We start from the raw sequence: 72,089 nt of genomic DNA, 5'->3' as shown, positions 1-72,089 counted from the left end.
AGTTTAAACCCCTATGAATTTAGGTTTTACTGACCGTTTCAAGGGGGTACCATTCCTTGATAAATACCACTAGTTTTAGCTCACCGGAGCACGAAGTTGTGATCAGTCTTTGTCCGTCGTCCATCCGTCAACAATTGCATAAAAAACATCTCTGAAGCTAGCTGGTTAAATTCAATGAAAGCTTCCTTGGATGTCCCTCTACAAAAAATACAACAAGGGGTCACGATTGATTTACAACATCAACAAAATGGCTGACTTCCTGTTTTGTTTAAAAAACCCATATCCTCTGAAACTACCACTCCAAATTCAATGAAACTTTATAGGAAGCTTCCTTGGGTAACTTCTTCAAAAAAGGAGGGGTCGTGATTCATCAACAACAACAATCAGGCCAACTTTCCGTTTTGCTTTAAAAAACATTTCCTCTGAAACTACCAGGCCAAATTCACTGAAACTTTACAGGAAGCTTCATTGCATGACCCTCTACTAAAATACAACAAGGCATTGAGATTGATCAACAACAACGAAATGGCCTACTTACTGTTTTGCTTTAAAAATAATCTCTGAAATTACCAGGCCAAATTCAATGAAACTTAGGTAGCTTCATTGCATGACCCTTTACAAATATAAAACAAGGCATCGTCGTCAGTAAAGATATGTTTGAATTGCAACATTTTTATTAATGCTTTATCACAGAGTTGTGGCCCTTTCCTTAGGTGAGCGTCAGTAAAGATATGTTTAAATTGCAACATTTGTATTAATGCTTTATCACAGAATTGTGGCCCTTTCATTAGGTGTGCGTTTTAGGGCCATTATGACACTCTTGTTTATTTAGCATTTTGTAATTTGTTGTTTGTCGGGTTTTGTGCTGTAATTTCATGTGTCTGGTTTGTGATTGTGTGTTTTTTTTTGTCTTTGGCGTTGACCCTGTGCCATTAAAGGGTTTTTTTTGTTAAACTTTCGAATCCTGTACTTGTGTCTGTAGTTTTTCATATTAACAACAAATCAAGGAAATGGCTTATTACATTGAAATGGATTCAACGCTGCTCTTCTACAAAATGTTTTTTTTAGAATTAAAAAGAAAAGTGAATCATGATATGCAGTATTTTCATGATAATGCATTGTGTTCTGTATATGACCAATAACATAGTATTATGAATTCCAGAACGAACACTTGTTTATAAATATTCAGTTGGTTAATGCAAGCATAATTTAAGAATGTGATGATTCATTATTTTAAATATTCTGTCTTCTACAAAAAATACATCGTTAAACTTCTATCTTGTGCAGAAAAAAATATTCCTGTATAAAACAACTAAACGAAGACATTTCACTTATTTATTGCTAAATAAGGGAATAAAACATATGGGAGGTTTTTCCTTTCTTCGGAATCCTAATTGTTCACTGATTATATCCCTTCGACACTTTGTCTTTACAATAATCTGTCAAATCCTTATTCATCGATGGACCCGATATGTTACATTGTCTCTACTATAATTTGTCATATCCTTGTTAATCGATGGACCCGATATGTTACATTGTCGCTACAATAATCAGTCATATCCTTATTCATCGCTCGACCCGATATGTTACATTGTCTCTACAATAATCTGTCATATTCTTATTTATCGCTCGACCCGATATGTTACATTGTCTCTACAATAATCTGTCATATCCTTATTCATCGCTCGACCCGATATGTTACATTGTCTCTACAATAATTTGTCATATCCTTATTCATCGCTCGACCCGATATGTTACATTGTCTCTACAATAATCTGTCATATCCTTATTCATCGCTCGACCCGATATGTTACATTGTCTCTACAATAATCTGTCATATCCTTATTCATCGCTCGACCCGATATGTTACATTGTCTCTACAATAATCTGTCATATCCTTATTCATCGCTCGACCCGATATGTTACATTGTCTCTACAATAATCTGTCATATCCGTATTCATCGATCGACCCGATATGTCAGTCTCGTTAAAGTAATTAAATACCTCTTCGCGAGACCCTGTTCTTCCAGCGCGACCAATCTTTAAAATGTATGCAGAAATCATAAGTACATTTAACATGCATACATTTGAAGTACTATGTATTTAATGAAACCAGATTTATGTTCTTCCATGTGGTAAAGGTGCTTCTTTTATCACAAGTAGCCTACCATCATTTTATAGCTTTTTGTATTTTAACGTGAATTGCTTAAAATATACAGTGTAGAATAGGCCAATTTCAACTATAACTCCACCCCAACTGTCCTGTTTGTTATTGTCACTTGTTTGTCCATGTGATTCTCATGTTTATGTAAATGAGTGTATGAGGTTATGTATGAAAGTGGTCAAACGGGTATATTTATATTTAACTAACAGTTTCATTGGCTCTCCTATTTTTATCTCACCGCCCTTACTAATTTCATTCATTTTGGCTATCACTTGTTTTCTAGAAGTCGGACTGCGAGGTCCGCTTCTCCTTCAAAGTCATTTCTATATTGTTACACAACTTTATAGTTTATATATTCATATTTAATAGTGTACTGTTTCACAGTCTGGTGAGTGTATTTCTTTATTACATTCATATTAGTATTTATTTGTATTTAATCCGAAAAGCTGTAATTAGAGATAACCTGCTTAAATGTATTTACTGAATTTCATGAAGGGCGTGGCACTTGCTTTTATCTTGTATGTTTTGTATTGTGTCTTACAAATGTTTATTGTTTCTGTCATAATGTTATTATATTTATAGGTTTTTCTATACGACCATTGAGAAATAAATATATCGAATCCTGAGAAGTGTTGGGTCGAAGTACTGTATCCCCACGTCTACAAGTATTTTGATAAAGATTACGACTTAAAATATGTCTGTGGGTGTACTTGCAATAAAATAAATGTTTTGTATTTTTTTTGGTAATAGTACTGTTTCCACATGCAGTCGGACTTAAATATCTTATTATTATTATTATTAAAGTTTTTCATGTGGAGTGGAGACTTGAACAAATACACTTTTACCAGCATCGATAACTGAAAGAGACAAGGCCAGGACTGTGCACTTTAATAATAATCTTCATTGAAGCGAATTTTGGAATTCAGGATGAAACTCCTCTGCCTACCAACACTCAAGTATGCAAAATGCCATATCTACAAGATAAACGTTCCATACACTTTTAAAGCACTATGAGTAAAATACCTCTTATCTAGGTCATGTTTAGGTTTGCCAAACAGTTATCTACATTTGACTATCAATTCTAATGTCAACTTTCTCTGGGCAAAAAGACGCAGCTAAATCACAAAGTTTTTCTAACTGCTAGGTAAGAATTATATTCAAGGGAACTAATGAAACAACTGGACCACCTGCGTCCAGGACAGGCAGCAACTCATATAATTGATTTGCAATAACCGGTAGGAAGAAAGCAGATGCAGTTCTCGCTCAAAACTTGACAGTTCGCAGTTTTTCTTTCAGAGTGGAGATTTGGCTCCAACACTTTCATTGTTATTTGTAATTGCATCTAATTCTTCTGACGTGAAATAATGAAACCTCAAAAGATGTTGAGGTTTTCTCTTTCCTTTGACGTGGCATTCCGCTCCGTGAGTTACCAATTTGCAGCTCATTTTTTTTTGTTCTGACCAGTGCGCCATTCTAGCTGTTCTGTTTGTACCTTTCCATATAGAGATGTTTTGCATGGATAAAATGTAATAGAAAATAACATACGTTACAAATTCAGCATTTATTTAACTGATAAATGCTTTAACAATTAACATGTACAGCCAATTAAGAAAAAAAATATCCTGGTTTGGTTAAAACTACTCCGATGCTTATTCATTGGTTAATATTTTCCCAAAAACAGTGTTTTTCGAATTAAAGCTCTTAATTGTGTAAACTAGTCAAAACTAACCTGTGTATAAGTGTTTAGTTATTACAGTTTGAGACATTTGATTGCCTACAGGTTGGCATGATGGAAAATTCTACTGGAATGTAAATATTTTAATTGTAACACATGTTAACTAACGAACAGAAAGACAAATGACAACATTCTGCATGGCACATACAATCGAGTGTCAGGAACAACCTATTTAATGGATTTTAAACCTTCGCTCTCACAGATTTACCATTTATTTTCAATTTTTTGTTTTGGAAATGGCATTATTTTTGCGTAAATATCTCCAAACCAATGATGTAAGATTGCTGACAAAAAATCAGATCGAAGATTTCGAAAATTAATGTTTTACGGGTTAAACCACGGTTTAAGAAAAATGCATAAAACATCAGTTTTTAAACTCAAATGTAAAAATCTGCGATCTAATTTTTTGTCAGCAGTCTTATTTAACTGGTTTTCATGGATTTTTGCAAAAAATGGCTCGTTCCAAGACAATAAATAAAAAAAGTTGTCAAAACGTTCAATCTGTGAGAGTGCAGCTTTAAGCTGGTTTACTGTTGAATATTTTGAACACATGTAAGACATCGACAACCAGCCTTGTTATCTTAAAGTCTAAATAATACTTGATCAGAGATGATATAAATAAAACAACTTTTTTAAGCGTTTTTATTTCCATGTTATGTTTTGGTATGTTATGTATGTTTGTTATTCAAATTGCTTACTTGTGGATAGCGAGAGGATGCCTTTTTGTCTTGCAAGTCTGTGCTGGATGTGGACCGAAATTCTCTCCGTTAACGAAAAACAAAAGTATCCATCTATATTGAACATTGCAAATGTTCAAGTAATCCGGTCTAGAACTCTTAATACCACATGTAAGGTATTTTCAATGAAGAGGTATGTTGTAGAACAGTTCTAGTAGATCAGCCTTTTCTACTGAGTTGTAAGCTAAGCTTCCTCGACTGTTTTACATGTGGATATCCTTTACATGAAGTCATTTTAACACAGCTTTAGTGCATAAATGCCTGTATCAAACACTTAGTTATAGGGACAAATGAAAACCACATGAGCACGTCACTTGTTTTAATTTTACCTGTGCAGATCATGCCTCCAGCTCAATATCCCTTTTATATTGGCTTGATGTAGCACATTGCTTTTCCGAAAGGACCGTCATCTGCAAGGGTTTTTGCAGTATGTCCACCTGGTCAAATAGGTAGTGTCTGAAGACTGATATTTAATTTTGACATATTCGTAGCAGCTGAAAACCTCCACAATTTTTCAGCATAGTAAGAGCCTTTTCCAATAAATCTTTCAACAAATTGTACTCTTGATGTTTTAACAATTGTCAGCATATTTATGCCTAGAACACCTTTTTTTCTTCCCGGGTAGGAACAGTATCATTTCAAAAGTTTTGTTTTGTAAATTATGCTGCAGTTATTTAAAGTGACTTAATTAATGATAAAAATTGCCTTTTGACCCTAGACAGTTGAACTTTCGTTACGCAGCCATCAAAAAAAACAACAACAGCCACGCTGGATACATTGTACCTCTGGCAGGGGACCATTCCATGTAGGTGTAGGCTTTAGAGTTATGATTTTCAGATGTTCTTCTATTACATGTAAATTTTACTGAATAAATGCTGTAGACGACTGAAGGCAATATAACATTTTAAATGAAGTGAATATTATTGGTTGTAATAAATTTTTCAATATTTGGTTATAATTATGGTCCATGTAAAGAGCTTGCTATGATTGTCTTTCTAGAAATGGAACCATCAGTGAATTGGAACATGTATACTTGTAGATTTCGAAAGCTTTCTTGGCTTCACAGCCAATGCTATTTAAACACAAAAAAGACATGAACACTTGAATACCAAGTCGATTCACAACTGCAAAAACTAGGTGATTTGAAAAGTAAACTGTATGAAAGAAACCGAGGCCTCGAATGTTAAGATGATCATTGATGTATATTCAATTATTTTCGCTGAAACAGCATTTACCAAACTAAGTGACACCGTAACAACGTAGATTAGCATATGATTTTTATTTCATAGTCCAGACAGTTTTTTTTCCATATGTATGTCATGTGGCCGAAATCAGGGTGGAAAGCAAGCGAGGGTGTGAAAAAGGTTGGCCGCGCGGACAACAGGTTAACACTTGTTATAGGACAGTTAACAGTAGGGCAAACCTAGACAATCTACCGGTGTCACTGACGTTAAATGATCCAAGGTAAATTGGTTCTCGAGTAAGCGTGAAGACAAGTTTTCATTGAAAGTTGATATTGACCTAATAATCAGTAATCTACTGGTCAAGAGCAACATACCACTGAAGTTTATGGTTCTAGGTCAAACAAATTTTGTGCCTACAAGACCTGATCTACCGTTTGCAAAACAACGACACTGATGACATTAACTATGGCAAAGACAGACACTACGTAGAAACACAGACACACCAAAAAAGTGTAACTTGTTGAATAGTATGTTATCAATGGACTGGTGCTCACATGAAAGCAATTATCAGGAACTAAATAAGGTTATACAACACATTTACCAAACAGTTCTTGAATATGTTAATATTCAAGATGATAAATCCTGTTAGTATATTAAAATGCTGCCTGCGTTGTTATCAACAGTAACTTTCATTGGCCGCAAAGATACATAACTTTCCCCCTACCTGCAAAAAAGTTGTGTTGTATACACCGGTTAGTTTCTATACAATAGCTCATGGTTATAGTTTAATGTACTGACGTTAACTTCTCTTACTTATGTCACGGTGGATCACGCTCACGTGAACGGAGTACATTTCACAGGGAGTTCGCCCGGATCCCATACGTTACAGTACATTTGTAGTGGCGGAGGAATACAATCTACGGATTTTCCGCACAGCTGCTGATTGAATGCGGTTAGCATATTTGGATTTTCCGAGCTTCTGATTGGTTTCGGGGCTAATAATAGCCATGACCTCATCACCAAGTATTAAGGCGGGGGAAAGTATAAATTCAAAAGCGCGCAGCAGATTCGAGCTTTCACAACTTCTCGACCATATTTGAATCTTTAAAATCTAAACATTTTCAAATACTTTCATACTTATCTTACAAGAAAGAGAGCCACCCTCCAGCAATATAAATATTGTATTATATCATTCTAGATTATAACTAAAAGAACATTTACAAGTATATATACTCTTTAATCAAAGTAATATTATAGGTATTACAGTACCCTATTATTTTGTTTACAAGGATTGTTTATTTAAATATGAGTAAATTAAAGTTATTACACATGTCACGATCGTTGGTCCTATATCTAGTCAAATTATATGTGAACTGGAGTATCTATTGTCTTTACACATGAAATAAGAAAAAACAAAACGAACGCATAGATTTAGTCGTCTACGTTTGGGTTCACGTTACACAGGTGTCAGAAGTGGGATGTTAATTTTTTTTAACAACCGCGAACGATACCCTACATACACGCATAATAAACGACGTTGGAATTTGTGACGGAAAGACGTTGTTTTTTGCGACACTCACATATTTCGGATCACCGCTTTAAAACATACGTGACTATACTGTCACACAATGCAAGGATTTAGGGATCCTATCACTTGCGGTGTTACGGAGCGGATTTGCGGCCGCTCATTACGCCGTTTAGTGCGGGTTTGGACGATGCGGAACGACATACGGATAATACGGATTCCTTCACTTGCGGTTTTACGGCTGCTCATTACGCCGTTTCGTGCGGATTCGGAGTGTGCGGTACGGTTTATCGGATCATTTCCCTTGCGATTTTACGGTGCGGATTTACGCCCGCACTAGAATGTCGAATATTGCGGATCCAAAGGGCGTGACGAACCGCAAGTTAACTGTACGAATTCGGTTCAATGTACGGCCGCACAATCAGCCGTTTTCCGCATATTCAGCCGTTTTCTACAGATTTTAGTGGCTAAGAAATATTTCCACATCAATGAGGAGAGGGAAGACCAAGGTGAACATGAGAATGTTAGTCGACATAGGGTACAATGTCACACGAATATAAGCCTGATCCATACACGGATAAAGAAGACTGGGATCAGTACATCGCGAATTTCGAGGACTGTGCGGAGTTAGCACAATGGACTGCAAAAGAAACTTCTTTATCTGGCGACATCTTTTACAGCTAGACTGGAACAGAGCTTCGGTAGTAAGAGATAGCAGAATAGTGACGATTGGAGATGAAGTCCGATAATTATCACAGAAGTCTTACGCGAATTTGACCAAGAGGCCCAAGAAATGCTAGCGCTTCAACATTTCTACCAGGGTGTATGAGTTGCAGGCTCATGGATAAGGGTTGCAGGACCATCAGGGATGCTGTAGAGGTGGTTGAACGCTATGAAGATGTGATGGGTAGGACGGAAGTTTACGTCGAAGCGTCACAAGTAAAGGGTGTGTTGTCTGCTGAAGGTACAGTTAATGAACAGTGTAGAGCTATGAAGTTCAACGACGGGAAAGAAGGTGATGAGATAAAGTAGACTGTGCAGAGGATTGAGCAAAGTATTGACAAACTGAAGGCAGGGGATCCAGCAAAAAAGACATTCATAAGAAAATGCTACAAATCCACAGAGTACTTCATTATTAGATGTCCGGCAAAGGCGGCCATTGCTGGAAATCGTAATAGGAAGCAATAAAACTTAAAACCGTCACATCGATAGGTCGTGGTGCGACGGACGAAACAGAAAATCGATCTAATTCCAGGATTACTACACCTCCGGAGCATATGGCCAACGCAAGAGTTGGTAAAGTAAACACACACACAGGATCTTTGGTTAATGGTTTGTGAACCATTGGGAAAATAAGACACGTGAGGGTACAGTTTCTAGTTGACAGTGGGGCATCGTGTACGCTTATCCCCAAAGATACATTTAAGAAGTTCAAGGAAGCAACTGATGTCTAAATGGAGGAAAAGAACATTAATATGCAAGGTGTTGAGGGAAGCAAAATACAAGTGTACGGTGCTGCCTATGTCACGCTGAAATTAGGACCTTTTGAGACAGATATTGGTCATTGTTTGCAAGAGTGCACATGCAAGTATACTTGGACAGGATTTTAAAATAGAACATGTTAAGCTTCTTGACTTGATGTCAACCGCTTTGCTCACAAAACATGATTTAATGATCAAGTGCTTCATAGGGGAAAATTGTAAAACTATTTGCAGAGAAATAGTTTCTAAAAAGGTAACTGTACTTTCCCAAACATACAAGCTGGTAACAGTTCATATCACAATTTCCTCCCTACTGCCGAAAACAGTTTTTGTTAAAAAGACTATTGCCGTCGATAGCCTTGCAGTACTTGAACGCATTGTGCAGTCTAACAAGAAAAAAAGTTTCATGGGCCTGATAAATGGCACTTATGAAGACGACGTGCTACAGATTGTTGAGGAAATTGCACAGTGTAGAAGTACATTCGAAGAAACACAAGGGAAAACCATTACAGCAGAAGTGTGTGAGCACTCTCACCAAGATAAAGGACATGATGATGACGTCGCATTACCGGAACACAAAAAGAGCTGGCTCACTGAATGAACATCACCGAAAAACGTTTACTAACTTGTTTATGAAATGTTAGGACATATTTGCTACATCGTCTGATGACTTAAGATGTACTGTTGGCTTAAGATGTACTGACAGAGTGAAACACAGAATAAACACCGGCAACGCAACAGCCAGTTAGCAGACAGTCTTATGGGAAGAGGGAGTCGGTGAAACGAGAAGTATCAAAGATGCTCGAAAAGATGATAATGGAGCATTCCAACAGCCCATGATCTTCACCCATCGTCTTAGTGACAACGAACGATGAAACGACAAGGTTCTGCGTCGATTATTGAAAGCTTAACGAGGTCACAGTTAAAGATGCATATCCCATCCCTCGCGTCGATGATTGCTTAGATGCCTTCTCAGGATCATAGTGGTCCAACTGCATGGATCTCTGCTCTGGTTTCTGGCAAATTGAAATAGACGACAGAGACAGGTTAAAGACAGCTGTCTCCAAAAGTCAGGGCCGCTACCATTTCCGGGTAATGCTATTTGTACTTGTGAAAGCCCGGTCAACGTTTGAAAGGCTTATTGAAGTCGTGTTGCAAGGTCTGCAATTGGTGGAGTCATTGCTCTACATGGACGATATCATCACACCTGGTACGACTGTTGATGAGTGTCTAGAACGGTAAGAATATTTTTTCCAGCGTTCACGGATTGCTCGTCTAAAACTGAAGACTTCAAAATGCCTGTTCTTCCAAACGTCAGCAACCTTCTTTAGTTAAAGCAGTGCATGAATGGCCGACCACTAGAAATGCCAAACAAGTGCAAGTTTCCTAGGATTTTCATTTTATTACCGTCGATTTGTAAAAGGCTCCTCCGACGCTGCGAGACCACTGCACACTCTGTGAGAAGAACAAGCGATTTCGGTAGACAGAGGACTGTCAGTCAGCGTTTGACACACTCAAGGAAGCACTCACGTCGAGTCCTGTACTTCCCTACCCTACCCAGTTAGGATCAAGATTCATACTCGACACGGAAGCTTATGATGTAGGTGTAGGAGTTGTTCTTTCGCAGGAATGAGATGGACATACACGCGTAATTGCATTTATGAGCAAATCAATGAACACGCATGACCGATCATATAGCATAATAGGAAGGAGTTGCCGGCTGTAGTAATTGCTCTCAAGCATTTCAACTCATATCTGTACGGACAAGAAATACTATTGCGTACGGATTAATCAGCTGCTGGATGCGTACTCTCAATGTTCCTACGGGACAAATACCTAGTTGGCTGCAAGAACTAAAACATACAACATGACAGTAGTTCACATTGGAGGCAAGAGTTACAGCAATGCGGATGATTTTTCACTACAGCCGTATAATGCTTGCAAACATCAACAAGAAATTCAAGCGGAGTTCGAGGCAAACAACGAAGAAAAAGTTGCAACCGACCTTACAGAACAGAAGTGCAGCATCAAAGCAGGCCAAAGACCATCATCTGATAGTGATTCTACTGAGAAAAATATCGATCAAACATTGGTCGAATAAAGCTTGCAATGGAGGCAGGTGAACCTAGACCAACATGGACGGATGTCTCTGCTTCAAATTTTGAAATGAAATGTGGCGACAGTGGGATCGACTGGACATTAAGGGTGGACTATTGCACAAAAAGAAACTAATGAAGGTGACAGAGTGTACCAGCTTGTAACGGCAAAGAATCGCCATTCGGAAGTGATCAAATACCACCTTGACCTGCTGAGCTGTGGACATTTTGATGTGAAGAAACATTAAGTTAATTAAGACAGGCATTCTACTGGCCTGGTATGGTGGATTCTGTGAAGAGATACTGTGCGCGTTGTTACAACTGTGCATTTCAGAAATTGTCAAGAGAATCAAATAAGGCACCCCTAGGCGAATACATTGTCGGTGAACCTATAGAGAGGGTGATGATGGGAATCTTAGGACCAATGCTAATTACTAAAAATGGCAACCGCTTTGTCCTTGATAACGCTGACTGGTTTAACAAATGGACTGAATGCATCGCTTTACCCGACATGGAAACAAAGACCGTGGCTAAAGCGTTTGTTGACCAGTTTTATCAGTAAATATGGAGTACCACTTCAGATTTATACTGACCAAGAAAAATGCCTTGAAGCTTATGGAAAATCTGTGTGATGTCATGGGAATAGACAAGACACACTCGACGTCTATGAAGCCACAGGCGAACGGACTTATAGAACGTTTCAATCGTACACTTGTGTCATTGCTAAAAGCTTTTTGTGAAAACAACCAGAGTGATTGGGAAAACTATCTTCAACAAGCTGCTATGGCCTTCAGATCTTCGCCTCAAAGCAGCACAAAGATCTCCCCAAACAAGATAGTCTTGGGACGGGAGATTGTACTACCAATTCAAGCTTTTACCAGACGCCCAGCGACAAGTGATGGTGATCGTGAATATGGTGACCACGACCTACAGGATAAATTTTAGATGTGCGTGCCACGACATTGCGAGGACGAATACAAAATTCGCCGCATACTATCAGAAGAAACAATATGATATTAGCTCAAAGAAGAGGGTGTATAACTCTTGTCAATTGGTATGGCTGCATAACCCAACAAGGAGAGCCCGGGTTGGTTCAAAATTGACGTTTAAATGGAAGGGTCCATACCTGGTGACAAGGACAGTCGATGACCTTGTTTGTATGGCCAAACGGACACCCGCAGGCAAATCAAATGCGTATCACGTAGATCGCATGCATCCATATCAAGGAAACAAGATAACAAGTTTGATCCAAAGGGAAATTAAGAGAATGGACAGCATGTAATGAATTCAAACAAAGGAAATCATCTATGTTATTTGGTGTTTTATTGTAAGAAAAAAATGAACATGTATATTTGGAATCAATATATATCAATATATTAATGAATAAATAAATAAACAGATAACAACTAAATTAACATAAAGCATGTATGAGACAAACTATGACATATTTATGAATCGAAAGCGCGATAGCAAGGGTATACAATGTCGCAATTAGACATTTTACAACTATGTATGAAAAGCTTACACTAGATAAACCTCGTAAATATAAAGTATTGCACGCGTATAAATATTTGAACATAAACAAGGAAGACAATTAGAATTATTCATGAAAGGCAGCAGGTGCATCCAAGGGTAAGGTTTTGTGCGAATATCAATTTGAACATATTCACGTAATATTAATGCACTCTCACATTTCAATGCTTTAGGAAAACATACTGGCTGTGCGAAACGATGTTCCCAAATCGGACGTACCTGAAAAATCACGTCGCACGTGCGGCTAGTGGGCAGGGGGACCAGGATAGCGAGAGGCAGGCCAGGCCAGATGATACTAGTCAGTGGGCAGAAGGACAAGGAGAGGAAGACGGGGATAGAAGAGATAAGTCGACAGAAGGACAAGGAACGGGTGAATGAGAGAAAAGTCACGTACAGGAAGTTGTAGACACAAAAAAAAGAAATGACCACAGACGAAGAGGAGGAAGTAATTGCAAGAACAACAGCTGAGAAAGACGACGCAGAACCCCCCCCCCCCCCAAAAAAAAAAAAAAAAAAAACACACACACAAAAAAACAACAAAACACCAGGATGGAGAGGAAAAGGGCCGCAGGAAGAAAAGAAGACATGCGAGGATCAATTAGAATACGAGGATGATATCTAACCGAAAGAAGAAGCATCGGAGGAAGCGGGAAGAGGGGCGTGCAACAGAAGATGAGGAGGATGGTATCAGCTTGGCAACAAGCAGCTCTTCAACAGTGGTTGTAGGAACACTGCCCTTGTATAGAGGCGTAACTGGAACACTCAAAATTCAAATTCGCTAATTCAAAATTAGCGTTATTCTAATGAGAAGGACCATACCAAAGTGCTCGCCTGTACAGAGGGACTGGAGCAGAGATGGGGAGTTGGTGTTTGACACAAAGATAGGTGAACTGAAGTTGCCAACAAAAGGCTTGAGAAACATGTCGGCTAAACAAAAATAGATGTCAGATGAATATGCTGTCATGTTTGAAGAGTATGTGCGGACGGGTAGCATACAGGGCGAACTTGGCGGTCGCGCATCGCTGGACAAATATAACTTTCACAGTTTGAAAGGGGCAGCACGTCTAGCAGTCGAGGAAAATGCTATAACGAGAACCGCTTGGACGCTCCGTTACTAGAACTTCGAATTTATAAAAAGGCAGATAGATGGAATGAAACTGATTTCCTGACCTTGTTTGAAAGGATTGTTTATTTATTTATGAGTGAATAAAAGTTATTACATATGTCATGATCGTTGGTCCTGTATCTAGTCAATATAAATGTCAACTCGAGTATCTGCCTTCTTTACGCTTGAAAAAAAGGTAAACAACAAATCAAACGCACAGATTAAGTCGTCTACGTTAGGGTTCACGTCAGGACTTAAACTAGCTTGACCAATGTTTAAAATTTATTCTCAAATGTGTCTTAGATCAGTAAGAGTGTAAATAAATGTTGACTGTTAAGCTGGGCATGAAAATGGGACAGTCATACGACAGAAATCAATTTAACACCATGTTATACACTACCAGAGCACAGGATTTCATGGGAAAGTTTGCTTATGATATAATTCCCATTGCGCTTTACAAATTGACTTAAAGTCAAATTGTACACAGCGATAGATATTGCTTTAACATAACATACGCATTTATTGTCTTGTTGGTGCATACGTACGCAAAACGTTCAACTTGGGATATGATTAAAAACCTATTATTATTGATGGAATCATGTATTACATTTCTCTGTAGTTTTATGTTTTGTTTATTCATTTATTATCCACTTGGTAGATCTTTTAGAGTTAGACTTTTCTTCCACAAGTTTTAAAGGACCAGTATGCACTGTGCTGCTTGTGGGAGTTTTGTGCTGTTCTTCCATGTTTCTTGTTTGTGATTTTGTGTTCTATGTCTTTGGCGTTTACCCAGTGCCATTAAAAAAATGCTACTGAGCTTGTTTCTGTAGCTTTTTGCAGACATATTACAATAAATGTTGTGTGTTGATTCCATACTCATCGGGACATCCGAACTTTGTTGTTTCTAAATTCTAGAGTTAATATCTGTCAGTATATCAATAGTATATTTTTTTTCAAACAAGTTGTATGTACCGACCTAAACATTTTTAGAAACAAAACATTATGAGTTATTTAAAATCATTTTGACCGTATTTACAGTGATCATTTTCTTTCTCATTTATTTCTTGCAAACAACGTTTTAAATGTAAGTACAATTGTTTTCATGAATTTGCACCAAGTCCCGCAAGCAGCTTAAAATGAGCTTCTTTGGGTTTTATGTTTCTATTTATTAGAGCTTTAAAACATGGCTTAAAGTCTAAACATTGTAACAAGGTTTAGTTTCATTAATTTTAATCTTCTGTTCGGGAATCAAGTCATCCAGAATAAACCCGGCTGTCTGGCTTTGAAAGCAACTACAAAACAAGAGTGTCCAGGCCAGAAAATAAATCAAGGATGCAATGCCTAATATAAAAAAAACGAGTTCAAAATCTTAATCAGAATCTTCCATATGCTGGTCAAACACGGAGCTGAATGACTTCATTTCGTTTTGCATGTAGGCGCAGAAGATACTTTTCGCTTTTTAAAGGTCATTGCTTTTATGTTCTAGATCTCCACATTTACGTGTCACAATTTCAATCTGAAAAGCCATTTGCTGTTGCCTCATCTTGTTTTGTGTAAGACCCTCTCAATCGGGACTGTACCTTCCTGGCACTCTTTTTTCGACACATAGTAAGTAGCCACGTTTGGCTGAGTGTTAATTTCTTTAAACTGCTGCTGCATTGACAAATTTAACCTCTTGACAACATCACTGGGGCCATACTGCTGTGGTGGTAAAGAAGCTCGCTTAGCTACTGGCGGACACGATGATGAGGTGGGTTTAACACAGTTTTGGGAAGGTGTAAGGCTCGACTAGGCTTTGTCATTCCCACAATGAGAGTTGTTGGAATTCGGGGTAAAGGTGATGATGTCACTTGTACGCTGTTACTCAGTTATTCCTTGTAACAATTGTCTTTATTACTTCCAGACATGGCTCTTATGTTGTTTTTTATTATTAGATTGGTCAATAAACGTGATGAAAGTTCTAGTTTACTATCGATATTGATATATAATGAGGAGCAGTGCGAGAAAAAAAAAACTTGTTAAACATGAACGGATAAAAAAGGGTTTGGTGACTTTCTTCTTCATGGTTGTCTTTGGCAGTTGATCCACTGTTGACAGTAATAAAAATTGTGTTAGGGTTTTTAACCGTTATGCTGTTGCTGAAAATTAGTGCTGATCTATAAACACAATTCGACTTCAATTGCAAGTTCATGTTTTCATAAATACCACATGATCAAATTTGTAGAAAGCCAAATAGGCAAACAAACAACGTTAATCCAGCTACCACATAAGTATACGCAGTCAACACGCAGGTTTCAACTCATCTCGCTTGTTTAAAATGTGTTGAATATTTAAACTGACTATGTGTAAGCCTTTATGATTCTTTTTTGTCATTTATAGTTGGCAAAGTCGAAATATAATTTTTAAAACCTGTATGTCTTATCAAATCAATTTTGGTATTCACCGTACATGCATAAATTGATATATATTTCAAGGCTGACCCGTAGGTTGTAACAAATAGTCAGTTATATGCATTTGGATTAGCACATTTTAGATTGCGATTTCTGATTGAAATTCCTTCATTATACTTGTCCATAATATTACAGAATTTACTATATATATATACAATGATTGTAATGGTATCAGTATAAACGTATTACGTGGAATAATATGAAACACAGTTTCATTTCTTTGATTGTGTTTGTCGGATTCCTAGTATTTCCGGTTAGAGATAAAACTAAAATGTGTCAACACTCGCTGGTATTGTGGTTCTGCATTCTGCAGTGTGTACACCATTTATAACAATATACAATATAAGTTTGTAGGGGATTAATTGAAAATGTTGTTGTGAAGTTCCTCTCTTAGTTTTTCACCTTTTGCATAGGAAATAAATGGACTATTGTGAAGTCCTTATACTAAAATGTAGCTTGTGAAACATTCATTCTGAATATGGATTTTTAATTAGAAAAAAATAATTTAAAAAAGGAGAAATTTGAAGAAATATTATTTTCCATTGTCTTCACGCCTGATGATTTCAATAAGCCAACAGATGATACCCGGATAACTAGCACAGTAACACACCTGGAGCAAATAAACCTATAGAGAGGGGATTAGGGATTAGGAAGTTACAAATTGTGGACACTACAGGTGATCTTTTCATCACTGGATACATAACTGGATACTGGAAACATAATATAACAATAAAACAAAACAACATGAATGGAAAGGGTCAATGCCAACCACAAAAACCAAAACAGCAGGGGAAAACAAAGCCTACTACAGAACCACCGAATAAAAGGTCGTACTCAGAGGTCAGCAATGACAGTGTTGGAGACATCACTGCCATAAATGTCCACCTTGATGAAATAACAAGGGAAATTTCAAAATTGCGAGAAGATGTGATGAAAAAGGAGGATATCGAGAAATAAGTTTCAGGGATTGTGACCACGATCATGAAGACAATAGAAGAAAAAATGCAGAAAGAAATAGTACAGCAAGTTAAGGAGCAGACTAACACTATAAATGACAAGATCGACTCTCTCAACTTTGACAAAAAAAAAACAACTAGAAGATAAACTTTCAAATCAAACTCAAAATTTCCAGAAGGAAATTGCTGAAATCAAACAAAAAATTTCAGTAAATGATAAGAGGAGTACAGACGCCCTTAAAATGTCAAATTACAACGAACAGTACTCTCGTAAAACAAACATAAAAATAATGGACATAACCGAGGAACGGGACGAGACGGAGGCGAGGCTGACTGAGAAGGTCGATGGTATCCTGAAGGCCCAGGGGACTGAGTTAAAGAAGGAGGAGATTCTGGCTATCCATAGGATTCCAACCAGGGGGTGGGGTGAGGGCTGTGCTTATCAAAACAATAAACAATAGTGTAAAGTCACGGATCATGAGGAAAAGAAAACAGATGAAGTTGGCAGGACACAGAATAACAGACGATGTGACACGATTGAATGCAGGGCTTATCAGCAGACTTTTTGATCATGAACAAATAGAATGTGCTTGGTTTTTTAATGGTTCAGTGTTTGGACAAACCCATAGAGGGGAACGTGTAAAATTCGATATTTATGAGGACAAAGCACAGGTAATCACAGACTACCGCTCAAACCGTGTAAAAATGTGAAATTTTGTTTTAGACTAGTAGATGTTGTTTTTTTTAGAATAGTTTGCATATGATTGTTTCTGAAGTAACTGTAATAATATTAATAATGTAGATATATTGTTCATTAATTATGGTGTAAACATGACTACTATATTATTCATTTTGATTTTATTTTTGACACCAGTCAGGTTTACTGTACACCATCTATTAACATGTTATAATGTGAACATATTGTAGTTGACGCATTACATAAAATATATCTTTTTATGACTAAAAAAGTTTATTTAATTTAAAACCGTTTAAATAGCAAGCCGGTGTACTCATAAGATGAAACAATTTTGTTTAGTCTTAAAGGGGTTTAAGAATTTGCTGAATGTCTGATCTATAGAACTATAAATACTATAACATACTGAATATTTTTCTTCACTAAAGACTATATTGGGAACCAATAAGATATAGGTCATGAGTGTTAAGATTGTAGTAAATATAAGGTGTCCAAATAATCCTTTAAACTATGGACAGTTGGGGTGAACCCAATGTTGAAAGTTTTCACTAAGATTTACATCCTTTACGTCTTTCTTTTTTTTCTTTTTTTATTATCTTTTTTCGGCTTGTATTTTCTTATTCTCTGATATAATTGTTTATTATGTTACATAGTACACATATAAAATCCTGCCTTGTGTGAAGTGATAAGCGTCTCTGTTGGTTTTTCAAAATAGTTACATTGGTATCTTGCTCCAACCCTGCAGGACAAAATATTTTACTATTTATTTAATTTAAATGTTGTTAACATAATTGCTCTGTTTTATGACATAACAGATTCTGTCATCTGAATGACAATCGGATTAGATGTATTTGTAAATACTTGATATGTGATCGTTGAATTTGTTTACATGATGTAACATTTTATCGATTTGATAATTGTGTGTGCATGTTTGTGTATATATACTTAATGTATATAGTTTTGTAAAACATGATGCTTTGAGAATGTTTTATTTTATAGATACATTCTTTTCTTCTTATTAAAAAAACTAGAAATGCTCTAAAACTCTTTATATATTTTTTTGTTTCTGTTTTTTTTTTTTACTTAAAATAGGGCAATTATTATTGACTAAAACTGCTGGTGCATGGTACCATTTTTTGTTGCATACGATTATAGTATCCTATGCAATAGGTGAAAGCTAGTCGGTGTAAATTATCTATTTCCACGCTGGCTGTATTTCTTGTTCTCTGTTTTACTCTTACATGCAATGTATGTTTACTGTATGCAATGGGAAAACTGTAATAGTTGACATTATGTTAAAATGTAGTTACAAATACTATGGATATTTTTATAGTTATTTAGATATCATATTAATACCTATGTCTAATTTGTATGTATGTTCTTACAACTGTAGAGGGTTAAATAATACATAAAAGCGCCATGACATATTTAATTTACTTAAAGAAAAAAAAGTTTGATATCGTCTGTATTCAAGAAACTCATTTCACTTATGAACTTGAGAAATCAATATATTCAGAATGGAATGGTGAATGTTTTTAAAGCCATGGGAAAACAAATGCTAGGGGAGTTGCTATATTATTTCGAAATAATTTAAACATTAAAATTAACAGTGTAGTTAAAGACAATAATGGAAATTTTCTGCTGATAGAAATTTTGTATAATGATATGTCTTTCTTGTTAGCTAATATATACGCACCAAATACAGATTGTCCGGATTTTTTTAATATGATTTTCAATGAAATAGATAAACTGAGTAATATTGATAGGTATATTATTTGTGGGGACTATAATTTAGTGCTTAACCCAGAGTTAGACTATAAAAACTATAGAACGATTCACCATAATGTTAAAGCCAGGAAAAGATTATTAAATATAATTTATGAAAGAAACATACTAGATCCATATAGAGAATTACACGGAGAGAATAAAACTTACACTTGGAGAAGACTAAACCCTTTTCAGCAAGGAGGACTTGACCTATTTTTGATATCAAATAATATGATAAATCTTGTTAGAAAATGTGAAACAGATATGTGTTATAAGTCGGATCATTCAATTATTACTTTATAGAGTTTTGTTTTTCTGCAGCCAAGCATGGTAAAGGCCTTTGGAAATTGAATAACTCACTTTTATTAGATATTGAATATTTAGAATGTATTAAAAAAAAGATTGATGATTTAATTTTACAATATTATATTCCTGTATATATAGTGATGCTGTGATAGAAATGGATAGGTCAGAAATACAGTTTGTAATTAACGATGAACTATTTTTAGAAACTTTGTTAATGGAAATTAGAGGTAAATCTATATCATTTGCTAGCTACAAGTCTAAAAAAAGAAATCAACAAGAACAAATATTGCTAAATGATATTTTAAAATTACAAAGTATTATGACGGAAGATAATAAAGAACAGTTATTAATTCTAGAGTCTGAGTTAAATGAACTAAGAAGCAATAAGCTTAAGGGCTTTGTTATTAGATCTAGAGCAAACTGGATAGACAATGGCGAGAAGGCTACCTCATATTTTTGCAATTTAGAAAAGAAAACTATTGCTGATAAACACATACCATTTGTTGTAAAAGATAATGGTTCTTTTATTTATGAACAAGATGAAATTTTGAAAGAGTCTTACAAATTTTATGAAAATCTTTACAGTGAAAGGGAATCTGTTGATCTTGATCTTCAAGAAGAATTAGATAAATGTGTTTATAATGTATTAAACAAACACCAGATAGACTCCTTAAAGGGCCTTCTGACATATGATGAAGTATCAAATGCTTTAAAAGTTATGAAAAATGATAAAAGTCCGGGAAGCGATGGATTTACAGTAAATTCTTATAAAATGTTTTGGAAAAATATTGGCAATTTTGTTGTTAGACCAATAAACCATGCCTTTAAGTTTAATTCGTTTTCTAGAAATATAAAGTTAGGTACGATTGTGTGTATTCCAAAGGAAAATAAACCTAAACAATTCTTGAAAAATTGGAGACCTATTACTTTGCTTAACGTCGTTTATAAGATAGCTTCAGGTAGCATAGCAAATAGATTGAAAACTGTATTAGATGTTTTAGTTTCCAAAGACCAAACAGGATTTGTTAAAGGTCGTAATATGAGTGAAAACACTAGGTTATTGTATGATGTAATGAAATTGTGTGATGATAAGAACATTCCTGGACTCATTATGCTGATTGACTTTGAAAAGGCATTTGATTCTATATCCTTTAATTTTATTGATAAAACTTTAACATTTTTTAAGTTTGGTGATACTGTTAAAAGCTGGATTAAAATGTTTCTATATAATACTGAAGTTGCTGTTCAATTAAATGGATATTTGTCAGATTTTTTTAAGATAGGTAGAGGTTGTCGACAGGGAGATCCAATGTCTCCATACTTATTTATTTTATGTGCAGAAATCCTTTCTATAAAGATAAGACATTGTGAAGACATAAAAGGTATATATATTGATGGAGAAGAATACAAGATTTCTTTATTTGCGGACGATACAACTTTATTATTAGATGGTACAGAGAAAACGGTGAAAACTGTCATAGAGGAGTTATATAGATTTTCACAATTTTCAGGTCTAAAAGTAAATTTTGATAGGACAAAGTTGGTTTTGATTGGAACACAAAATAATATTCTGCCAGATCTATTAAAACAAAATTTAAGTTGTCATGGGGGATACTAGATTTAAACTACTGGGTGCACATTTTGATGTAGATCTTAACAAAATGTGTAACCTTAATTTTGATGAGAAACTGTTGAAAGTGAAGAATAGCATTGAATATTGGAAAAGAAGAAAATTAACACCTATAGGGAGACTAACTGTCGTAAAGACAATTTTATTACCACTGTTTACACACTTATTTATCAGCTTACCTAATCCACCAAATGCTTTTATGAAACAACTCAATGATTTATTCTCTGAGTTTGTATGGGGTGGAAAACCTAAGATAAAAAGTACCGTATTTGTGAAAGATTTTACAGAAGGTGGTATTAAAATGATAGATGTAGCGAGTTATATGTATAGTTTAAAAGTAAAATGGCTTAAAAATTATACAGTACATAATGAAAGTAAATGTTTTAAAGTGATGGAGAGTTTATTTGATGTTGATAAGATGTTTAAATTTGGTAAAATGTATTGTGGAAATATTTGCCAAAAATTGTCAAATGTATTTTGGAAAGATATATGTTATATATAGATAAAATATGTATAGACACTGTATAACAATTTTTGCATATGCCTTTATTCTATAACCATAACTTTAAAAATGGAAACTATGTATTTATGCATGCATTATTTATTAAGGGGTTACACTACGTAAAAGACTTATTCGATTTAAATGGTAAAATGTATGATCTAAGTGCTTTAGAATTGATTGTTGGCAAAAAATTGAACTTTTTACATTATAATGGACTTACATCTGCAATAGATTCATATATGAAGAAAAAGAACATTATGTTAAGAAACATTGACCTTGCTCTTTGCAAAAATTCATGTATAAATTGTTTTTTATATCCTATATTGGTAAAACAGTACCTCAATAGATTTCTTTACAACACGTTTATTAAAAACCCTGAAAAACCAACTAGCCAACAAAAGTGGGTGTTGTTATATGAAAATATCAATATTAAATGGAAAGTTGCATATAGCTATGTATTTTATTGCACAAGAGATTCATATATTCAATGGTTACAAACAAGAATAGTTCAAAGAATACTTCCAACAAAGTCGTTGCTATATAAAATGAAACTAGTTGACGATAACCTATGTTCTTTTTCTGAAAGCAGTGAAGAAACTCTGCTCCATCTTTTTTGGGATTGTAATAAAATACAGCCTTTGCTACAGCATATTTTACAAAAAAATGAATTCCATTGATCCAAATATTGTCATAAATAGTATGTTCGTTTTGCTAGGGTCTGGAAAAAATAATTTTAGTTTTGATTTATTGTTCCTAGAATTTAAAAAAAATCATATTCCTTTGTAAAAGAAAAAAAATAATTCCAACAGTACATGGATTTAATAATAGCCTTAGACTGGCTTTGGATATTTATAATAACACAAACTTATCAGTTAAGGAAAGAAGTAAAGTTGTAGAACGTTTTCTACTTTAAACTACATTTTCATTGAAATTATTTATACTTGAATTTAAGTTAAATTTGGAAGCATACAAATGAGAATATGTGATGTACTTGCATGTTTGTTTCTTTCTTTTCTTTTTTTCCTAATAGTATATATATATACGGGTATATCTCGTTTTCTGTCAATGCCGACAACATTTTGCCGAGGGGATTTGTTGTTTATATTGTCCGAGTGCCTCCTTGTCCTTTGACCGCGTTGTCCCGCAGAATTTCTTTGACGATCCGTCCTATAAGCTGCTTCGTGTTAATGTGTGTTTCGCACTGCACCGCCGATTTCGGATTGATAACTTCCTGCGTCTAATGACCTTCAAATCATTTTCACCGACGTGTTAATTGCACGAACCAAAGCACTTGTGTTTTTTTTCAAATAAATACCGTCGTGGTTATAATATTCCGGAATTGAGGAACCGTCATCGGATACAAACTTATTAAATGTATTTATAAGTTTGTCTCCCGTTTCTTCGCACAGCGCTGCCAGCATTTTATTAGCCTGGCTAACGTCACAGTCGGCTCGGGGACCAATGGTGCAAACGTACATTTCGCAGTACGGATTTCTACGTTGTACTGATTCTATTCCATCTTTCAGTTGTTTATATGTTTCGTGAAGGTCCTGGCCATGAGATACATCGTTCCCACCGATATACAGAATAACGTTTTTCAAGTCGTCTAATTGCCATTTTTCCAACCTAAAACCAACATGGTTAACTTTGCCCCCTCTTATCAAAGCGTTATCCTCGTATCGAATTTCAACATTTTCTAGTCCTCTAGAATTAACATTCTTGAGAATAGAATCTCAACAATGTTGTCTCTGGAAGCAATTGTACATCTTCACTGCGACTTACCTCGTTATTGGTGTCTATTGTAAATTCGGGATTTTTTATTTCACGCAAAATCTCTGATTTTCCTTGACAAGATTTTAGTATATCTTTTATGCGACAGTTCGGGTGCACGGCATTGTGCGCCTCACACCCGCAACACGACATTGCGTGTGTCTGCCACATAACGTTACTCCGACAAAAAGGAACGTGCAGTGCCATGTTGTTTTCACGTTTTATTCCAGTAACAAATAACAGAGAATTATGAATAGTTTAACTTAAATATAGAAGTCTAATTATTAGCTCGTTCAATTAAATTGAGTCACTTAGAATGTTCACACAGTTTAAGATGCACACAAAGTATTAAGCACAAAGTTTTACACATAGAGACATAGAGTATCATGTCTTTCACAAAGTTACACAAAGTTGTTGCCTTATTGATTACTAAATCATCACTATCTTAATGAAAACATGTATGTGTTTATATACTCCTTAAACGTGATACTGAGTTTGATAAAATATGACAGGTGATGAATGTGATTATCAAAAAATGAAAATATTTGTCTTCAAGCAAAATAATGACATAATAATGTCAATTACTGAAAGATCATTAAATGATTATTTGGACCCTGTCTCAAACTTAGAGATGTAAGAAGTGATAATTATTACTTATGTGTCTTAAATGAAATATCTCAGTATTTGAGGAAATGCCATTAATATCTAATTATGATCTCCTGCAAATTTACAATTATTTTTTTTATGTGTTAAAAATCGAACATTTAGTAGGCTGAAAATGAGCGGCATAATATATCCATAATTGACTGCATTCGCTTCTGTAACTTGTTTATGTCTAGCTGAGTATTGTTTACATTTAGCTGTACAGATTCAATTTTGCTGTCAGTACTACACGCACTTTGAGAATTTTGCTTTTTCAAACTTATTACTTCATCACTCAGTCTTTGAAAATTAGAGTTTGTTTTCTCAATATGACATAGTAATATGTCTTTCAGATCGGCCATGTCTGCCTGTAAATTTTTCAGTAGACGTGTTTCATTGTTAGGTTCCGTACATGTGTCTACAATTTCGTTTAATGTACTCTCGTCACACGAGTTATTCGCGCCAGTTTCTACCAGTATTATAAGTTCCTCTGGATTAAGTTCACTCAGTATTGAGTCGTTCGATTCAGTATTATTCTGGATGATTTGGGATGTGTGTTGCGAAGTATTTTCTGCATAAGAAACGTCTGACAATGCTGTGATGATTTTCTGTCGTATTTTCTCATTAAAATCGTCGAGCGTGATGCCTTCTTCATTAAGTCTGTTTTCAAGTTTTGACAAAATTTCACACATATCTTTTTTCATTAACTGCTGTACACCGTTTCGTTTGATAAGCATTCAACTAAGTTGTATGATAAAAGTTCATTTTATAATGCTTGAAGTCATCAACTACTACTCTATACCGGGTTTCAACAATGTTCTTTTTTTATCAGTGGCAATATAACGGTATTTTTGCACTGATGTAATATAAACTTGTACAACATGCATAAACTGTTCATCATGCAGGCCTAGTCTTTTATATCTAAATGAAATAACAGTCATTGGAGTTCTTTTTACCTTATATAGAAGGGACCGTTTAAAGTTCAATATTTCATCGCCGAAAGCGAAATATCTGCCGTCGTTTTTTTCATGCTGCCAGGAGAGGTAAGTCACACTGAACTTAATCGACTAAACTTATAATTATACGCAGTGGTCTCCCTTGATGATGTGTTTTTACGACGTATTCCGTTCTTTTTCGATTTGAGCGTGCTCGAGAAAAAGTCGCATAACTGGAAGCATTTTAACAATAATGACACAAAAATATTTGCCAAATTGATTCTTTCTTCACTGACTGTAAGTCAGCAGGTACATCTTGTCAATCCACTAGCACACGCATTGTTACCGATATCGATCTTTCTCAACCTGACCATTCTGTTTCGGATGATTTCGAACCTGATTCCCAGCAAGATCCTGAACATTCTTTTGAACATGGTGGCCTTGAAATTTCGGAACCACGGAGCAAAAATGTCCAACTGTCTGGGAGTTCTGATTGTGAAAGCGAGTTTGAGGTAATGTAATCTCCCAACCGAAGAAAAAAAACACTAAATGCAGTGCTGAGGGTTGTTTCTCGCCAACAAACACAAAATCCAAAAGCCACACTCATGATGCGGATCAGTGACTACAGTGGTAGGTTAAGTGAACTCAATGATGAAACTTTAGTAGAGGAGCTTCAGAACAAGAAAAATGAGAGATGGACTTGTAACGATCAAATATAATAAGACGTTTGATAGCATATAAAGAGTTAAACATGCACACCCCCCCCACTTTTTACTAAAACGCCGCGAAATGTTTTCCTTCTCAAAGGCCCCAGGCCCCGTCCCCCTTTTTCAGAAATAAACGCTGCATTGTATTTTTTTGTCAAGAGTACAGCAATTAAACAGCCTTACAGGTAAAGAAAGTAATCTGCACATAATTGATATGTAAAAATCTAAGATAAGTAAGACTCTACGAACGTCTCCGCACACCTATCTGTTATAAATGATGCATTCATATTAGTGGTATAATAAGTATGTCTTTAGTCATCATGAATCCAAGATCACAATAAAATAATGATTTTAGAATCGAAAATCTATCCGCAAAGCAAAGCTACAATGTGAAAAGTGCAGGGTTAGGATCACAATACACACACGGAATGAATATATGCATCAATAGATGCATGATCTTTTTATTCTTTATAGCATGAACTTGCAATCATATTTAAACGAAGAACAATTTAACCATTTTTAAACGAAGCACAATTAAACAAAACTACAATGTGCAAAAAACATAAGCTTAAACAATAAATACTTACAAAATGAAATCCAGAAGATATGTTTATGTTGTCACAACAAAAGTTTCCAAGAAGGTCACTCAATGTAGTAAACATGTGTACCAAGTTATATGGTAATCCATCAATGCTTGAGTAAGTAATGGCTCGACGAGAGCATGTGTACTCTAACTTTCACATCTCTCGTGTGACTTTAACCTTTGAGGTATGGAGCCGGGTCAAGGTCACTGCACATCGTCTCAATGAGGACAAGATTTGTACCAAGGTATATGGTAATCCATAAATGCATAAGTAAGTTAAAGGCCGGACATTAAATGTTGCGGACAGACAGACAGTCTGACAAACGGACGAAGCCTATTATATATTCCCCTCCCCACTCAGTGGCGGGGGATTAACAAACGAAAATAATTCAAGAAGCATGGAAAATGAAATGTAAATAACAATATAACGCTTTATTACAACGAATTTAACAATGCATGAATAGAGTGTAAGAGATTATAAATCAAGCAAACAAATGTTAACAAATTGTCTATTTCATTTTTGAACCAAATACCGCTTCATACTTTTATTCCTTCTGCTCTTGTCATGTAGAATTGGATAGACCATAGTCTGCAAAAAACCTTAAATCACAGAAGTATTTGTTCCTGGGGCTAAAAGTCTAACACGGATTTACCTTTCTACAATAAAATCTATATTCTATAATAAACTCTTGGCATTAAAGATTTAAGTTTGAAAAGTAAATAATGTAAAGGTATTGATTGAAAAATTCTAAATTATTTAAAAATGCAAAACCTTTTTTTAATCGGCTTACAGATTAACATTATGTAACTGAAATATTTTTGGTATGCGTGGCAGAAGCGAATTCAGGGGGCAATAATGTTGAGTACCCTGCCAACTTTTAAACCATGTAAATTTCGGCTATAAGGAAGGGACGCATTTCAACATGTTGCGTCCCTATGTTTCCACCCCTCTTACGTCACTGCCTGGATCAGCCCCTGTGTGCCAAATCATGCATGAACAAGGTAAACGATTAGATTAGCAGATGATTAACTGCAGTCACTCATGCCATAATATGACATACCCTATCTGAGCGAAAGATCTTTATTTGAAGCTCGTGTTTATGAATATTACGGGAAACTTCACTGCTACCTTGTCCAAAAAAGCGTTAGATGACATCTTCTATGTTAATTTGGATTTGAATAAAACTGTGAGCTCATGTATATGCATGATAAACACAATAGTTTTTTAGGCTTGTATATATGTAAATTAAAGTTACGGATAAATGCATAAGCCCTTTTGTTTTTGTGCTAGTCAGCCTACATCGATGGAAGGTACAAGTCTTCAGGAATTGGACGCTGTGTTGGTCGCCCTGCGGCCCTGGGGGCGGTTTCAGGTATTCCAGCTTTTCCTTGTGTTCGTTGACCTCTTCCCTGCTGCTTTTGCCATCCTCAGCGCAGTATTTACAGGTAATTTACAACAATATTATCAATAAAGACCGGTTCCGTATTCAGCGTAAACCATTTGTTTAATCTTAACATAGAGAGAAAAATCTCAAGTCCAATCATATTATGACAACATTTGATAAAAGTGTGCACTCCGGGTTAGAATTATGAAACTTTGCTTGAGGATGCATATGTAAGCTAAGCTTAAAAGAATCTCAGGACCAACCTCAATTTTCGACTTAGTCTGTATATAGAGGTGATGGCATAAATTTCAATTATGGGGTGCAGACCGAAAAACCAAAGATGACATCCAAAATGGCTAGTAAAAATGTTATGTTTGGATAGTAATGGTAATTTTTATGGTAAAAATGGTAATTTTTTATGTAAAAATGGTAACATTTATTGTAAAAATGGCAATTGTTATGATAAAACGGTATTTTTCAATCAGACTTATATGAATATTCTCATGTATACAACCTCTATCAAAATGTATCTTAATTTTTCATAATAAAAAAAAATGACCTTTGTATTATGTGGTGGCAGAATTGAAAATTGTATGTTCCTTTATTAAAATAATATTTGGGGGGAATATTGGACAACGCCAACGTTTTATAGCATTACAGCATGCGAAAGGTGGTTGCAAAATTGCTATTTGTATAAGAGTCTTATGGATAATTGAGCTAGTGTCAATCAAAAGTACATCTAATTACCTGACCTGTTGTTATGTTCAAGTTGCACTGTTATATAAAGAGTGTTAGCACAAAATTTTAGGCTGCTGGATGAAATGTCCTTTAATGCTTAACTACTTGAAATTTTATATTGCCTTGAAAACTGCTTGAAAAGTAAGTGCTTCTTTATTCAGAAGTAGTCCTTTAAATCATGTTCTGCTCCAAATGAAGTGTCTGAAGTAAAAGGTTCATCTTAAAGAAGCAAAAGACATGTTTGGTCTTAGTGACAGTTCGCTTGTAGCTCTTTGGTATTCTCTGATGACCTCGAAAATAAACACAAAACAATGTATTCTCTGATGACCTCGAAAATAAACACAAAACAATGTATGAACATTGCATAATTGCATTTTATTGACATAAGTTTAATGGGTGAGTCTGCCCAGAAATCCGACGCATATTCGGAAAAAAGAGAATATATACTACCAGTTATACCGTGAAAATCGAATAAAGATCCTTGATATCTCCATGTTAACTTCTTAAATTTTTCGCCAGTCTGGCTGTATGAATCTTGATATATATCTACTGAATAAATGGTAACTGCTTTATACTTATTTCCTATTGTCATACAAAAATAAATTATTCAATATAACGGTCAAAATCATTTGAATGTCGAATGAGGACATGATCGATATAGACAGCGATACTACTTATTTCTTCGTTTAATTTGAAAAAAAATATTGCATTAATAAATCATATTAACAATCAAATTAAATCATAGATCATCTCTTTTTTTATTAAAAGTCTTATTAAACATAAAATATCCCTACCTTAGCTCATGCAGTGCTTAACAAGTTACGTAAAAACATTTTTGCCTAGGTTTAATCAGTATTTATAAATCAAAAACATATTTTAATAAGTCCACTGAGCGCTTAAAACCCTTATAAAACTCAATTCCAAGTTCCGTCTTTTAGAGCCAATGGATATCCAGCAGCCCTTCGTATCCCTTTTGTGGACAACTCCTTATCAAACAAACCTCTGACGGGCTGTACAAAAGCCAAGACACAGCTCACTCAAACACATAGTAGCTCTTATTCATTTTCCTTAGTGTCTAACTTGATCACAATTTTGCAGCAATGATGCCCATTCAGGGCTTACCAATGTCATGTCTATATCAAGTGCCAAATAATTTTGGCAACCATTTGGAGCAAATCAAACGCATATTCAGGTCCAGAAAGCACGTATGCTGCTCTAACTAAGCCTACTCAGAGTAATAATGACCACAGTTTTGGCAACTATAAGGCCAATTCAGAGCCAACCAAACCAACGTGCAGGGAATGCAACGGATCTTCAATTTACAATTATGTTATTATACATTGGAAACGAACATATTTCTATTAACATCAAGTAATAGAAAAACTTACAGGATTTTTAAAATTATGTGGGATTTGGGTACTTTGCCCTTTAAATGGGCCTTAAATTGCATTGACATTGACCTTGAGATATTCAATGCAGAATGTTAATGACCTTGTAATAAGCATCAACGTTTTAAATTATCTTGTTATTTCTTCTTAAAATCGGTAAATTATTCATTTATTACGAAAATCATGGTTGCCACGGCAACAAAAACCCTTTTTGTGGAGATATTTGTATAAATTTTGAATAGGTTCACTCCAATATCTCTTAACAGTCAATACCTTTCCCTAAACAATGCACTTTTTGCGTCACAGTATGTTTCGCAACTATATTAACATAATTCTGGTAATGGCGGCCGTATATGATTTTGACGGCGATATTGGATGAATCCAGAGTGGGTTATGACCTTTTTGTATTCAAATTCCCATTTTCTGCACTTACACAAGTTTAAATTTTTTAACCCAATGTGGACATTTTTTCACAATATGATCCAACTAAAATGGTCGAGTAATATTTTATGCACAAAATGATACGTTTAAAAAAATCCAATATACTACGTGGCCAAAAGTTTCCAAGTCAAGAAAGAGCCAAAATATCGCTAATATTATTTTGGCTGTACATAAATCAGACGCTTGTTCTGATCATTGAGTTAAACATAATAATGCACTAAAAAATCATCAATTTATAATGTGCCCCTTTAAGATGTTGAATTGTGATGCTGTATAATGAGGGAAATGAAATTCAGGATGACGTTCAAGAAAACTATATTTCAGTACTTACCAAGGTCGAAATACGTAAAGGCTACACACTCGGATTTCTTGTATATTTTTGTTATATTGATGGTAATGCAGTTTCATTTGTATCCTACAATGGATGACATATTGAATGGCTTACTTTTATTTAATCGTTAACATAGTTTAGTATACAACTAGGGTTAAGTCCCTCTCAGAATCTTTCTAATATTGCCACGAAATCCAATATGTCCTCCACATTGCATTAAGTAGTCTTTATTTAAGAGCTCAACATGAGTGTCGTTGACTTTGAATGGGCTTAATGGTTGCCAAAATGTCTAGTATTTAGCAATGAGAAGTCACATTAGTGAAGGGTGTTGGTTTGAATGGCTTTTATTTTGTATTATAGTTGCCACATGTGACAAACTTAATTGTATAACAGCACAATAATTTGTTTCGCTTTTAATGGTCTTTATGGTTGATAAAATCTAAAAAATAAATATACAGAACTGGACCGAATTTTATATTTCCCCATTGTAAGGTTTGTTTATATATGCATTGGTTTGAATGTACTCAACAATAGGAATTCTCGGACAACACTTAAAGGTCCATTCTCTTTCATCAGAGGTTTGATAACGATATATATATATCGTTTTAAATATATATTTATATATATATACCCTCTGATCAATCGATGTAAAATCGAGTGCAAAACTATCAATCACTTGACCATCAACACGCTAATACATTTTTCATTAATTTTGTAAATTAAAGCACTCTGTTTTGATACGAATATAAGTTGTTTTTAGCAAAATCTTTTGTCAGCGATTTACAATTAACATACCGTGATTTAAGGTATTTAGTTTTATGATGGACGAATATTTTAATAAAGTAATAGTTTAAATGCGAACAAGTCATTTACAAAATATTGAAATAAAGCTACGACACATAATATGAATCTTAAAAAATAAAAATAAGATGCACATATTTCACAATTGTATGTTTTACAAAAAGCTGGACTCTTCGGTTGCCGTAAGGATTCCTTATTTTAATTGAGTCTGTTAGGCTCTTTTTCATTGGCTGTAGGCTATCGCCATGGTTTGCCGACTCTAAGATAATCTATAAAAAGAAAACATCGAACACCTCTGATTGGCTTACATTTTCGCTGTTTGCACTCAGAATCGGGGCGATTGAACCAGAACGTGCTGCTGGGCGCTTGAGCCCATATAAATGAAGTATCAGGTACTCAGTGCCTTGGATGCAGGCACATCATGGCTTCCTAAATTCATAAAACCTGGACAAACAAGTTTTCTGGTACTGAACGAACGTGGAAAGTGAAACTTGTGAAACTTCCGACTGGATTGACAACTTAAAACAAATAAGTTTATATTGTTAACGACCAATACTATGTCGTTTTTTTTTTTATTTATTTTTATTTTATTTGTTTATTTTATTTATTTTTTTTGTGGGGGGGGGGGGGGTGCGACACAGCTGGGTTAACAGGTTCATATATATACTTTATTTTGAACACTCAGGATACATCCCGGAATTCACGTGCTTGGATGTAGAGAATGGCGGGAACCTGACTGTCGGCAGAAAATACGAGGTTAATGATGACCAGTGCTCATATGGCGTATATTCCGTTCATGAAAACTTGTCCACTCTTCTTGAAACAAAACAATGCACGAACTTTTCCTATAACTACGCATTCACATATGCCACAGAGGTAAGGAAAACACAAAGCAAATTATTTGTATACTTAAGTACTTCTTTTGTTAAATAGCATGTTTGTACATATAACCTTCATATCATGAGGCAAGTGTCATGTCTTACATCACATTAGTCTGTGTTTTGTTCTTAGTGGGGCCTGGTTTGTGGGCGTTCAAACTTGGCGGCTCTTGCTCAGTCACTTGTGATAGTCGGACAAGGCATCGGAGCTATCACCACCTCGCATTTAGCGGACCGTGTCGGCCGAAAAACGGTTCATGTTATCTCGCACTTGGGTATCCTAGCAACGATGGGCGTCATGGCGGTTTCATCAAATATTTATATGTTGTTGGCGCTCCGACTTGTCGCTGGGACATTTCAACAGGTATTGTTGTGCCCGGATTTTGGGACACAAGACATTAATTTAAAGTTAAACTTGTTCTTGTTATTAACATAAATACATTATAAATGTAACCTATACTATTTAAAGTTATCTTATTTAACACTTACCCGATTTTATTCAGAATATGATGATACTCGGAGTGATAAAAGTATCATGAACTGACTCTGTATTTACATTTGCCAAAAGTGTGCATTTCAGATAAACTTTACCCCACCCGGTAATTGTAAGCATTTAGTGAACGTTTTCAACAGATGCATGCTTTTAAATTTAAATCGTTCAACAATAGCTTTCCTCGATATGTTGGCGTTAAGATGCATTTGTTTTCCTCACCGCTGGTGCGACGTTATATCCATATTTCTTGCATTATTTATCGTAAAGTTTCTGTACTCGCACAATGTCAGCCATTTTGTTTTTCTGCGCAACTTCCGCTCGTTTAAGGTCAAGTGCAGTCATGTATAAGGTGACTCATCTTTTTGATTTGTTTATGTTTACATTCCAAAACTTAAGGCTATGTCCGGAGCCTTTCTTTGTATCAGTTACATATTTTTCCAAGATGGCTGCCTTTGATTCACATAAACGTTCTATTTTGTGGCAGTCACATGACTGCCATTCAAATCGTTGTCACTGCCATAATTTTTCTTGGCACTGCCAACGTTTTGGGTGGCATTGCCGTCATTCTTATTGGTAGTAACGTTTTGCCAACTGTGCGAGTATAAAAGCGCCACGATTTTCGTTGGCAGGCAGTCTGAGTCAAGCATTTATTCAGTGCAGAACCACGTTACGTTTGCTAAAGTAATAAATCTGAGTTTCAACTGAAATAATTACAATAGTTACATTAAAGAACTACTTGATAAAATAATCACTCAGCAAACGTATAACTTATGTGACTTTGTATGAATTGATCATTTATAAGTAGTTTTACGAACGTTCATTGACAAAGTCCTACTAGTGCAGTATACATATTGAAGATATATAACGCAAAGACAACTTTTATATGCAAGTAGGGTGACTTTTGTGAGTTATCTCGCTTAGATTGCATTACCAGAACAATATTGAAATCGCATTGAACTGCAGAAATAACACCGCTAGATTAATAAATAATATAACAAATAAATTATATTATATAATACGGGTTTTTCGGAACGTGCGCACCAGCGAAAACTAGTGACTTTTAATGAATATTATGATATAAATACATAATATTTCTGTATAAACATTTGTACCCAGTTCGAGTGATGTTTGACCTTTATTAATGCAATACACTGTTAAAACTTATAAACTGTTTTCAATACGTGGTTGACAATTGGTACGAACTACAGAATGTCTGCGTATTATCAGAGTTGAGTTGGTTACTTGAGAGCCAAGCTGAGCTTGTTCACACGGCCTACAATAAGTTGAAGCGAAGTTGTGATATAAATTTGCGTCAAGTACATTCACTAGCGTGAAACTAGGGCGAGCCCCCTACATTTTGGTGTCAGAAGTGGGATTGGTTATTTTATACCAATCCAGTGAGACGCATCTACCCATAACATGGCAAGCCACGAAAGCGATGAAGAGGTTACCTTCCCCAGAACTAGAAGCCGGACAAGAACGGGAGCAAGAGAGCAATCCGGTGAACAAGAGGAGGGTGGTGACTGCAGCCCATACCGCAACGCAAATTCTGTTGAGCGGCATACGCATCCTGACGTAAGCGAACCAGCCCAGGCGCAAATAACAGCAATGATGTCAGACATGGCTGGTGTTTTGAAAGAGGTGGTCAGTAAGCTACGGGTACTTAAAGAGGCGCAGCGTGCACATGTGCCAACGGAAGCACATAACAGCAGGGAAAGATACAGACCGATGATAGGCCCGGAACCGGAAGTAAACGCACATGAAAACAGATGGGGAGCGGATGCCAACAACTCCCATAACAACCGACGGGGTGAGGTTGTTAGCCCGGAGCACATGAGAGCCCGCCACATGGACGACGACTATGGCGTCGAGAGGCCCGACCGGCAAATGGCGTTTGAAAGACAGGCAAGGAGACACACATCTCGAGACCGGCGACAAAACCAGCCTCACTTTAAATTACCACCATTTACGGGAAAAGAGAACTGGAACGTCTGGTTAACGAAGTTTGAGACAATTGCTGACCGACAAGGCTGGGACTTTGAGGAGCGCTTAGACAATTTGTTACCGAAGATCGAGGGGCAGGCAAGTGAGTTTGTGTTTTCTCAAATATCAGCAGACGTTCTGAGTGATTACGAGGCCCTAGTCGGGGAATTAACGGGCAGGTACCGTGTAATCGAAACAGAACAATTGTTTGCTGTTAGATGCAGCAGACGATACCAAAAACATGGTGAGACCGCTGAAGATTTCGCGTCCGAATTAAAGCGTCTTTACGACAAAGCCCATCGGCATAGGGACATACGTTCACGGGACGAAGATCTCACAAGGCGATTCTTCGACGATTTGCAAGATCAAGAAGCTAGGTTTGCCATAGAGTTTAACAAGGAGCCGCGTTATATAGATGAGGCCGTGTTCCACGTGGTGAGCTGGATACAGATGAAGGCTGGACTGAGGGGTGATAGGGGCAGAAATGCAGCCAGACGCACTTTTGATGTTGATATTGACGTTGAAGAGCTAGGGGGTGAGAGTGAAGAGCAGTTACGACGAACGGCGGACGTGAAGACATTGCGATCTCAAGCCCCGACAGCAAAACGGAAGGATGAGAGCAAACCCGCGTCACCCGACAACCAGCAACAGCTTCTAGAACGACTGTTGCAACGTGTTGAACATTTAGAACAGGCTTCGAGGCAAAATCGGCCACAGAGGAGAATGAACAACGTTGAGTGCTTTAATTGTCACGAGCGAGTCCATTACGCCAGGGAGTGCATAAACAAACGCGTGGTGAAGCAGGAAAAGAGCGGTATGGATACCGAGAAACAAGAAAGCGGGGCTTTAAACAGGCAGGGACCGTCTCTCGCGGCCAGAGGGAGGTCCAGTTAAGTGAGAAAATTGTAGTCAAAGGCCATATTTTTGTACATAATGCAAGCACGCAGGCGGGGGTCCTAAAGAGCGGAGAGACACATGCGGACCTTGGGGTAAAGGTACGTTTAGGGTTACCTTGGGACCACTAGGTATGGAGAAAGAGCTCGCAGTGGCGGAGAAAGAAGACGAGGCGCTTCTTGGTTACGACGTGTTGGTTGGCGGTGACGGTGGCCCGGCTGACCTACTTCTAAGCAAAGACCTTATTTTGCTTAATGGGTGTGAGATACCGTGCTTGCGGAAAGGTAATCTACGAAAGGTGAGGAAAGAGTAGTGGCGGAGGACATTTGTTTGCCAGCGCAGTCTGAAGCCGTGGTTGATGTCTTTGTTGAGAGGATAGAGGAGGATGACCTGGACGAGGAGGCAAACTACATTGTGGAAGCCACAGAATCGTTCAAGACAAGGTACCCGCTTTTGATGGCATCTACCCTCGTTAACATCAACGGCCCCACTACATGTGAGGATACTTAACCCATTCCTTACTGCGACAACCCTTAAACAGGATGCAGAGATAGGGATGGCTGTGCGAGTAGAGCGTGTAGTAAGCGTTTTGGCTCCTAAGGAAGATGCGAAGGAGGAAAGTAATGCGGACCGGGTCCGAAGGGTGCAGATCAGAAGCGCGACCGATGAGCAGCCAGTATGTATGGATATGCGGGGTGAAGTTGCTAAGGTTCCTGATCACTTGAAATCTCTGTTTGAGCGGTCGGCGACAGGCAGAAGGCAGCGCGAACAAGAGATATTGTCAGGTTTTTAGTGAAGTACGGGGGCGCGTTTTCTAAACATGAATGGGACTTGGGTCTCACCGATTTAGCAGAGCACTCAACACAGTTGAGGCCCCGCCAGTAAAACAGCGGCCCAGACGAGTTCCAATTGCGCATGCTGATGAAGAGAAAAAGGCGGTTGAAGATTTACTCCAGAAGGGTGTCATACGCAAAAGCACTTCCCCTTGGGCCTCACCAATTGTCCTTGTCAAAAAGAAATCAGGGGCAATACGACCATGTGTAGACTATAGAAAGGTCAATGAGCTAGTGAAACCAGACGGCTTCCCTTTGCCTAGAATTCAGGACTGTCTCGACGCGGTTGCGGGTTCCAACATATTTAGTAGTTTTGACCTTACAAGTGGTTATTTTCAAATACCAGTAAAAAAGGAGGACATCCCGAAAACAGCATTTTGCTGTAAAAACGGACACTACGAGATAGTACGTATGCCATTCGGGCTCAATAATGCAAGTGGGACTTTTCAGCGTGTTATGGAGCTCGCGTTGCAAGGGCTCCAGTGGGTCACTTGTCTGGTATACATAGATGACATCATCGTCTTTGGCCGCAGTTTTGATGAGCATATGACCAGAACAGCATAAGTTTTAGACCGCATTGTAGCAGCCGGAGAAGTGTCAGCTATTGCAGACGGAAGTAACATTTCTTGGACATGTGGTCTCTGCTGAGGGTTTGCGTCCAGACCCAACTAATGTGGCCAAAATTCTAGCTTGGCCGCATCCAGTCAACGCTAAACAAGTGAAACAATTTGTAGCCACTGGGTCTTATTACCGCCGCTTTGTGAATTTTTTGCAAAGATCGCCCATCCATTGACCGAACTGACAAAAATCGACAAACCATTTGTATGGAGCGATGATTGTGAACAGGCTTTCGCCACACTGAAGCAGTGCCTGACAAGTCCCGATATTATGGGTTGCCCTCGTAATGATGCTGGACAATTTATCTTAGATGTTGACGCTTCTGGTACTGGCATAGGTGGGGTCTTGAGAGCGGAGCGCAAGTGTAACAGAGCGGGAGTTGTTGGCAGTCATCTTTTTCGTTCAGTATTTTCGCCAATACCTGTTAGGCCGGAAGTTCCGGGTTCGAACAGACCACCAGGCCCTCGTTTGGCTATTCAGGCTGAATGAGGCTAATGGTAAGGTGGCTAGGTGGCTTGAAATATTGGCGTCATATCAATTCGAGATTGAGTACAGGCATGGTCGTCTTCAAGGTCATTGTGACGCGTTGTCGAGATGTCCGGTTCCCAGCGACTGCACGTGCGACGCGGTTGACACAGACGAGCCATTTAAATGCGGTCCATGCTCAAAGTGCAAACGATGGGCGGAGATTATGCGCTTAGAGCCACATTTTCCAGTCATAGGTGAAGAGATCAGGGCCCAAACTATCGAACCCCCAGATGTTGGTGACCAAGACGCTATATCGGTGGTCAGAACGATCGATGCGGAAAAGCCGTCAACATCATCCACCGAACCATCAAAACCCAGAGCTGTTTGCAATTGGTTAGATGGTTACCAAGCTGCAGATATCGCCAACATGCAATCCCGCGACAGTGATCTTGAGCTGGTTTACACTGGGATGCTAGATGCGCGCCGACCAAATAGAGAAGAGATGGCGTCCAAGAACCCGGCGGCAAGGCACTATGATATCATCTGGGAAAATCTGTCCTTAGTTGATGGTGTTCTTTACCGTAGACAGTCTCCAGAAAAGAAACCGCAGATGGTTGTACCAAATGAACTAAAAAATGAAGTTATGTGCTTTGTCCACGATGGATTGACCGGCGGTCATATGGGGGTTAAGGCCACTAAGGCAAAACTCTTGGAAAGCTTTCATTGGTATATGATGAAGAAAGACGTTAAGCTTTACGTAAGTTCTTGTGACGTTTGTGAGGCAGACAAGCTTCCCCAGAAGAAGCCACGTGCACCAATGGGTCATGTTAGGGCCGGAGCTCCATGGGACATCCTCGCATTGGATTTTATGGGGCCACTTCCGGTTACGCCACGGGGAAACCGCTACGTGCTTGTCGCAGCTGATCATTTCACCAAGTATGTTGAGGTGTGGCCGGTCCCAAGCCAAACTGCAGAAGTTTGTGCAGACAGGATAATTAATGACATAGTGGCAAGATGGGGCACTCCTATAAGTATCCACACTGACCAGGGCTCCGCTTTTGAAAGTAACCTTTTCAAACAGCTGTGCGAGCAACTCGGTGTTAAAAAAACGAGAACCAGTCCACGGCGTCCGCAGTGTAACGGCCAGGTGGAACGATTTAATCGAACAATTGTTAAGATGTTAAAGTCATATCTGAAAGATTCCCAAGAAGATTGGGACCTCCATCTTGGTATTCTGGCAGGAGCATACAGGTCAACACCTAACAGGGCGACAACGCTGACACCTAATATGATTGCCCTTTGACGCAATATTAGATTGCCGGCGGACCTGATATTTCCATTGCACCATGTGAAGACAAGCAACACCGCCCTTGATTCTCCAGCAACATCGTATGTGAGGGAGCTGAAAGACAAAATGCTTCTTGCACATAGCGTAGCACGCGACCATATTGGGCGGGACGCCAAGCGTAGCAAAGAGATGTATGATACTCGGGCATTCTTCACCGAATACAATGAAGGCGATTTAGTCTGGTGCTTACATGAGGCCCGTCATGTTGGAATTAACCCGAAACTAGAAAAGGCATACAGCGGTCCCTTTGTCATCACAAGCAAGCAGTCAAGGGTTAATTTTGTTGTACAAGTAGATAAAAAAGGGAAAACTAAAGTGTTTCATCATGACAAATTGAAGATGTACCAGGGGAGGTCCCCCTCTAAGTGGGTGACGGATGTCAAAATTCAACTTCAACAACAGTGTTAATTGGTGTATTATATGCAAACATAATACATGAGCTGAAAGTGTGTTTAACAGTTATACATATAAAAGAAGTTAAATATTGTTGTGAAAACTGTAAATGTACATACTAGATGCACATAAAGAGTAATAATGAGAACAAATAAATAATAAAAAAAACAATGGTCAAACGGGCGTCCAGCCGGCGCATTTTGTAAAACGTTATAAAAAAAACCATTTCTGTTGTGAAACGCAAAAACAAAACATATAAGATTAACAAAATAACGCGTACGACTTTTGCGAATATGCTTAGTAAGGTAAAGGCAATCAAGCGAGTCTTCCAGAGAATGTATATAAAGAGTTATAAAAACATTGTTGATTTTACAGATCCAGACAGATATGTCAGCTGTGAGCAGAGTACAGTACCGGTGCAGAAGGTGTGACAAGGTTGGGTGTCGTTATCAGGTCGTGGCTCACATTCTCAAAGCCCATGTCCCTATTAATGAGAGTGCCTTTCTTTTGTACCAGGTGTTTCTTTCGATGCCAGGACAAAGACACCTTGTGGAACCATACGGAACGCTAGAGGGGACACATCAATGAGGTCAAGAAGAACGGACCAACGGGTGAACTGAAGGACATCCTAAGGGCCTCGACGAATCCTTGATATGTAACGGAAAAGGACATGGTTATAATTGATTGCGAGGTGCCTTCACCACATGTCGTAGGTTTTGAAGAGGACCCGTTTCAGAACAACGACGGACAAGACCACACGTTAACTGCACCAAGCCCCAAGGGACCACCACCACCGAAAGTGTCGTCACTATCGTCATTCAGGCCTGCACTTCAGCCATTTGGGAATGTGCCTGACTTTCGAGCAGTCCCATTGAAGGACTATTTGGCTAGTAAGATACCAGCACAGAAGATAACTTAAGTCCAAATACATTCAGGGAAAAATTCTGTCCCTGCTTTCAGCAGTGTTGTCCAACAACCATATGATGTCGCAGGGCATGGTCTGACTTACACTGATCTTGAGTCTACTCGATGTTTGATATTGGTCCCAACGTTAGACAGGTAGCCCAAAATGATCAGCGAAATCAAATGCCGTCAACAGAGGTTGGTCACTTCATGGAAAATTCGTTTCCGGCCTTCCAAACTGCTGGGGACATTCCTAGAAATCCAATCTTTGAGCAGACAGAAACACGTACTCCCTCATACGAAAGGAAGCGCAAGGCAGTTGACATTGCACCTACCCCTTGCCTAGACGAAAGGCTCACGGAACTGGATCTTGTAATGCCAGTTTTGCAAGACTTGACTGACCCCTTATTTCTTGGGAAAACGCCTAAATGTGGAGAGGACCAAGCAGACAACATCAAAACACCAATGAAATTACAAGAGTCTATGGCTTCGATGGAAAAAAAAACATTGTTGCAGCCATAGAGGCACAGACCGCAATGTTCCTCTCCGGGTTTCAGAGGGTTTGTAAATCTTTGGATGAAACAAACAAAGAGCTTTGCAGAATTGAACGCAAAGTCAATCACCTGGACCAGCAAATAACTGATAGTGATAAGGAGAACACTAAGCATATTAAGGGACAGATTAACAGGAAAAAATGAAGGCTGCAGGAGCATCCCTTTTTATTAGTGGGGGGCAATGTTGTGCCCGGATTTTGGGACACAAGACATTAATTTAAATTTAAACTTGTTCTTGTTATTAACATAAATACATTATAAATGTAACCTATACTATTTAAAGTTATCTTATTTAACACTTACCCGATTTTATTCAGAATATGATGATATTCGGAGGGGTAAAAGTATCATGAACTGACTCTGTATTTACATTTGCCAAAAGTGCATTTCAGATAAACTTTACCCCACCCGGTAATTGTAAGCATTTAGTGAACGTTTTCAACAGATGCATGCTTTTAAATTTAAATCGTTCAACAATAGCTTTCCTCGATATGTTGGTGTTAAGATGCATTTGTTTTCCTCACCGCTGGTGCGACGTTATATCCATATTTCTTGCATTATTTATCGTAAAGGTTTGTACTCGCACAATGTCAGCCATTTTGTTTTTCTGCGCAACTTCCGCTCGTTTAAGGTCAAGTGCAGTCATGTATAAGGTGACTCATCTTTTTGATTTGTTTATGTTTACATTCCAAAACTTAAGGCTATGTCCGGAGCCTTTCTTTGTATCAGTTACATATTTTTCCAAGATGGCTGCCTTTGATTCACATAAACGTTCTATTTTGTGGCAGTCACATGACTGCCATTCAAATCGTTGTCACTGCCATAATTGTTCTTGGCACTGCCAACGTTTTGGGTGGCATTGCCGTCATTCTTATTGGTGGTAACGTTTTGCCAACTGTGCGAGTATAAAAGCGCCACGATTTTCGTTGGCAGGCAGTCTGAGTCAAGCATTTATTCAGTGCAGAACCACGTTACGTTTGCTAAAGTAATAAATCTGAGTTTCAACTGAAATAATTACAATAGTTACATTAAAGAACTACTTGATAAAATAATCACTCAGCAAACGTATAACTTATGTGACTTTGTATGAATTGATCATTTATAAGTAGTTTTACTAACGTTCATTGACAAAGTCCATCTTGTGCAGTATACATATTGAAGATATAACGCACAGACAACTTTTATAAGCAAGTAGGGTGACTTTTGTGAGTTATCTCGCTTAGATTGCATTACCAGAACAATATTGAAATCGCGTTGAACTACAGAAATAACACCGCTAGATTAATAAATAATATAACAAATAAATTATATTATATAATACGGGTTTTTCGGAACGTGCGCACCAGCGAAAACTAGTGACTTTTAATGAATATTATGATATAAATACATAATATTTCTGTATAAACATTTGTACCCAGTTCGAGTGATGTTTCACCTTTATTAATGCAATAAAACTGTTAAAACTTATAAACTGTTTTCAATACGTGGTTGACAATTGGTACGAACTACAGAATGTCTGCGTATTATCAGAGTTGAGTTGGTTACTTGAGAGCCAAGCTGAGCTTGTTCACACGGCCTACAGTAAGTTGAAGCGAAGTTGTGATATAAATTTGCGTCAAGTACATTCACTAGCGTGAAACTAGGGCGAGCCCCCTACAGTATTAAGATTCCACCTTACCGTTTGAAGGTCCTTCAAAATATTCCATAACGTTTCATTACCAGCTTTTTTAATCATTTCCTTCTTCTGTTTTTCAGTTTTTCTCCTTCAATTTCTCAAGTCCTACCAAAAACCTTCTGAATATTTAAGTTCTAACAATATCGGAGATGAATGATACAAATCCTAAATTGTGCTGGGTATGGGTCATTACAAATTGACAATTACTGCAATATTGGTACTTTATAGTTATTTTAGCGTCAGTCACGAAAATGTGCATTAAGCTGAGCTTTTCGGCGATTTTGCTAATTGTTTTGAGTTGCTTTTAACCGTCTTTAATTTACAAAAGTGTGATTCTTAATTGGCGTCCATAACCAATGCCATTGGTTAACGTTTCACATAGTAGCATTTCCAATGAACTCCGTTTTGTCAAATTATTCACAATATATCGTCCCCATTACAAATCCGCTCTCTATTCTCAGGGTATGGTATGTACGGGAAAGATTTTGGCACTAGAAATTTTCCCGCGAAAGCAGCGATCTCATATCGAGGCTATCACCTTCCTGGCCTGGTCTTTTGGCATTATGGCCCTCACGCTGATTGGTTGGCTCTTCCAGTCTGTTGACTGGCGCTACCTGCAGCTCGCACTTGCCACCTGCTCGCTGTATGCGTTGTTTCAGTGGTGGTAGGTGACGCTTTACATACTGATTTTAATTATTTACTTTTGTTTTGGAAGCTCGTTTATCTTGGAATAGCTCCATAGAAACATTAAATAAATTTCAGAACCGGTCTTTACCTTCAAATAATAATAATTATTTATAACATCTACCTCGTATATAACAGGATGATGGATGAATCTATGCGCTGGCTGATCAGCAATGGCCGAATCAAAGAAGCCAAACACATACTGAAAAAGGCTGCTAGATGGAATAATGTCGACTATGCGAAGGTTGAAGCTGTCTTTGATGAACATGTGCGTGTCAAGTCTACCATGGACAGGCCGCTCGTTCTTGTTAATGGGAAAGCCAAATATACAAGAACCGAGAAAAACAGTGCTGATATTAAAGGAAACAAAACGCAAATGAAAAATGAAAAAGCAGCAGCCACAGTAGAAAAATACACAGTTATTGACATTTTACGGAACCCTGCACTTCGGGCAAATACGCTCATACTGTGGTACAGCTGGTAAGTATGTATCTCGCGAAAAAGAGATTGTTTTGGGATTTTTGTCTATTTCATATGAAATTCGCACATTGTTTTAAGGTTTTTTTACAAAAACAAAACAAAATCTATATTACTTTTGCGATCACCATATGACAATAGCCGTCGAAATTAACATCACTAGAAACTAACAGTTTCACGTTACACCAGGATCGTTGCCACGGGCACGTACTACGGGCTAATATTGGTATCTTCTCATCTGGCCGGCGATCGCTTTATTAACTTCTTTCTAAGTGGTGCAATAGAGGTACCATCTCTAACCCTAGAGTTCTACCTTTTTAACAAGTAAGTGTGTGTTGTTTGTGGAATAGTTGCGATTTATCTTTTTTAATAAACAGAGTTTTAGAATGTGATACTGATATTGTCACGTCTGCTTTTTTATTGTCCTGATAAAAGAGATGCAGTATCGGCACCAACATCGTGCTGAAAGCTTTCTAACAATCGCTTAACATTGTCTGTTATACAGAGCCTGCACACATATCCGAGTTTGCAGGAAAAGAATGTATTGTTTTTGTTCAAGGTACACGCGATACCAAGAACAATATACATACATGTAATTATGTTTTTATTTCCAGGATCGGACGGAAACGGACAATGATCCTATGGTTCGCGGTAGCCGCCATCAATTTGGTGATTTCCACCGTTATTCTAACAGTTTTTCGTAAGTGTTCTTTTCCGACTCGTACATAAATATTCCACTTAGGTATCACAATGGTATGATAGTTAGGGGAAACGTGACATTTCCTTTGTTAAGAAGTGAATATAGTCTGTTCATGCGTGTTATATACAGTTAGTTGCTTGATGTTTTCTCTTGTCTGTAAAAATCGGGGTTATACTGCTTTGAACATGTCGGTCGGTCAGTTGGTAGGCCAAACCTTGTCCGAAATAATAACTGGATAACACTTAGACTTTATGTCCTCCAATTTAATGGAAGGGTTGGTCATTGGCAGCAGCTGACCCGTATCGATATTGAGGTCAGTAGGGGAAATTTCAAGGTAGCGTTGACTTTGAAAATTAAAGCTTGGTCTTAATGACTTCTTTAGTTTTCTTGGTCCTACAGTCCGTTCACTTGATTGGTGATTGACAAACAATACTTATGACTATAAATTTGTAGATCAAGGTCGCGATGGACTTAAAAAGAATGTCATATTGATAACTTCAATATTATTCGGCCAAAAGTCCTCAAACATTGTCGAGGTGAGACCTGCATGTGACCACCATTGATATTGTCCGAACAATTTAAATTTAATCGATGCTCTCTGATCAGGGTAGGAGGTTGTCATAGCAAGAAGATCCCTATTGGAGAACCATATCGATTTTACAATTAACAAATCAAAGACCAATGTCATTAGTTTGACCATAGTCGTGGTACTCTTTCAATATTCATATGTAAACTAAAGAAACAAGCTCAGTAGCCAAAAAGTTTAAACATAAACCCCGTTTAATGTCTAAGGGTAAACGCCAAAGTCAGACGACAAAACAAAAAATCACAAACAAGACACGTATTAAAACAAATAAATGAAAAAAATCAAATGTTTTGTTAAATGTTTGAAGGTTGTAACTCAGATTAAACTGACCCTTGTTTTATTATCATTAACATATTGGTTACCACTTCAATTGATCTTTATAAATTTAACACTTTCATTGCCGATATTCATAATAATATAATATCCTATTAACACTCTCACAACTTTCAGGATGGCACTCTCACAGCTTTCCGGATGGCGCATACATGTTTTACTGGAAACAAATATTAATCAAATTATATAACGACATTTCGAACTCTTTTAAATAACAGTGTATATTGCCTGTGTCTTGGTGCATTGTATCTTGAATATGTTTGGATGCAGTGTGTCGTTGTTGATGCGAGCTTTGTCTTACAGTTGTTTTTAAATAACTTTGTCGTACCTCTTAAGAGCTAGCACAGATGCTCCGACTTGATTTCTTCGCTAACAGGTTATGTTGATGTCCTGTCGATGAGTACTTAAAATTATCGATAATTATGGGAGGTTATGGACATGTAAAGTAGTTTAAAACTCCGGTAGACAAGAGTTACAATGAACTCTTGTTTCACTGACCGTTTCAAGGCGATAATCCCTTCATTTAGGCCTTAGGCGGGGTTTGTTTTCATGCTGAGGTACATTTACAGAGTTTGTGCTAGCAAGGACGTTTTAAATTACCATTGTTTGCAGATGACGAAGTAAGATTAATTGCACAGGAAAATGGTAGTGTCATAGCTGACAACAGTGTGTACAAGTGTATTATGTTTGTGTCGGGCATGGGCTTTCATATTTCCATTGTTGAAGGTAACGTTGTATCATTCTTGCGTTTTCTATTGGCAGTTGTTTTGCCATTGTAGGTGGAAATGTAGCAGGCTTTGGCTGGTTCGAGAAAGCGCTTATGCCTTGACCAGAAGAAGTATTTATTGGATTCTTTCAGAATGTCATTGCTTATACATTCAATAAAAGCACTCCAATTAAATTTGCAGCTGGGGTCAGGGCAGCGGCCATAGTGGCAACAGGTTTTTCTCTAGTGGGCAAGTCCGCCAGCACTGGTTCGTTAAGCACCGTCTTTCTCTACACGCCCGAGATTTACCCTACAAACTACAGGTACAAAAAGTCGCATTAATATGTAAGTACTGCATCTTAGAATAGTAGTTCTGTTGAAGTCTGACCAAGAATGCAAGAACAATACTGGAATATGAAATACAAATATTAACCGAACTGATTATAAATAGCTTTAGCTTGGTTTAAACAGCACATATAAAGTCAAAGTATATACCATTAAAACAACAGCATATAGTAAAGATGGTTGAAAATAAACGGCCTGCATCGATAGCATTAATAACCTTATCTTTCAGAAATAGCGGTCTGGGGATTGCATCATCTATCTCTCGAATTGGAGGTCTTCTAGCGCCGTTTGCAAGTAATTTGGTACGTCAGATGTACATTTAAATGGGCTAAAATATAAAAAACTTTAGACCATTTATGATGAAAAACAAGAGTGACTTTATATATTTTATAACTTGAGTATTACTTTTGCTTACGATCTAGCACATACATGCATATATAATTATGTCTAGAACATTGTACAGGTGTCGAAAGTGAACTGTGCTACTCATACTGTAAAATTCCTATAATCGATATGATATGATCTGTAATTTAGATGCGTATAAAGCAAGAAGAACAAGGCTATCAATTGAATTGAAATAAATATGTGTTTATCATAGAAGAATGTACAGATATATATTTTAATGCATCTCAACTGTTTAAGTGATTTAAACTAAGAATAGAGTAAGCAATGATGGCGACACGTGAACAACAAGCAATACGCATACCAATTTGTACAAAGATACGACACACGAACACAAAAACTAAAGGATGAGAAGATAGACCCTATCCATTGTACAAGAAATACCGTTCAAAGATAAATTTTAATTTGCCTTGGCCATAATCTATCCATAGAAAAGCCGTCAGCTGCAAAATGCTGATACTTTGGATTTTTGTTTGTGTATGCATTATGCCAGTTAGACTACAATTTAGGTATATTGTTCTTGTTTTTTTTCCGAAATCCGCTCTGCTTTCCTCTAGTATTTGTGATCTCCATATAGATCATTTATTAGAAAAATAAGACGAAAGTCGTAAACCTACCTAAGAGTATATAAGCACAAGGATCTCTATAATCTGTTTTGACAACTTTGGTTAACTATTCAGTTATTTCAAATACTTTGTGAAGTACTTCACTTTAAAACAAACATTAACTAATTGATGCATCTATAAGTATCATCTTTATAAAGCTTCATAATATAAATTGTGTTTCCAACTAGGCCTTAATCGCGATGTGGATTCCGGGTGCCATCTTTGCAACCATGTGTCTCATCGTAGTCCTGCTGGCGATGCGACTTCCTGAAAGCGCCACTCACGAACTTCCGGCTACTATTGCCGAGTGTGAAACGTGGGAAAGACATGGATGGCTACGAAGGGACTCGGAAGATGCAGCTGCATAGTTTTTTTTAGAAGTTTTAATAACGATATGACTGTGATGCTTTAGTTATTGAGCACGTAGTTACATTATATTAATTATATCAATTGAAGTGGCGATATTATTAGGAAATGATTAATGGCATAAATGGGTACGTTTTGACTCTATTGAGAAGAAAGGTTAAAGTTTACTTTCCAAGCCTCCAAACACGTGCTCCTTTGACAATGATAAACATTGAAGGTATTTTGCACAGAAACATTTACTGAAATAAACAATCATTACTTTTCTCATTACTAAAAGTACATTAACTTTAAAACATGTACACATTTTGTTTTAATTATGTTTTTGTTGAATGATCAAACGCTGATGGTATAGTTTATTGCGCATGTACAATCAACAGTGGAGTTACACGACTCACATACGAAGCATGCTGATTATTAGAAACCTGCTGAAAAGTTTTGTGGAACCAGAACATTATGTTCTGGATTTTGGAAAGTTATAAAACCCTTCCTTTCCATCTAAGGAGCTCCCCCCTCTGGTGGCAGAAACGTTGAATCTTAATTACGACATGCCTATCTCAATCTACATTAAATGTTCCGGATAGTCATACTAGTCCCATTAATGTTTCTGAATCAGGAAGGCCAATATTCGTGACATCGATATGTCATTGATTCAAACAAGGCGACATGATCTGATTCTGTGAATAGTTACATTAAAGAAATGGCAACTGAAATAAAGCATCCCCTTCGTAACCTTTTTAACTATTATATCTCCGCACATGTAAACAACCGCTTGTGGAAACTAGCAAACCGTAAACGTAAGTGCAAAAAACAAAAAAGTCGAATTCCCAAGATGTAGGCAATTATCGGCCGATTTCTCTGCTTAGTGTTATCTGCAACATTCTTTATCATATTTTGCATAGTATATATTTACCTCTTTGGAACTATCGGACACTACTTTTTCAGTCCAGTTTCCTTCCAAATGTTTCCACTGTCAATCATCTGGTTGCTATGTATCATTCTCTCCGAAGGCAAAGAAGTGCAGTTTTGTGACAGTTTTTAAACGTTTTGTTCGGGTTTGGCACACAGGTCTTCTTTTCAAACTACGACAAAGCTGTATAAGGTTCACCGCGCTGACTGATTATGTTAGCGAAATATTTAATCTCTTACAGTCGGCTTTTATTCATAAACACTGTTTGGTGTGTTGGCTAGTTTCTTTCAATTCAGCGAAAATACATACATATTTTCTCTAAAAAGATAAACAAACCAGTACACCAAACGGTGGTAACGAATACAACATAGATCGAGGAAATAACAACACATACACACTTGTATTTCACACTTTCAAGGTGCTGCATGAGCATATTCAGTCAATCAAACAAACCTGTCGAGCATTAATATAATGAGGGCTTCTCGACAACAAAGTACAAACATACATCTTAACATGAACGTTATATAATAACCGTGTATGGGGTGTACCTACGATTATTTCGAAGTCAATTTTCTATCAATATTTTTCATGTAATGCGTGTCTTCAAAAGCATTGTTTAACGACTATGGATCATTCGACAACACTATGTAATAGTGTAAAAACAAGAATAAAATAGTTTTTATCATAAAACAAATGGAATTACTTAATTAATTGATAAATGTTCAAGTAACTATCTTTTTAATCTGACCACTACTTATTACATGAACGTCTTTTAAGATGCAACCCCCGCGCAAAACTGTTCCCGCTTCTCTTCGGACACGTGTTTGCTGACACTCCGACGGAGATATTCCATCCTGTTCAAGCTTAGACCAGCCGCTGGAACTGGTTCCGGCCTGGTGTCAACTAGAAACCTGAAGGAGCGGTCCTTAAGGAGGTTGATATGTGTTTCTTCGCCACCCATTTTTTCCGTTACAATCACGATACCCGGCAGACTGGCCGTGAACCTGAAATGTTGGTATTTCCTAAAAAAAAATTATAATAATTTGGTCTTTTATTAGGTAAAACGGGTCTCCACGGCAATTCCTGTTATATAATAATATGGATCTACGGAGAAAAATATTTTATTCTTTAAAAATAAATGTACAATACAGTAAACCTAAATCTCAATATTAACGTAACACACACAAATTTACCGTATTCCTACAAATCGACTTGAAATGCATGGATAGGAACGATTTCCAATCTCTCCAGATCCACTGCGGGTAGCGCACCGATACGTTGGTCACAGACGACCGGTCAACCACTCCTGCCAGCTCGTCAGGCGTCTCTGTATCATGACGTCTGTAGGCCATCTTCATGGTCACAAAGCCACTGTCAACATGGCACCTGGCATGGCCTGTAAAATATTTTATTTATTTCATGACTTTTAAACTAAAGCAAATGGAGAACTTAGCTCGAAATTTCGTATGCATGTTGTGAAAGTTTTGATATGAAATAACGTACCTGGTATTTGCATCAAGAATTCGATCCCTGTCTGCTGCACGGTCTTAACACGCCAGGAAGTAGCCAATGACGTACATATTTTTATTTTGCCCTACAACAAGAGAACGTTATGACAGGATTTTCATGAAAAATATTCCTTTATCACAAACGAAATACGATACATAATTATATCATTGTTTTTTTATGTTTTAACGTACATAGCATAACATGAAGTTATTTTACCAAATAATTAAATTCATTCGATATTTGCAATGTAAAGTATTACCCAGACAAGTGTCGGCATGAATAGTGAACGTTTCGCCCGGGGCACAGTGAGACTCGAGCGCAAAGTCGATCATGGATAGTACGGCGTTGGGTCCATGTGTTTCCTTTCCAATTTTTCCCATGGCTTCAGCTTTATCAATTAAGAAATTGAGCTGTTTCCCCGCGCTGATTCTGAATCCGAAGATTTGTACTTTTCGAAAGGAAGAATATTGGACTCATCTGACGACTGTAGTGGGGGAGACTGACGCACTGACTGAAGTCAAACGTGTAATGGTGGAAAGTGTCTGATTCCATCTGGGCCCTCGCTACACAAACATTATATACCTTACTTTCCTATAATGTAAAAAACATGAATGCAGGGTTAATTGATTGCGCAGCAAATGTATAAGTTATGATATTTTGTAATTCTGTAAAACATTGCTGTACGGCATATAGTCTGCATATTTCAATATGACAACTTTGTCTAACAATTTACGTGAATAAAAATACCACCACTTTAAATATTAAAGATACCGTGTAGAATAGTTTTCTTACTTGAATATCTTTTAAACGAGTCATATTGAAGGATAGCTGTCAGTCAAACACTTATTGTACAAACGTTAGGGTGTACCTGTTGGGCCTCAATGATATGGGCGCGTATGACTCCTGTTGCCTCCATCTTCTCTTCTTCAGTGACGGCGTTGGCGATCTGCTGTCTCATTTTCTCGCATGTTGCTCACATGTCATCTCTTGGCTTTGCTATTTTAATATGGGGGACGCATGATGACCAGATTGTTTAAAATGCAGACAGTTTCACTTGCCGTACATTCTTTTGTCTGTTCAAATACTAGAGTAGTCTTTATGGAGAAGCAGCTTCGTTGTATCGGATGGCAAAAACACTGTAGGCAGGTTGTGATGGCCGCGTGGTGCTGCTGGATACGGGATACCTTTTTCTTCAGCCCGATTCAATATGAATTGCACGACGCGCTGGACATCATCGAATTTAGGTGCGTGCTTCGGACGCCGCCCTGTATTTCCATGCGCTCGTGGTCCAGTGCCGGTGTCATTCACATTCGCATAATATCATTTAGCGTTGTCCGCTTCACATCATATAATAACTGGAATGTTTGCCTGCACACAGCACTGCCAATAACATGAAACTTTGTTCTGGCACGCACCCGCTTTTTGCCTCGTTTCGTTTTTACAGAATCATACTTCTCGGCACTAAGAACGCACATAAGAAATAGTTCCTTTTCCTCTTTTGAATTCTCCTTACTTTCGAGAACAATATTATAAGCCTAATCAAGTGTAAAGTTAGTCTTGCATTGTTTTTTTTGCATCCGCAGTCTTCCATGAAGCGTTTCGTCTTTAAATACTCTTATGTTGCAAATCTGAATCATATGTACACTCGTCGCTGCTTTGACCACTGTTTGAATTTAGTGATAAAACCATTTCACGCATTCTTGTTTGTACAAGTGGCCCTGCCTCTGTGTTATCCGGCGGCTCACATAAAACTTGATCATCTTCGTCTAACTCCTGAGATCCATTTGGTGTTCTCCCAAAGTGCTCCGATAGGATACTTTCAAGCTCCTGGAAAATATTAGTTTTAAACTCGTTTAATTGAGGTTCAATGGTATGAAATTATTATTGAATATATATGAATGCACTAATTTTTAAACAACTTTGTATTTTAGTAGAAAAACTAATTACTTATGCTTTTGTATCTCTTTCCATTGTTATTGAATTTTGTGCGAAAACCCCCCCATCATATAAGAAACTAACGGGGAGGCAGCGTGTGGATTACTAGTCCAACGCTCTTCTTATTGAGCTAGACGGGCTGTGTCAACAATGTTAAAATAGACATTATACAATTATTTTCTCCTTTTGTCACATCGTTTTCTTCAAATGTTTTTTTTTTCATTTCACGTTTCTTATCCCTTTCTATATCATTTATAATAACTATGCAATGCTTGTAAGTTCAGTCTAGTGGACTATAACTCATATTGGCTACATGTGGCAAGTTTATGAAGAACATAAAAGCTTTTTAGAAAAACAAATAATAATTATAAAGCGTTGTATTTTTTTATAATATTTACATTGTATGATAACTACGGAATGTCACTTAAAACTTATTAATCGTTTTTTTTTTCTTCTTGCAGCTTTTACAGGGTTTTAATTGCCATAAATTATTTGTTTTAAAGTTGAACCTGTCCGGAATTTCACCAAAAATATAACTGATTAAAGCAGTATCAGTTAAAAAAAAAAAAGATATATACGGAAAGAGAAAGGATTTACCTCTAATTCCTCCTCCATTTTGACTCGGTTCTTCTTTCTTCTTTTGTTAACACGGTAAACAACAAACACACATAACCTTCAACACCGAATATCAGGTAAATACTCTGACGTTATTTCAACCAGGTTTTTCCGATGACGCACTCGATGTCATTTAGGCAGGTTTTCTCCTTTTTGCTCACCATTTTTGTGCTTCATCGAAATCCCTAACCTCCGAGTGCACAGTGAGCGTTTTCCTCTTTTTCAATACAGTACCGGGCTACACAAACAAAATAAATATGCAAAACATAATTAGAAGTAGTTTCAAAAGTCATAACAAGAGCTCCATGAAGTAAATTCCAATTGTCGTCTGTTTTCAAAAATAATTTTTCGGTTCATGTGAGTGGCAGGTACAGAAATAAATGTTTAGAAAATTATTCTTGTGTTACAATAACCTTTTTGTATAGTTTGTTCTACATAGGTTCAAATTTCATCAAAATGATCAAATAAATAAAAATGGTCAGAATTAAAACAAGAGGGCCCTGAAGTCCCTGAATCGCTCACCTGATCAAATAAAGATCATCAACAATAAACTTCCAATCAAGTTCCATGAACATATGGTCATACATGTGGCCTCTAGAGTGTTAAAATACTTTTTCTATTATTTGATCTGGTGACCTAGTTTTTGACCGCACATGATCCAGATTCAAACTTGGCCTAGAGCTAATCAATATAAACAGTCTGACTAAGTTTCATGGACATACAGTCATAAATGTGACCTCTTAGAGTGCAAACAAGCTTTTCCTATGATTTGACCTAATGCCTAGATTTTGACCGCACACGACCCAGATTTAAACTTGCTTACGAGATTATTAATATAAACATTCTGAGCAACTTTCATACAGGAACATTTATAAATGTGACCACTAGAGTGTTAACAAGCTTTTCCTTAAATTTGACCTGATGACCTAGTTTTTGACAGCATATGATCCAGATTCGATCTTCGCCTAGAGGTAATCAATATAAACATTCTGACTAAGTTTATGAACATACAGTCATAAATGTCACCTCTAGAGTGCTAACAAGCGTTTCCTATGATTTGACCTAATGACCTAATTTTTGACCACAATTGACCTAAACTTAAACTTGACTTAGATATTACTAATATAAACATTCTGACCAAATGTCATTATGATACAGTTATAAATGTGACCTCTAGAGTGTTAACAAGCTTTTTCTTAAATTTGACCTGGTGACCTAGTTTTTAACTGCACATGACACAGATTCAAGCTTGGCCTAGAGGTAATCAATATAAACCTTCTGACTAAGATTCCCGATGATACATTCATAAATGTGACCTCTTAGAGTGCTAACAAGCTTTTCCTATGATTTGACCTTATGACCTAGTTTTTGACCGCACCTGACCCAGTTTTAAACTTGACTTAGAGATTATTAATATTAACATTCTGACCAACTTTCATAAAGAAACATTTATAAATGTGACCTCTAGAGTGTTAACAAGCTTTTTCTTTAATTTGACCTGGTGACCTAGTTTTTGACCGCATATGATCCAGATTCGATCTTGGCCTAAAGGTAATCAATATAAACATTCTGACTTAAGATTCCCGATGATACATTCATAAATGTGACCTCTTAGAGTGCTAACAAGCTTTTTTTCTATGATTTGACCTGGTGACCTAGTTTTTGACCGCACATGACCCAGATTTAAACTTGACTTGACTTCGTGCTCAGGTGAGCTAAAAATGGGTCTGTCAAAACACCGGATCCACAACAAGGATTCTGTTACGACTAATTCCCCCCAACCTCTGCCCCTCTAAATGATAGGGTTTGGGTTTCCCCAGTGACAATTTTTAATAGATATATAATTTTAGTTTGTCAGAAGTTTTAATTTAAATAAGCAAGTCTACTTGCTTTCAAGAAGAAATGTACCTGCCAAAATGTGCATTAAATGAGCAAGACATTGTAGTGCATCTAGAGCGTGTATCTTTTAAGAAGGACCATTGATTAATTACCGGATAAAAATATATGTCGGAGTCAGAACCATGCTGGGTGAACAGGGCTGCTCTGATTGGCAGGGGGCGAGGCAGAAGGGGCTGTGTCGACACCTGACTGGCGGTGGCAGTAGTTGGTGAAATTAACAGATCCTGTTGACTGTCAATGAATGGTGGTGACACAGAACGTTCCCTGTCACTGTCACAGGCACTTTCACTCATTCCCAAGAGGCCTAACAAAAAAGTGTTTGTTTCGGGTACTCCGACCCTACGAAATAAAGCCGCCATAAACCATAAACAAATTTTTTTTTTAAACATACACTGTCAATATTTTTTTCACAGATTAAAGGTCTATAACAATAGCAATATAAATGAGTGAAATTTGCAAAATATAACATTATTTGCAAGAAAATGATCTTGACATAAAGTTTATTTTTTTAGTTAGGCCAGAGCAGTGTTTATGGCTTCAGAATATTCGCCTTTAGTCTGTTATTTGCCGAATGTATTAACGAGAGGAACCCCAAAATCAAATCAAGGTGAAAACAGTGAAATGATGCAAATATCAATACAAATAATTTATTAAATACAATTATAATAGTACTATATAAGTAAAACATTGTACTCGTAACCATGTTTTCTAATAAAAATACTAAATAAAAAGGTAAAACGTTATACATTGCATTGTAATGTGAAGTAAGATAAATCAGCCATTTCTCTTTGAGAAATAACGCTTTGAAAAATAGCAAAGGAACCCGAACAATTTAATTCATTTTGAAAGATTCCCTTTAATGTACCTCTCAGTCTTAATCTGGCGAAATTTCATGGTATTTGTACATGTATTGGCTGTTTAAATGACGATTTCATAGGGCAACCCCCAAGTCTAATAATAACAAATATGGCCGATTTTGCTCTGTAAGAACTACAGTGCTCTAAATTGAATTTAACTTTAAAACACTTGTTTAAACGTTATGTGGGTCAAAAAGTTTACATGAATATGAAGTTTAAAGTGTTTTTGAATGTCTGCATGCATTATATTGTTTATATTTCGTACATAAATGAGTTACACAAAAGTTCACAGGTGATCGTCACATAGCTTGGTCACTAAAATATGGCCCTTCAGTCCTTTGATATTGTTTAAAAAATAATTTTAAATGTGGCCCTTCAGTCCATTAATATTGTTTAAAAATTAACAAAAAATAATTAAAAGATAAAATGAGATTTCAATAATTTTCTACGAGTATAACTCTTTATATATAGTTAAAATAGACAAGGTTCCCATGTCCAAAAATCACCATAACCACAGTTGCCCAACAATGTCACATATTTCCTTTAATATTTAACAAAATGCTATACCTTTTGACTAATTGCTACACTGCCGGAACGGTAAAAGACTTAGCTACAAGTAAAAAATGTACCTTTTATGCCAGCTCTTAATACCATTCTGACATAATCAGACGAAATGCACAGACTCAAGACTGAAAACGACAATTACGAAACAAAAGGTTAAAAGGTTAAAAAAACTACGAAAGTTTCCCCTCTAAAACACTTTAAATACAGACTGACACGCAAACTTTGGGCATGCATTACGAAAGAGTAGCTTAAAATATCATCCCTACCGTTGTGAACTCGTTGAACAAGACGCGTATTTATCCAAACGAACGTTTTTTGTTACGGTATTTCTGCTTTCACTTTGAACCACCATTTTGCAATTATGACCTTGACCGCGCACTTGGCTATGTCTTAAATGCAAGAAGTGTTTTCATTGGACGGCTACCATCGACTTCCCTGGTTCCTGGAAAGGCTAAGTAAAAATTGCACAAAGCAGGGCCAATCAAAAATGTAAACAGTAGCAGATACTTCAAATAAAAGATTGCCTGAATTGCTGTTTTATTCAGTTTTAGCGAACAATACAAAATCATGCTGATAAATTGGTATGTATCAAAATGAGAATAGGCCGATGAACTTCCATGAATATTATACTGTCAAGAATGGGCACAGAATTGTGTATAATTACAGGCTACGTTGTATTTAGTTTCTTTTATGTCCACTCACTAAATCAGTTGAGTCTTGCAAGATTTTGGACATGATTTATTTCAAGTTCGATTATCTTGAAATATAGTTTAAAACATTTATAAACTGTATAGTTTCTAGATTATAATGTGTTGTTTAAGGGATCAGAAGCACAATTATTAGATGAGATTTATTGTTCACTAGCGGATCCATGGCCTTCAAGTGTTCAAGTTTACTTTGTATTTCGATATTGGAGGAAAAAAGTACTAAAATACGCTTAAAATGCAACATTTCTGACTGCAAACTGTTAAAATTTCCCAAACACCCGCGCAACATATTAAGCCAAATATAGTTTTGTTTCGGAGGGAAGGACGCACATCACAAGGTTGCGCCCCTAAGTAACGCCCTATCTAACTTCAAATCCTGGACCGCCCCTGCTTTTATGTCTGGTATCCATGTCATTTAGGTTTCATTTAGAAGAGTTTTGCGAGTAGAGAAAGAATTAACATGTACCAGGTATAGTTAATGGTGAAATATTTTTGCCAACGTTCATTTTAAGTTTTCAAATATTGCGTAAAAAACGTCATTTTGCACCAAATTTTAGTTAAAATAAAGAATAAAGGTATAAAATGCCATAACTTCGTCAATAAAATATACAAACTTTTCTACTTTACATAGATATGTTTGTAACCAGCAAGCGATAATTGTTCAAATAATATAAAAACTGTTTTTGACTCACCAGGCACAAAAAATCTTACACTACTGCCTCTGAGCAAAATAATGTATTTTCGTCACACCTACCGCCAATGGTAGGAAAAATACAAAACTTGATTGTGGAATGGATACCTTAAATAGATTTTTGAACACACATTGTTTCGAAAATTCCATTAAATAACATCAGTACCACAAACTAGTACAATGGCTGATAAAAAAATGAATATATATGCAAAAAGCCTCAAAAGTTATTCAAGACACTTGTTTACAAATTTTATTCATATTGCAACAAACATGACATTATTGAAAGCAAAAGGGTGATTAATGATTTGCCCATACTACTAGTCTATTTGTCTCCTTTTGCCTGTCAACAAATGTTGTGTCCTGTGTGACTCCCAAATAACATAAGACATAGTCACATAGTCATTTCCGAATAAGTTAAGAATTATGGATCTTTAATAAAATGACATATAGAGCATGCATTTTTGTGCTCGTACAAAAGCGCTTTCCTTTGTAACTAAGGCTATAAATGGTGAACATCCTCTGTATTTTATACTCTCATTGAAAATATAAAATGAATGAAAAGGTAATTGCATGTAACGTATTAATAATAACCCTTAATATGTATTGCATATATTAAACCTTCAATCTTGTAATGTTTTAAGTATAAATAGAAAACATATGACCATTTTAAACAATGGTTGAATACATTTTTTTTTTCGAATAATTTATGTTAATTTAAAGCTGCACTCTCATGGAATTGAACCTTTTGACATTTTTTATTTTCATTTTTTGTCTTGGGACTGGCTATTTCATTGGAAGATGCATGAAAACCAGTGATATAAGACTGTTAACAAAAAATCAGATCGCAGATTTTCAGATCTTCATTTTGAAGTTTAAAAAAATGATGTTTTATCCATTTTTCTTAAACTGTTAGTAACGATTTAAGCCATAAAGCATTTCTTTTCGAATGGAAATACTAAGATTTGCAATCTGATCTTTTGTCAGCATTCTTATATCACTGGTTAGCTGATATTTACGCAAAAAATGGCTTATTCCAAGACAAAAATTTAAAAAAAGTTCGGGGAAATCTGAGTGCAGCTTAAAGGCATTCGATGTACAAACAAGCTTTTTGGTATTTCTACCATTTGCCATAACGATATATTTTTTAGCCTAGTGACCTCATATAGTTTTGGTATTATTTGGGTATTGCTTGCTGGTTACAAATGTTAAGAAAACAAGTTAAGGCCACACCAAATTGATGTTTCGTTCCGCGGATTTACCGCTCCTATTTTTTTGAAAAGGTAAATATTTTTTTTGTGCACCTGCACCTACAGTTTGATCGTCAACCAGATTATTTCAGGTAATAATTTTTCAAAAGGCTGAAAATTATCAATTATAATTCCTCTACGCTAGTTTATGTGTATTTGTAAAGGGAAGTTACCGATGCGTGGAGTTTTATACTGTATATCGATCGGTTTGGCATTGGTTTCAATAATTTCAATCAAATTGGCGGCTTTTGGTATAAACAATTTTGGAAATTAAATCTTATTTTTGACAGTAAATATGTTTTGAGCATGCTTAAAGTTATTGTTCATCGTCTCATGCACTGAAAGATCATTATTTAAAACAATAAGTATGCAATAAAACATGTGTATCACTTAAATTTTGTTTTCATTTGCAGCATAATCGGGGATTATAATGCATCAGTCAATTGTAACCACTGCCCCCGCCCACCCCCGATGCGGGGGTATACGGGGACAGCGGGGGCAATGGGCCGTGTTTTTACCTTTCAGGTGGACCCGCAGTGCCTAGTAAATGCGGTGGTTTTGTCTTCACACTGAAAATGGCGGGGAATGGGCCTTACCTAGGTGTCCCGGGATGCGGGGGCATTTGGCAGAGATTTTACCAGCAGTTTGTCCCTGCAGGTCGGGTATTTTACCCGGTATTGGATGAACCGCAAGTCAAAGTCCCCGCTATTTCGGACATAGGGCGGCCATATACAATTGGCTGGTGCATAAAAGCATCAAAATGACCATAAAAGTGCTCTGAACATATCCTTGTTCTTTTTGATTTGATAAGCACATGCCATTGCATTCCCTGAGATAATAAGAACAAAACGTAGTCTGGAAATTGAAATGTATATGGAGTCTGATGTTTGATGATGCCTGTAATTTTTTTTACAAGACCAAATTCAGTTGCAAATGATGTTAAAGTGATTCAGGTTCATTTATATAAGTCGTTTCAAACTGTTGACTAAAAGCAGGGTTAATTTTTATTATGCATGATCATCATATTAAAGTACGTTTTAATTATATTAGAAATTTGATGTATCCATAAAATGTTTGTACTCAACACGGATGAATAAATAGTATATATTCAAACTTCTTCTCGATGTTCATTAGAGGTTCAGTTAAAGATGACATTTAAATGGGTTTAAAGGCAATTATATTGAACAATCTTTCTTATTTATATTGATTATAAGGAATAAAATATTTTTCGCTCTTCGCTCGCTTCGGGTTTAGTGAAAACTGACAAAATTGTATTTTTATTTTTTTCGCTCGCTCGCTCTAATTTTTTTTGGCAAAAATCCGAGGTACGAAACATTAATTTGGTGTGGACTAAATTTATTATAACAAAATTAGGGCATTTTGTATTTTTGTACATCGGATCCCTTTATGTAATCAAACTCTACAACCATAATGAATATTATAAAACACTGTTATTCAGAACTTCATTTCACCTTTCAGGTTAGGTAACTTGTTTGAGGTTTTAGATTAACAAGATTTTTTCCTTTTAGCTTGTGGTGGTGATGAACAAAATTTTCAACTCCAATGAGCTCCGTCAGATGATACTTTTGCCATTTGTTTTGCATTTTTCAGACGTGCACAAGACCTGTGAATCCAACATTCACACATAACACACATAATCCATTCATCTTTGTTATAGTCACTCTTGCAGACAGGACATCTGGCAGATTCTTCAGTGTCTTCTTCAGTTTCCGGAACGAGTTCCTCACTTGCTTGAGAAGGCTCATCTGGTGCAGATGATGGACCTCTCCAATGGTTCTTCTTTTTTAGACAGTTTTGTTTTTAAAACCTTAACCTGCTCTCTATGCGCCAATGTCTTCTGAACTTTAAGAGTTTTTCAAATCTTTTAGAAATTGTGCAAAAAAAACAACAGTAGAAATTTTGCTAAAATATACATCATATAGCTTAACAATATGACTTGACATAAGTGTCATTTTATCCAACAAATCTCCTACTTGCAGAGATTGCTCTTAGCCACAATTACTGGTCTTAGACAGTTCTTTGCAAACACACTGAAAAGTTCATTTGTATTTGCATCAATATAAAATCCAAGGTAGTATCTCGACCTGAATGAGGAATTAATGTAGAATTATTTTGTTTCTTATTTTCCCATTTTTCAGTAGTATTCTCATGTTCTGTTGAGAGCTCACTATACTCTCGATTTCCGAAAAATTCTTTAAGCCTGAGCCTCCTTGTAAATTCAAATATGTCTTGTTTAAATTGAATTTGACTATGGGGTTTCGGAGTTACACAGTATTTCAAACCATTTCCAAGTAAGCGGTAGTGGTTGTTATTTAAAATCTTATTTGATAGGTTTAAAACAGTTTTTTTACCCCTTTCAATTTCTTTATTTATTTTCTTGTGTTTTTTTTCCATTTCATCCTGCTTGAAAGTCTGACGAATCTCCGGCTTCTTGTTGATTTCGTAGGCACTGGATTAGTTTCTCTATTGCTGATAACAGGGTTTCCTTTTCTCGATGATTCTTGTTCTTTTTGGTAACCGTTCTCCAGTGTTGTTTTGGGATGTTGCCATTTCTGGTTTGTGTTTGTTGTTGCTGTTGATGGTTGGTTTGTTGTTGTTGTTGTTGATTCTTTTGCTGTTGGTGTCGGTGATCTTTCTGTTGCCTTTGCTTTTTTTTGCTGGAGTTGGTGTTGATGCTGCTGCTGTTGTTGTTTCCCCATATTTACGGCTTCGCTGTAACTGGTCTTGTTGGTGCCCGGGGACTGCGCGTTATTTGAATGCTGCTGCTGCTGCTGTTGTTGTTTCCCCATCTTTACGGCTTCGCTGTAGCTGGTCTTGTTGGTGCCCGGGGACTGCGCGTTTTTTGAATGCTTATCTTTATTTATAAGCATATTTTTCTGGTGCAATGTTCTAAAGGTTGAACCATTTCCTTTTTTAGTTTGAGCATTTTCCCTTCTATTTTCACATTGTTCTGGCGGAGATGTCTCTGGAGAAGGTTGTTTTGCAATACAGTCGCGTGCTTTAACAAGTTGTTTGAGCTTCTTCTCTTGTTTCGCAACAATTGCATTTTTCTTGGTGTCAACATGTTCATAGATTTCTTGTGAAATGTTATTTGCTTCACGTTCATTGTTTATCAGTTGTTTAAACTGTGTTTCAAGTTCAAGCATTTTACCTTTGGAGTTATGAAGTTGTCTGTGATGATCTTCTGCGACGAGCCGTGTAATTTCCAAAGACATCTTGTTTAGCACTCTGTCAACAGCTGCTTGAAGATGATCATTATCTCCAACTTGTACTTATAGTTCAGCCTCAGACCAGTCGGAGCCACGTTTTCTGATGTGCAGTTCTCCAAAAAAACGCATATGTGTTGATTTCCTCATTTGGAAGTCTGCCATTTTCTCTAGTTTTCTGCGCAAAATTTCTAAATCCATGTTGAAGGATCTATATTGATACCAAAGACTTCTTAAGACAGTAGATATGGTGATAATTAAAGAAGTCCAACTTCAACACAAATTATTTATATGAAACAACGTTTCGGCCATTCGGCCTTCATCAGGTTGTATGTATATAATGAACTGGAAATGACGTCAACATCAAATGACGTCAACGTTGATAACGTCAAAATATAGCATACATTTTTGCGCAAAATAATGTCTTATAGGATCTAAAGAGATACAATTATACTGGTAAAATGCAATATAAATGCATAAACATACATCAATAAACCAGTATAAACTATGCAACATTAAATAGGTTAAAACAGTTATAAACCAGATTAATTTTGTGATTTTTTTTTAATTCTGCAAGAAGAATTAAAATAATATTTTTGAATTCATACCATCAGGAATGACTGTGCCAAGAATGTGCATCCATTTACTCTCCTTTAATAATCGTTTCCAATTGTTCACAATTTTATCAATTGGCATAAAAGAAAAATCATTGATACTGTGGTCAGGAGCATTTAAATGTTCAGACACATTTGTATATGAATCTGGAAAATGCTTTATATCAAACTTATGACTGTTCATTCTCTGACTACATTTTTGTTGTGTCTGACCAACATATTGCTTTTTACATTTTTTGCAATAGATAACATATATAACACCTGAAGAAGAACAGGACAATTCATGATTTATCTTAAATTCTTTGCAAAAATATGTACTTGAAAATTTGTCATTTTCAAAAATAGTACAACAGTGTGAACATCTGGATCTATTACATTTAGTAACGAACCCGTTAGTGACAACATTTATAAGTTTAGAATTCACTTGTTAATTCAATTATGATGAATATTCATCAACAGTTCATGAACTTCCAAAATCAAACTTTCAAATTTATTTAATCACTGCAATATGCCAAACTTTTTTAGCATATACTTAGTGTAAACCAGCCCTCAACTATACAGGAGCAGTTTTTTCTTTCTTCTTTAGTTCATATTTTTGAACAGTTTCCAAAATTGCATCTGTATCAATGTTGATGCCAACATCAACTAATATGAAGTTGGTAGATGATTTGATTATTTACTGCAGTGCGGTAATATGTATCGCCCATGTCCTCCTTTTCTTTCTCAAATGGCAGTTGTCTTCCTCTTTTTTAGTCTGTTATCCCTGTAAAATATGACATTGAATTTAGATTTTGATGATAATAAGCAAGTTTAAAATACATAATTAAAGTCTTCTTTCTTTAAATAAGGCCAATTTTAAATTATTTCAACTCTAGAAGATTATAGAATTGATGAGAATTTAAGCTGCTCACATTGAAGTTTCACTATGCAGTTGAAACAAAATTCGCTAGTATTAATTATTGTAGGTACAGGACGATTCACATAAGCCTCAAAGTAAAAGTAAACTAATTGCGATCTACTGTCAAATTCATGTGTCATATGACAGTTAAGGGGCACTGCTCTCGTAGTAGAATGGATATGTTTGAGAGAAATCCTCCTGGGAAAAATAAATGTATGACTTTGTATTAACAGCTACACTCACTTCTGTCAAATATATTTGGTTGCATTGAAATCCACTATGACGCTTTCATGACAAGAAAAAACTTCATAAATTTTATCTTAACTAAAACCCTTACCAGTTACTCTAGTGTCATGAACAAGTGAGCACCTGCAGAAATTGTACAGGACATGTTGGTGGAATGGGGCTCTGTAGGGTGGCAAAGTGATCAGGAGTCAGGCGTACCGGTAACGGGGAAAGTTGACATCCTCACTTTTGTCACATAGCCGAGTAACTGCATAACTGGTTGTGCATTACTCGTCTCAATTGAGCCTAAAATGGACAATTACTTTAGTGAATATCATAAACAGTTATGTGTAAGACATGTTTTCTTCACCCAATCACCAAAGCGCATTAATTGAATGCAGTCACATATCATAAATTCTAAACTGTCACATATTTTCGCGACTTCTTTAAATTGTCTCTTTTCCGATCAAATGGAAGTATTACACAAGTTAAACCATGTCAAAGTGATGAAACGTAATGCCAATAAATTTATAATTAGAAAATTCAAACTGACAATGGACATGCTATTTCCAGAAATAACAGTCACTTGATATTGTCATTGAATAACGTTGTACATTTAGTAAGGAGTCAAAACCAATTAAGTTCAACAACAATTTACAAGTGATGGGTAAAAACTCACCAGTTTGCCATCGTGGTCAAATGATCTACACAAAAAAATTGAAAGCTTCATCCATTATCGTCTGCAGATGTGTACTTCCGGTTCAATTTAAAATGGCGACTTATTGTTGTCATTCAGCTTTGTTTGCAAATTTTGTCAGTGATCAAGACATTGATTGAACTCTAGAGGATAGAAATCACATCTATTAATTATTTACCAGCTATCAGCCAATGTGTTACATTTTCACGCTGTCTAAAAGTGGAGATTAAAAACTACTGTTTGGCAAACCAAAGACTCCAGTCATTTGCTTAAACAAAACGTAAGTCAATGGTGAAGTTTAAAAAACCATATAAACGACTTTGAATGCCTATCAATTATATATGTACAGCATGGTCACTAAAACAGAACTTGTATGAGAAAACTGTTTCTAACCAATTCAAAAATTATTTCAGAACCAGTTGTATGGGTTCATGAGAAATTCTTCTTATTTTGTTTTTCAACACCTTGTTAAGAATATTTCTTGAGCCACAAATCACTGATCATCTGTACACGATGTTAATGAACAAGAAAGGTAAAAACATGTCACATTCCCCTCTCAATCCCTGGTGTACCCCGGCCCTGATTGGTTACAATTGTCTGACTGGTGCATTAACAACTAGAAAAGATATGTTTAAATGCAGTCTTGGAACTAAAAATCCTTATTTCCCACAAGCTTCAAGAGGGCCAGCCCCCTATGCCTGTCAACAGAGTACATCCCTAAGGCCAAGGGGCCTACTGTGTCCTGATTTAATTTCATTTATTATTTTGTTTTCTTAATCAAGTCCACTGGAAATCAAGTGGTATACTACTGAAATAAATTTGACCAGTGGCATACCACTTCTGATTATTGGTTACCATTGGAATACCAGTGTTATTATGTTTACCACTGAAATGCATTTGTATTCCACTGATATTATGTGGTATTTCATTGGAGTAGCAGTGTATTAATGTATACCACTGGAATACAGTGGTATTCCACTGACATTTTGCCTGCTGAAGAGTCGATTGACACATTAGTTTTCATTCATATCAGCGAGTCCACCACAGCTCCAGTAGCTGGTCATTAAAGGAACGTTCCTGCTGAACTAATCTTTCAACGTTCATGAACTTATTTGAAAGTTTATGAACCTTTTTCGCAGGGGTAAGGAGACTGATCGTTAACCATTACAAAGCTGTCCTTAAGTGAAAACTTGAATGGTCTATTTCCCAATATTCGAAAGGTAAAACGTTCCAAAAATGAAACTATTTACGTCGGACTTCAACTGAAGCAACTTAAACCTTTCCAGCCAATATCAAATTACAATTCTCTGCAAGATATTTCTGAAATGCTACAATTTACTTAATAAATAAAAAGCATAACTACTGAAAGAGTGGTGTGTTTCATCGAGAACAACATGCAATGGACACACATTGTTCTTAAGGAAGTTACTTACAGCAAAGACAATACACTGGAGCTTAATATTTCAGGAAAGTCTGTGAACCTTCAAACTTCAAACATTAACAATACATACAAATTCGAGAAAGAAAGTGTTAGAGAAGTGTGTGATTAAGTCAAGAAACTTACTCTATGCTCAGGTTGTATGGTGACTCACCAGACAATTCTAACAAGATGCCATACTGTAGAAAACTGACAGGGGCATGCTACTGAAGAGACGTGTAAAATTGTGCGCTCCATGTCTTGCAGTAAAGTGATCGGTGTGACACAGCGAACAAGAACATGTACCATCTGCCAGAAAATGACAATGAAAAAGAAATGTAAATACACAGAAAACAAAATCACAATTAATTTTATAAAAAAGAAACCGTAGAAAATGACCAAATCAAAGATCTTTTTCAGGATGCTGATCACACATGGTTGATTTTTTCTAGAAGAGTTAACAAACACATAACGGCATCCCTGTTGTAGGCGCTGGTCCAAATCATTCATTGGAACATGCATTCAGCTTTAAAACAGAAGCCCCCATGCCTACAGGCAACTTTCATATTCAAAAACAATAATCTTACCAAGTCCAACAACTTTAATACTATATAACAACAGCATCAAGCAAACAACCGGAATAAATGATGAAATGCTAAATTGGTTGAAGTGAGGTGGACAGGCATAGCATTCCCGACGAGGGCAAAATTGGAGGTTTGATATTTAATGAATTGGCCATCCAGTCTGACATACAACTAAAGAAGGAATTGTGATTGAACTGGTTGGTTTCACGGACAATGAGGAGGAGGGTGACCATTGTCACACCTTAAAAACTGGCACTAACGACAAACAGCAAGGTACTCACATACTCCAGCGATTGTTCCTTGGGATCACTGGATTCAGGTTTCCAATTGCTTATTTTGTGACAAAGCAAGTCCTGGTATTGGAGCTTTATAAGATGTTCTGGGAGGCTGTATGGAAACTTCGGACATTCGGATTTAAAACCCTATACACATGTATGGCCAGACAACGCGAAAACTTGTTCTTCTTCACAGGACATTGCGACAGGTAAACACTGAAAGTTTACCTGTCGCACCAAATTTTTACCTGTCGCAATGTTACAAACAGTATTCAGTTACATCAGTCTAAACCTTGATTTAAAGCCTCTTTTTAAAATAAGTTTTGTAATTCCCCATTATAACAGGTTTAGATCTTTTTGGTTAGATTTGTCCTACAGTACTATAATAAATTGCAAAAAAAGTTAACATATGTAAAAAAATCAATATTCGGATCTTATGTCATAATTTTTTTCTTCCCTTGCCTCCCCAAAAAAACTCATTCGTCTATCCATGGAACAGCTAGATCTTACTCTTTTAATTCATCTTTAAATTAAAGATACAGTACGGTTATAAAACGAATTGTACTACAAGTCAAACTCAGACACAACATTTATGCAAAAACGAAAGTAGAGTTCTTGTTATTGACAATGTTAAACAGAGCGGGAAGAAAGTCAGCTCGGTATTTAAATTAACACGATTGCCATGAACCACTTCGCCGAAAATAAATACATACGGAATTTTGTAATTTCCGAACATTTCCGTAAAATAAAAGTATTAGAGTACGAGCTGAAATCGGAACCTTACGCGTTTTATCGGCTTTTACGGAAACATGTCGAAACGGGATTTAAAAATAGTGATACACGGATTAACACGCTGAATAATCATGATATAATAGTTAAAAATACCTCTGAACATTTATTTAGAAACTGATAGTAAATTTTCCGAAAATTAAACGGTGCTGACTGTATTTTTTCACCGGACATTGTGACCGACCAAAACAAAAGTTTCGTCGGTCAAAATGAAAATATACCGGACATGTCCGACTGTCCGACGGACATTCGCATTGTCTGGTATGGCTGGGGCTGTGTCAAACAGATCAGTTATGCATTTGTGTGTTGGAAGTAATGATTACAGCTTTATTTAAAAAAAAAAAAACCAACAGCTCCATTCAAAGTTTTTTCATCATGGATTCATCAGTGTATAAAAAAAAAAGAAATGACATTGTGAAAAGTGGATTTTTTAAAAAAAAGTACCAGGCTGTTAAATTTACCGAAAGGTACAACAATTCACTGGCAAATGTTAGTGGACTGTTAAAAATGGGACTCAGACACACACAACTGTTTACAATCACACAGAAAGCTAACAAATGACCACCTCTTTCCAGATAATCAAATGAAAATGCGCAATTATTTAGCTGAAGATGTTCTAGATTCTGAAATGTTAAATGTGATGCAACAGTACAAAAACACATAAGGGCAAAAGAGAGATGTTTTAAATGGTGTTTTTGAACTTTTAGGAAATACTTCAGAAATAATTTCATTCTTTAGGGACATTAGGCCCATTGAAGATAACAATGATCACAGAATTAAAGACAGAACATGTTGCTGACTGGTTTTTCGATTGGAAAATATCTATAATGAATAACCCTTTGAATAAAAAAAAACAAAAAGTACATGTTTAATGTCAAAACAATGCTTGGAAGACATTCAGTCATGCATTACAGTGTTTTTTTTTCGTGAAATTTACCGCCGAATAACGGCTGTTTCTCCTCGCCGAAAACCGTCAATTTTCCCAGAAAATAGTATTTTTTTCCCAAAAAAGGTAAATCAATTCCCCTCAGAAATGAATAAAAAATACAAATATGAATTGTGCTTTTAATTTTCATTTCGTAAAACAATGCATTCTAAACACAATGCGAACGCGCAACAATAGCAGGAACCAGTTAGATCCGGGATAGGGCCCGGGAAATACACCGTTTCTGATCATCATCACCGAGACGCAGGTAATTCGTCTAATGACACTGATCAATTTGTTTACGATTTTCGACGTTTTCACTTCAACATTCCGGCAAACAATAACAAATAATAAGTGATAGCATTACCTAATAGCAAAATGTAACATTCAACTTAAAAGTTTAATCATAAATATGTCACATACTAGCAAATACTACGTTAAAAGACTCAACAAAAGTGAAGAAACTGTTTAATAATGTTCAAATTACAACACATTTCAGGATTTTTCTTTGTTTCTTGTGTATGATTTTAATGTTCATTGAATTTGTATTTTACATGATGCGTAGCTCATGATTTTATGATAGTAACTGCAATTTAAGAGATTGTATTATGCTCAAAGTACAATGTTTTTTTGTTACTTATGTATGGTTCCAGTGTAACATTGTTTATTGTGTTTTTTTAAGATCTTGCTTTGAATTAACATATCACAAGACCAGAAAGCTGAAATTGCAATTTGTTTGGTGAGAAAGTGATAATGCTTAATAAGAATGACATGTTTTGAATATAGTAACTGTCATTAAAGAGAGTTGAACAGTTTTAATAGGTGTCTTCGTTACTGGTTATTTGAAATGACCATTTTAATGTTCATTGTATTTCCCAATTTTGGGAATTAACGCGCTTATTTTCCAAATTGTAAAGCCACAGATGGTTTTGAAAATTAAAATTAAAATCACTTCATTAGAGGACCTCTCCTTTTTACTAAACTGGTATTAAGTTTAATTGAGCGAGTGTTTATAACCCCTGGATAAATCAATTCAGATGTCATTGAAAATATCTGCAACCGACAATGGTCAACATTCAATGGCGCAAACACAACTGCCAATGCCCTTCAATACCGCCATACTATCCACAGCATCGTTGTGGGACATCCAGGAAGTCCAATGCTGGAAAATCATACACAGCAGTGGTCTCACTCTCAAAATGGAGAAAACTTCCATTAGAGAAGCCTAATAATGGACCTTCTTCTAAGCAAATAAAGATCATCAGACTTTGAAAGGTCAAGATCAGTATCGAAATAAGTCATTATAGGTTTTTATGATATGTTCAAATATTCACTTTCAGTTCCTCAATATAAATGCAGTATCTTTTTTCTTTCAAGCTGCACTCTCACATATTTGGGTCATTCTATTATTTTCTAACACCCATGTGTCCCCTGAATATTGCCTCTTTTAACTTTGAAAAAAAATACAAATCCTAAACATGTTTTATGTTTATTCTATCATTAAAAGATTTTTACTTATTGTGAACCTAAAAAGATGTGTAACTAATTTGTTTTTAGGTTATAATATTTGGTTTATGTCAGTAACATAGACAAAAATGCCACGTCCCCCAACCTATTAGGCGTAAATCTTACAATAAATAATGGAACAATAACAAAACTAATACAAAAAATAATAAAAACAACAAATAAAATGTGACGTCTGTTTCGTTAGAAGTATGTATTTTTTTGTGGCAACGGATTTTTTAGTGTTTAATTTGTCACAAAATAAATGTCCCTCAGAGTAAAATCATTTCCGTAGCAATTTAATAAAATCATTGATTGCTTTTTTGCCTCCCTTGAATACTCATCTTTTTGACGTCATACATTGTTTCGAAAAGCGCGAATTTTGAAGAGGCATTTTCATCAACAGATGAACAGTCCTCTTCCTGAGTTATTGATCGGTAAGTGAACTTCTTTTTGCGTACACTTAAGAAGTATCATTACCGTTTACCATTTGCATGCAACAGAGGTTTAAGTATATTAACATATTAGCGTCAAGTATCTTATGCATATTCTTACCTCGAAAATACATGACATTTTTTGTTGTTGAAAACATGGTGGAGCCCCATAGAGTGTAATTTATAATAATAAATCATTACCGTAACGCTCATTTCCGTAACTTGTGGGATTGTAACGATAATGATAGTAGTGTTACGGAAATGATATGAAAATTAATAATAATAATAATAATAATAATAATAATAATAATAAATTAATAATATTAATAATAGTTATAATTATGTTTATATTAATAATTATGAAAATAATAAAATAATATATGCATATATAGTTCATGAAATAGATAATATTTTCAGTTTGTCATGTTAAATGAAGAACAAATATAATTATAAAACAAGAGCTGTCACAGTATGTGACGAATGCCTCCGAATGTGACATTGACCTACGAACAAGGTCAGTACATGAAAAGTTGATCTTGCCTTTATGTGTCAAATACATATGGCAAGTTATTTTAAATTTCCTCTGAACATAAAAAAATACCACCCATACTTGACAACCTACACTGTTATGTCCTAATATTCAGAATTCCCTTGTGAATAAACACTTAGTGTATCTTTCACCTTAGAGGTAGGGACATGGGTCTTGCACAGGACAAGTCATCTTCGTATGTGGAACACATGTAGCAAGTTATTTTAAAATCTGTCCTAAAAGGGAAAGTTACAGCCCGAACACGACAACCTATATCCCCTTTGTCATTTTATGCAGCACTCCATTGTGAATAAACACTAAGTGTGACCTTGACCTTTGAGGTAGGGACACGGGTCTTGCACGCGACACGTCGTCTTGGTATGTGGAACAAATGTGGCAAGTTATTTTAAAATCTGTCAATACCAGGGAAAGTTACAGCCCGGACACGACAACCTATACTCTATGCTTATATGCAGCACTCTATTGTGAATAAACACTAAGTGTGACCTTGACCTTTGAGGTAGGGACACGGGTCTTGCACGCGACACGTCGTCTTGGTATGTGGTACACATGTGGCAAGTTATTTTAAAATCTGTCCATACAAGAGAAAGTTACAGCCCGGACACGACAACCTATACTCTATGTCCTTATATGCAGCACTCCATTGTGAATAAACACTAAGTGTGACCTTGACCTTTGAGGTAGGGACACGAGTCTTGCACGCCACACGTCGTCTTGGTATGTGGATTACATGTGGCAAGTTATTTTAAAATCTGTCCATACAAGGGAAAGTAACAGAGCCGGACGGACGGACGGACGGTGCGATTTTAATATGCCCACCTTCGGGGGCATAAAAAGGCTTAATATAAGCATATTTTCAGCGTTTAAACGTGAGCTGGATGCACTTGATCAAGGTCTAGGAAAAAACCCAAAAGCAACTGAGCGAAGTTCTCTTCAGTGATGAGCCAAAAACTAATGATTGGGTATGTAGGGCATTAGATCTTTATGAAATAGTTCAAGATACAAAAGAGTACATACTTCTCACAAGAAAACAGTATAATACAATGGTCGTGACAAGTAAAGAAAGGGTAGCGAACTGGCGGAAAGAACGTATGAAAGAAGACCCAATCAAATATGGCCAATGAACAAAAAGAACATGAACGATACTTGAAGAAAAAAGTAAGAATGGTAGTGAAATCTATTGATAATAT

The 72,089-nt window shown here is 36.4% G+C and overlaps 1 protein-coding gene and 1 pseudogene across 1 annotated transcript; both read left to right on the top strand.

The window, feature by feature from the left end:
• The first annotated feature begins 13,066 nt into the window (after positions 1-13,066).
• LOC128226173 (uncharacterized) lies at positions 13,067-17,677 on the top strand (annotated as a pseudogene).
• Positions 17,678-27,806: 10,129 nt separating this feature from the next.
• Positions 27,807-48,324, top strand: LOC128226172 (organic cation transporter protein-like). The gene is made up of 10 exons (XM_052936065.1): positions 27,807-27,948; positions 32,272-32,462; positions 32,598-32,828; positions 43,088-43,290; positions 43,449-43,790; positions 43,977-44,111; positions 44,402-44,487; positions 46,315-46,435; positions 46,687-46,759; positions 47,653-48,324. The coding sequence occupies exons 1-10, from the start codon at positions 27,807-27,809 to the stop codon at positions 47,830-47,832; spliced, it is 1,704 nt and encodes a 567-aa protein (XP_052792025.1). The 3' UTR covers positions 47,833-48,324.
• The last annotated feature ends 23,765 nt before the right edge of the window (positions 48,325-72,089 follow it).

Source organism: Mya arenaria, chromosome 3 (genome assembly GCF_026914265.1).
Source record: "Mya arenaria isolate MELC-2E11 chromosome 3, ASM2691426v1".
Classification (NCBI taxonomy): Eukaryota; Metazoa; Mollusca; class Bivalvia; order Myida; family Myidae; genus Mya; species Mya arenaria.
This window is presented reverse-complemented; position numbering and strand designations above follow the sequence as displayed.

Excerpts from the sequence above, each read along its gene's own strand:
- LOC128226172 (XM_052936065.1), top strand. The coding sequence starts at position 27,807 with ATGGAAGGTACAAGTCTTCAGGAATTGGACGCTGTGTTGGTCGCCCTG. Across the intron at positions 32,463-32,597 it reads CATTCACATATGCCACAGAG|TGGGGCCTGGTTTGTGGGCG; the intron begins GTAAGGAAAACA and ends TTTTGTTCTTAG. Across the intron at positions 32,829-43,087 it reads TCGCTGGGACATTTCAACAG|GGTATGGTATGTACGGGAAA; the intron begins GTATTGTTGTGC and ends CTCTATTCTCAG.